Here is a 72,089-nt window from a genome sequence, read left to right on the forward strand (position 1 = left end):
TGTATAAACATGTTAATATCTATAGTGCAATCTGTATAAACATGGAAATATCTACATCGCTATGTATATAAACTTGGAAATGTCTACACCGCCATCTCTATAAACATGGAAATATCTCCACCGCTATCTCTATAAACGTGGAAATATCTCCACCACTATCTGTATAAACATGGAAATAACTACACCGCTATCTGTATAAACATGGAAAAATCTACACGGCTATCTCTATAAACATGGAAATGTCTTCACCGCTATCTGTATAAACATGGAAATACCTACACCGCCATCTGTAAACGTGGAAATATCTACACAGTCATCGGTATAAACATGGAAATATCTTCACCACTATCTGTATAAACATGGAAATATCTACAATGCCATCTGTATTAACATGGAAATACCTACTCAGTCATCTCTATAAACATGGAAATATCTACACTGCTATCTTTAGAAACATGGAAATACCTACACAGTCATGGTTATAAACATGGATATATCTACACCTCCATCTGTATAAACTTGGAAATATCTACACTGCCATCTGTATACACATGGAAATATCTACACAGCCATCTGTATAAACATGGAAATATCTACACCGCTATCTCTATAAACATGGAAAAACCTACACCGCAATCTGTATAAACATGGAAATATCTGCACCGCTATCTGTATAAACTTGGAAATATCTACACCGCTATCTGTATAAACTTGGAAATATCTACACCACCATCTCTATAAACATGGAAATATCTCCAACACTATCTGTATAAACATGGAAATATCTCCAACACTATGTGTATAAACATGGAAATATCTACCCCGCTATCTGTATAAATATGGTAATATCTACACCGCTATCTCTATAAACATGGAAATGTCTACACCTCTATCTGTATAAACATGGAAATATCTACGTTTATCTCTATAAATATGGAAATATCTACACCACCATCTGTAAAAACATGGAAATAACTACACAGTCATCTGTATAAACATGGAAATATCTACACCTCCATCTGTATAAACATGGAAATATCTACACAGCCATCTGTATACACATGGAAATATCTACACAGCCATCTTTATAAGCATGGTAATATCTACACCGCTATCTCTATAAACATGGAAACAACTACACTGCTATCTGAAAAAACATGGAAATATCTACACCGCCATCTGTATAAATATTGAAATATCTACACCAACATCTCTATAAACATGGAAATATCTTCAACACTATCTGTGTAAACATGGAAATATCTACACAGCTGTCTGTGTAAACATGGAAATATGTACACTGCTATCTGTGTGAAGATGGAAATATCTACACGGCAATCTGTGCAAATATGGAAATATCTACACCTCTATCTCTGTAAACATGGAAATATCTACACCGCTATCTGTATAAACATGGAAATATCTACATGGCTATCTCTATAAACATGGAAATATCTACACCGCCATCTTTATAAACGTGGAATTAACTACACAGTCATCTGTATAAACATGGAAATATCTACACCACTATCTGTATAAACATGGAAATATCTACAATGCCATCTGTATAAACATGGAAATAACATCACCGTTATCTCTATAAACTTGGAAATTCCTACACCGCTATCTGTATAAACATGGAAATATCTCCACCGCTATCTGTATAAACATGGAAATATCTACACCGCTATCTGTATAAACTTAGAAATATCTACACCACTATCTGTATAAATATCGAAATAACTTCACCGCTATCTCTATGAACATGGAAATGTCTACACCGATATCTGTATAAATAAGCATATATCTACATGGCTATCTGTATAATCATGGAACTATCTACACCGCCATCTGTATAAACATGGAAATACCTACACAGTCATCTGTATAAACATGGAAATATCTGCACCAATATCTGTATAAACATGGAAATAACAACACTTCCATCAGTATAAACATGGAAATATCTACACAGCCATCTCTATAAACATGGAAATATCTATATCGCTATCTGCATAAACATGGAAACAGCCACACCGTTATCTGTATAAACATGGAAATATCTACACCGCCATCGGTAAAGAAATGGAAATATCCACACAGTCATCTGTATAAACATGGAAATATCTACACCTCCATCTGTATAAACATGGAAATATCTACACTGCCATCTGTATAAAAATGGAAATAACAACACCGCTATCTGTATAAACATGGAAATATCTACACCGCCATCTGAATAAACATGGAAATATCTACACTGCTATCTGTATAAATATGGAAATATCTACAAAGCTATCTCTATAAACATGGAAATATCAACACAGTTATCTGTATCGACATGGAAATATCTACACCGCTATCTCTATAAACATGGAAATATCTCCACCGCAATCTGCATAAACTTGGAAATATCTACACCTCCGTCTGTATAAACATGTAAATATTTCCACCGCTGTCTGTATAAACATGGAAATATCTCCACCGATATCTGAATAAACATGGAAATATCTCCACTGCTATCTGTATAAACATGGAAATATCTACAGCGCTATCTGTATAAACATGGAAATATCTACACCGCTATCTGTATAAACATGGAAATATCTACACCGATATCTTTATAAACATGGAAATATCTACTCTGCTATCTGTATAAACATGGAAATATCTACCACACTATCAGTGAAAACGTGGAAATATCTACACAGCTGTCTGTGTAAACATGGAAATATGTACACCGCTATCTGTGTGAAGATGGAAATATCTACACGGCAATCTGTGCAAATAGGGAAATATCTACACCTCTATCTCTATAAACATGGAAATATCTACACCGTTCTCTGTATAAACATGGAAATATCTACATGGCTATCTCTATAAACATGATAATATCTCCACCGCCATCTGTATAACATGGAATTAACTACACAGTCATCTGTATAAACAAGGAAATATCTACACCGCTCTTTGTATAAACATGGAAATATCTACAATGCCATCTGTATAAACATGGAAATACCTACACCGCTATCTGTATAAACATGGAAATATCTACACTGCTATCTGTATAAACATCGAAATATCTGCAGCGCTGCTTAAAAATGGAAATATCTCCACCGCTATCTGTATAAACATGGAAGTATCTACTCCGCTATCTTTATAAACATGGAAATATCTACACCGCTATCTGCATGAACATGGAAATATCTACAACACTATCTGTGTAAACATGGAAATATCTACACACCTGTCTGTGTAAACATGAAAATATATACACCGCTATCTGTGTGAAGATGGAAATATCGACACAGCAGTCTGCGCAAATATGGATATATCTACACCTCTATCTCTGTAAACATGGAAATATCTACAACGCTATCTGTATAAACATGTAAATATCTACACCGCTATCTGTATAAACATGGAAATATCTACACCACTGTCTGTTTAAACATGTATAAATCTACACCGCTATCTGTATAAACATGGAAATATCTACACCACTATCTGTATAAACGTTGAAATATGTACACCGCAATCTCTAAAAACATGGAAATATCCGCAGCCATCTGCAGGATGTGAGGAAGCAAAGCCTGGGCCGGGCAGGTGCCTCCCGGCTGGGCCCGGAGGCAGCAGGGGGACAAGGGCTACGAGAGGGCATGGCGGCGGCGCGGCGGGAAGCGAGGGGCATCCGGACACTCACCCTGTTGGCCGCGGCCATCTGCACCACGATCTTGATGGCCGTCCTGCTAAAGTACCTGCCGTCACTGCCCACCACCATGGTGCAGCCCCGACGGTCGCGCAGGTCGATGGACGACAGCACGCTCTGGATGAAGTTAGGCAGGTTGTTGCGCTGGCCCTCGACGAGGCCGGTAGGTCACCACAGACCCCCGCCGCCGGCCGGCCACCGGTCCTCGTAGGGCGCGGTGGGCACTGTCAGCACCGGGATGGGGCTCGCCTCCTGGCCGGTCCTACTGCGGCTCCCGGGGCCGGAGGGAATCTGCAGCCTGCCGGGGGCCTCCGCCAGCCTGGCCACGCGCCGGGTCTCCGCCTCGCGCCCGGGCCCCCTCTCTGGCAGGTCGGCGCCCTGCGCCCGCCCGCCTGGGGACCGCCCGCCCCTCCTCTCCGCGCGGCCACTCGCTGACTCCCTCGGCGGAGATTGCTTCTGCCTTCCTGTAAAGTTTTCTCCCGCCCACCTTCTCCGCTGCCAGACCGCCCGAGGTGCCCTCAGTTTCTCCCCAAGTGGGACTCACTTTCGGGGTGTCCCAAAAGCCTGATTCCAGGGCCTGCTAGCCCGACCCCGGTGACGCCTGCACCCGCGCCTGGCCCCAGCCTTCACGCGCGATCGCCACCCTCCGGGGCACACCCTCCGCCAGAAAACAGCCGGCGGGCGGCGAGACTTTGGGCAGAGTCCGGGTTCCTCTCCGGCGCCAGGCCCGTCTCCCTGTCTCCCTGGGAGTGAGCAGCCTACATGCACCAGTTTCTCTTTAGAACAAGCACAGGGAGGGATTTGGGAGGGGGCTGAAACCTTTTGCCATCAGCGAACAGCCTCAGCCAAAAATAACCCTGGAAAGGCGAGCTAACAATGGTTATCACCTGCCAGCGCTGAAATCGGAGGCTGGGCGCTGCGTGTGGGGTGTGTGTTTGTGTGTGTGTGTGTGTGTGTGTGTGTACCCTCCCACCCCGACCATTTGTTGAAGGGAATCACCACTGTTAGACTTCAATCCAACAGGACCCACTCGAGCCATCCACACTTTCCCCAGCCTCCTCCAAAACAGCACACTTTCCGGTATGGACAATTCTTTTTTTTTTTTTTGACTTGTTTGTTTGTTGTGGTGGTTGCAACAGCAGCAACACAGACGACACATATTGCCCTATTCTTCTCGCCCTTCTCACCCTCCCTACCCAGCTCCTGCCTTAGAAACAGGCTTGGCCTACACTGTATCTGTCCACACTGCCTGAACTCTTCCCTGAATTAATCGTTTTCGATAGGAGGGGGCTAAATCCCTTATTAATGCCCTACCAGGAGTGAATGAATAAAGCCAAGTTAAAGGGGAACTGGGTACCACATACTGTGCTAGGTTCCTTTGCATGTATCCTTTCATTCTGCTGGAACTAAAGATGTTCTGCCTCCTCTCCATAAAACGCACCCAAACTCCAAAACCAGGAAATTCTCCATAGAAAATAGGAGTGAAGAGAGACAAGACTAACAGGATAAACCCCAAAGCAGGAAGAACGTTTTCTCTCCCATTTCGCTCAAGGAATTTTTGGACCCACCAAGGCTACTGTCCTGAAAGATCCTGCTGCTTCTCCTTCCCCAAATATTGTCCACTTCCTCAGAGTAAGGCTGACTTGCCGCAGGCTTATAAAGTGTTTGGTCACAGTAAGACAACTGTGAGTATTAACACACATCGTATACTGTTTTGCAATTGATAAAAGGCTTTGCATCTGTTTTTTCTTTGGAGGCTGAAGAAAAGAAGAATGGTATTCACGCAGTTCCCATTTTACAGATGAAAACAAGAGGACTTTTTCTGTGAAGTCAGGAAAGTGGTTACAATGGTAATTTCCGCCTGTCCGAATTATGTATTGCCCCTCCCCTTTCTATTAATAACATTGAAGTGTGATGGGACAACCACTGAAGCCGTCAGTTGAAACCTGCTGGGACTTTTTAGCCATTCTCTTCAACATAAAGAATGGGTATTTTTGGAGGGGGTGATAGGAATGGGGAAATGTTGTCAAAGAGTACAATGTTTTAGTTGAGACAGGAAGAATACATTTTGTTGAGATCTACAGCACAGCATGGTGACTGTAGTTAACAATGAAGTATTGTGTATTTCAAAATTGCTAAGACAATAAATTTCAAATGTTCTCACCACAAAAAAGATAGGTTTTGAGGTGATGAATCTATTAATTCTCTGGATTTAATTATTCCACAATGTATACATATATCATAACATCACATTATACCTCCGTAAATACATACAATTTTAATTTGTCAATTAACATTTTTTAAAAGAATAGTGTGGCCAGTTGGGGAGGTAGTTTTTTTTTTTTTTTTCCTCTAGTCTCTACTCAGTCTCCAAGATCCCATTCCCCATAAAGTTCCTGTCACCCAGGTGGAGTGCAGTGGCACAATCATGGCTCACTGTACCCTCTCCCTCTTGGGCTCAAGCGATCCTCCCGCCTACAGGTACATGCCACCACACCCAGCTAATTTTTGTAGTTTTTGTAGACATGGGGTTTCTCCCTGTTGCCTAGGATGGTCTCGAACTCCTCAGCTCAATCAATCTGCCCACTTTACGCTCCCACAGTGCTGGGATTACAGGTGGGAGCCACCAAGCCCAACCCATAAAGTTCCTGACTTTTTATCTCCCTGGGAGTGCACAGCCTACACACACCAGTTTCTCTTTAGAACATACTTAAGAGTCTTGGCTTAGCATCCAACAGACAGAACTTTAACACTTCTACGGATCTGTGCACCTGTCTATGGTGTGGGGTTTTTAAGATCTCTTTCTAATGACACTTTATTTTGCAAAGCAGGACAGTTTCATTCCCAGAAGTGCAGGTATGGTAAATCCTTTGTTCCAGTAACGAAGACAATGATCCAAACCCTAAGCCTCAGAGAAGCCCAGAAACCCTCCAGGCCTCCATTTCTCTGCTCCTAGCACCTGCCTCTCTCTTGACATCAACATCATTCTCCCCTCTCACAGCCCAGCTCCTTCCACAGACCCAGGGATTAGGCACCAGCACCTCAGACTAGATTTTAGAGAATTACCATTCAAGAGGCAATCCTCTTCCCTTGGTTCCAATTTCAAGGTTCTCAAAGACTGGAACAGGGCTAGTTTGAGGCAATGTGCCCCATCGCATAGCCAGAAAGAACCTTACAGTGAAAAGGAAAACAATTCTTCCAAAGTAAGGGGGTGCTGATCCCAGAGGGAGGACAGATGGGCAACCAAACAGTAACCGGGCCACCACATGCTTCACACTCACTGATCAAGGATTTCTAAAACCACTTTTCTTTTCTCTGAATTTACATAGGACTTTGTATCACTCATAAAGGAATGTCTTATAGGCTAATAACACCTTTCTATTCATGCTTATACTTAACATTTAGGCTAGGATAATTTCCTAACCTCAGTGTCCTCACTATAAGATGGGAATTATTATAATCCCTACCTCATAAATTGTTGGGAGGATTAAAATACTTAGTAAAGTGCCTGACTAATAGAAAGGCATTCAATAAATGTTAGCTATTCATGGTGTCATCATCATTATATTTACCGTTATTACTAATCTCCTGTATTGCAAGAATTACAGTTTATATTTTTGTAGACCATCACTGTAGCTAAAGGGTCTTTGGGCCATAGGTGATATTCCATAAAGGTTGGTTAAATTGATCTGTGGTTTTTGACTATGGAAACTCAGAACTCCCTCAAAATGTACAAAACAGATTTACCTGCTAAATAAATCTCTTCAAAGCTGACCCCAGGTTTAATTGAATTAATTCCAATGAATTTGTCACAATGATGGAGAAAGGAAACTTAGAGGGCCCCACAGTTGTTTGCTGGTAAAATGAGAAGTTTGGATTAGATCAATGTTTCCCAAAATATTTTCCTCAGAATGTTAGTGCCCCTCGAATCCTGCACAAAGCAAGAGTTTCATGACGAAGTAGCTTTTAAAACTCCTGTACACTCTACTCCCATTCTTCACAATGCACACTTTCATATTAAAAGTTCTGAGAGGTCCTCAACAGAAGACATCACTTAACTTTTTTTTTTTTTTTTAAGACAGATTCTCACTCTGTCACCCAGGCTGGAGTACAGTGGCCACCACTCCTGGCCTAAAATTTTTTTAACCTGGTGCTTCCCAATCTAAACTCACAGGGACCAGTTTTCTTAATGAAAGAGAATCAGACTAGCTTGTAACCATAGCTGGTGACACTCCCCTGCCCCATTCCTTGTATGTCCTCAGTGGACTAGGTCAGGAATAAATAAATTTTCCTGATTCTCAAGGGCTGGTCACTCCTTTGCACTGAGCTCAAAGCTTCTCTGTAGCATGGGTCACAATGAATGGTAGCCCTGATAGCCTAGAGTAGCCTTTCAGCCTTCTCTGAGCCTCTAAAGACTGAGGATCCTTGGCATGAAATGGAGCAACTGATATACCCTTGCTTCCCCTGGGGACTCTCTTGCTCTCAAAAAGGCATCAGCCATCATCTCCATCTAGAGAATATACTAGCTGACTCAGCTTGACCAGCCTGTCCCAAAATGAGAATCTGGGTAAAATAAGCATTGAAACACTTCATTCCTTGTAGATTCACAAAACATATTAGCATATTAAAGACTATGAAGTTCTGCAGGAAAAAAAAACCTATTTAACTTTAATCCAACATTGCCAAGTTTTATTTGACCATGGAAGATTTTTCCAAAACACTTACAAACAGATCAAGGACATTAATCTTTCATGAAACACTAGATCCCCAGGGTCCTCTCCAGCTACATCATTCTGTGATTTTCTTTTTTATTTATGATGCATTAAAAGATTAATCTCTATCAGACTTCCATTTAGAAATTCACCAGAATGTGCAAAGGCAGCAGGTAAAATTGCTGAAGGGTATTATAAAAATACCCTCCAGTGATTTTTGAAACTTAAACTGAAATATTTATATAACTATATATTTCAGTTTGTATATTATATATATATGTATATACACACATATATATGTGTGTATATACATGTATATACACACATATATATGTGTGTATATATATTGGTGTATGTATATCTATATCTATGTATATATGGCATTATATCCATTTTACAGATGCAGAAACTGAGCTTTAGAGGGGGTGAGCAATTGGTCCAAAGCCACACAGCACACAGGTAGTCATTGATAAAGGTAAAAACAAGAGTTGAAGCCTGAGGTGTAAGGACACAGAGACAAGTACACAAATGTTTACAAGTTACACATATGACACGTGCCTTTAACATGAATTTCTTGAACATTCATTTAGAGGCCTTACAATGAAGACATCAGAGTGGCAGCAAGTTCTGTTGGAATCAGGGGAGCGTGTTCTTCTATAATCCCCTGGCTAACAGGAAAGCACACTGATTTGGCCCATGGTAGTTATACACTCCCATTGAGTCAGGGGCCACTTCTATGCACACAGGAGGTGCTAAAAATATGCTGTTGACTCATTGCCTCTAAGAGCAGAAGAAATGCCAAAAGTATAGGACAAGAGGCAGAAAAGCACACGGAAAAATGTCGTAGGGCAGTCCTCTGAGGAAGTGTTAGATCCCTTTGAAATCTGTCCAAACACTTTCTTGTGCTGGGGAAAGTAAATTCCATATTTCAAGCAACCCCACATGTCATACGAGTATCTTGTACGTGTTTGTGTACTCGTGTCTGTGAACTTACATCTCAGACTTCAACTTCTCGCCCCCCACCCTTATCAATGACTGCCTGCATGGCCTTGGGCAAGTTGCTTTCCCTCTTCAAAGCTCAGTTTCTGCATCTATAAAATGGACATAATGCTACCTACCTCATGGGGTTAGTGATCACATTTAAGGAGCTAATATGTGCAAATTGCTTACGCAGTACCTATCACATAATAAGGGTTTAATAAGTGTTTGATGTAATTGTTTTGATTATTACTACTATTACTAAAATAATAATTACTACAATAATAATGATTCTTATTCTCTATATTAGTATTATCTTTGAAAATGGGCATGGATTATGTCTATGTAACACTTTTGGCACAATATCTAGCATTATATCACACACAAATTAGAGAATTCATGTTATTAAGGATGAAAAAATATTTTTACTGACCCTTCAATTCTTCGTAAGTAACTGCAAAAGAAGCCATTATCCCAACACATGAAATAAAAAAGAAAATTCAGTTCCTCTGGAGTTTGTTTTTGGAGGTAGCCACAGGATACCTAAATTTTTTTTCTTTTCAGAGAGACCGAGGGGCTCACTAGGTTGACCAGGCTGGTCTTGAACTCCTGGTTTCAAGCCATCCTCCCACCTCAGCCTCCCAAAGTGCTGGGATTACATGCATGAGCCACCACATCCAGCCTACCTGAAATATTGAATGCTGTTAATAAATCTCCTGAGGCCAGCATAAGAAGGTGATGGGCAAAACTAATGCAGGTATGTTTTTCTGGCTTTTTCATGTATTGGGCCAAACTTTGAAAAGCACTTACTATTAATGGCTAACTTGCAAAATTTGTGATTTATTAAAAGCAGATTTTAATTGTTTTACCTAAAAATAATAGGCCTCTGATCTGCAAAAGATGAAGATTTAATTTCTAGGTGTTCCCCACAATACCTAGAAACATCAGTGGAATCGATTATTAAACACTTTAGAACTATTCTCATCAAAGTTCTTTAATATATAATACAGCAAAAGAAAAGTTTCTTTTCTAAAGGCTTCTCTATACTTTTTTTAATAGTTGAATTTCATTTCTGAAGGCTCCTAAAAAGAATAGAATTTAGATCTTTATTAAAGAGGAAATATATTTTCCATGTTTAATTTAAATGACATTCCATCAGTCATTTGCAATCTTAGCCTACAGGGAATTTGTTTTTTTTGGTAGTTTTTATGTTTGGCTTTAGGAGGGGATTCCCAATAATCTCTATATAAATATTTCTAATCTCTATATAAATATTTTAACATTTCAATGTAAATTAGTTTTTTAAAACTATTTTATCCATAAAAATAATGAATTTGCATGGCTGAGGGTGAAATAATATGTTACCAGGACCCGTCAGTTTTGGGGGTTGTGAGTAGATCCCATCTTCATGTTCCTCCAGCCCAGCCCAAGCCTGGCTCAGGTCCTCCTCCCCCATTTGCCAGGAACCACCATCCCCAGGGATTCTATGTGCCCTGCCTGACCAGTGTTCTCCATCAGAGTTTACCAATCTTTTGTTCATTCCCTCAGAGCACAGCTAAGCAAGAGTACACTAATTTGAAAATTAACTCAAGCAAATCGAGGAACAATATCCCCAACACATTGCATTTTAACATAGGGTTTCCTGGACACACTGTTTCAACCCAAGAGTTGGGCTAATAGTAGGAGTTCCATCTGCTAAAATACGGCTGTCAGCTTCAGAGGGAAATTCATGAACGTCTTCGTAGTTTGTTTTTACGTTTCACTTGGCACTGTTTCTAAAATTTCCTCTGAAGCCAAAAAATAAGTTATTTCCCAGCACACTGGGCACTTTTCATTTATCATTGGATTGATTTTTGTAACTTGCAGTAGGAGCTGAAATCGACCAGGGGGTTCTTATCCAACAGACAGCAGCAAAACTCTTTGTGTATCTGCGTTCCTTTCAACAAGCGTGACTTCCTCAATGGCATCATTCGTGAGCGTAACACAGAGCTCAGCAATAACGTTTCTTCACTAACCCTACCAGGTATCCAACATAGGATGTTACTTCCTTTCACTGTTTTCCGACTCTTGGCAGATATTAATCATTGGGATTTGGGAACAAGGAAATAGAATTTCTGAGAATGCTTGGGAATTCCCAAATTCATATGATTTTCATAACACTTCACTTACAAGTTTTTGAAAAATAATAAGTGACTATAATAACAAGCAAATAGTCGTTTTTTTCTGTAACAGGATTATATGAAAACTTTTAGTAGTCTTCTGTTTTAAAAAGATATGATAACAAATGATGATTTATTATTATTATGAGCCAACATATTGTAACAAGATTATAAAATCCAATAGCATTAATAGAGAAAACATTAAAAAGAAATGAATATTATCACCAAATAAATGCTAAAGAAAAGTCCTATAAAGATTGAAAGGTAACACCACAAATACTTAATGCTTTAATCATTGTTTACGTGACATTGTTAAACAAGGCGTCAATCATCCCCTCCAATACCATTTAAATAACATAACATTCTGATCTCCTGGCAAGATGAATAGCACTAGAAAGAAGCAACTGTCAAAATTGCCGATTTAAGGGCATATTTTGTTTCTAAAACTTGGCATTTCTTAGAAAACCTCTCATAGGATTTGTAAAACATATACTATGCCTATGAACACATTAATATTTATTTGCAGAAATGGTTCACTGTTAGCAGTGGACAAGGCCATGAACACACACTTGTAACACAGCAACAGATACAAGAAAGTCTGACTGAGGCTCCTTTACTGCTCCTGTCCTGTTCATCTTAACTTTCATCTCCACATGTCAGTGCTTCCTCATCTTGCTTGACTTGAAGTCAGTGCATTTCTTCAAGCCAGTAAGTTCTCTATACTGACTATTAAGCTGTAATTTTCACAGGAAAATTAGAATGTTCCTTCCCATTTTCCTAATTTCTCAACTGATTTTTCTCAGAATTCAGAATCCATAAATATTGAAATGCCAGGAGAGAATTTCCAAATGGAAATGCTGTTCCCTTCGTCCATTTTCAGAAGAAACCGTAGGATAGTGTTATCCTTCTCTTCTCCAATTTTTTTTTTCCTGCAAACTTATGGTTATCACCTCTTTAAGTGAGTAGCTCACAATTTTGCCTCCCCTGCAAATGGTCCCAAAACAGTGAAGCGGGTCCTCTTTAGCTGTGTCTTTAGTACATAATCCTGCATTTCTGACCATATGCAGGGAGTGTGACCCAGGGAAGGATCCCTGACTCAATGGGATTTCTCTTGCTGTCTCTAGAATTTGAACACCGGAACCCAGACATACAGAGGCTGGGAGCCATCGTGGTGTGCTATATTGATGACGGCAGCAGTGGGTGGTGTGGGGGCAGTTAATTGACAGCTACCTGTTGCTGACATCCCAGGAACTGCCTGAACCTTCTCTTTCCCAGTCATAAGATATCTAAGATTCTGCAGTATTCATTAAATCGTAGCATGGTTTAAGCTAGCCAGAATTAGGTTCTGTTGCTTTCAATCAACAGAACCTTAGCTAATACATTGTTATTTCCTGGTCTTTGTTCCTTTAATTTTCCAGGAAAAGAAGGGAAAATGGCTTATTGGTTTTAAAAAGAGACAAGGGACAACATACCATTTATGCAAAATTTAGAAGCACTCAAAGGAAACTCTGGAAAGTTCCTGAGACATATATAGGTAGGATCAGCATAAAACTTGAACAGTGTATCTAGATCATGGTTGCCATGGTTGCCTTGACACAATGAACATCTGTATCAAAACCATATTTTCTTGGTGGGACAGAGAGAAGCACAAGGCGGGACTCACATTTACAGTAATCCTTGTTTTCCAGGGTCCCTACAACCCAGTTTGTCCAGAGCTGTTCATCTTAAGTTTGTTATCCCAACATAATTATAAATAGAACCTCCTTTTTCTCTCAAGAATATCCCACTTTGGATGATAATTTCTGTGACTACCCATTAAGAATATTTAATAACTATAGAAAACTGCTTCTCTATATTTTTTGTATGTTTGAAACATTTTATAACAAAAATATCTTTAAAGTTATCACCTACACAGAATATAGCTGCCAAATGCTCCTACTCTGCTATTCTAACCATGAATCCCTCTGGGGCCCCTTCCTCCTACGGCGCTTGTGAGGATGAAATGAAATAAGCTCTATGAAGTGCCCAACAGTGACCAACACTGAATAAAATACAGCAACCATAGGTGGCCTTCCCTTATGTTCACCAAACTCCTGATAAGTTATTCGGTGATGTTTTAATCTTAATATTTTATGTAGATTATACATTCATCTGATTCAAAATGCAAAAGGTACAAAAGCGTATACAGTTAAAAGTTTCCCAACCCACTACCATTTATCTCCCTGGAGGCAACTGTTTCCAGATTTTTGAATATCCTTAAAGAATATCATATGTATGGAAAAGAAAGATTATATATTTATATGCATCTGTGTATGCATTTTCCTATAAGAGGCTCACAAAGTCTCCTTGAAGAGATATCATTATTACAAATACCCCTCAATTTACAATGGGGTTATATTCCAATAAACTTATGAAAATATTGTAAGCTGAAAATGCATTTAATACACTTAACCTACTAAACATCATAGCTTAGCTCGGCCTACCTTAAACACTCACATTAACCTACAGTTAGGCAAAATCATCTAACAGAAAGCCCATTTTATAATAAAGTGGGCTTTGAATATCTCATGTAATATAATGAATACTGTACTGAAAGTGGAAAACAGAATGGTTGTATGAGTACTCAAAGTACAGCTTCTGCTGAATGTGTATTGCTTTCAAACTATCTTAAAGTTGAAAAATCATAAGTCAAAATATTCTAAGTCAGGGATTGTTTGTACTTCTACTTTACATGATGAAATTGAGCCTTGAAAAGATTAAGTGACTCGCCCAAGGTCACACTGGCAGTTAAATAGTGAAACTTGGATCCAAATTGTTCAGTCACTACATGTATTGTCTTGAAATTTGAAAAAGAGGAAGAGGAATTAAACTACTAAATTGAAGGACTATTTTAGGCATAGAAGAAGCAGATGCCTTCATGTCCAAGTGATTGTGAAAAGCCCACTTGCCCCAAAATATGTCTCCTGGTCATATGAAATTCCACCATTTCAGATTTTTACCTGGGGATTTAGAGTAATCTGCTGTTTTCCTAGAGCTCCCCTAAAATAGAAATAGAAAATTTTGGAAGGCTAAATATATGCTAACATTGGAAAACTCATTTTCTCCCCTTTGTAAGGCAAGGTACTGAAGGAGGGGGCCCTACGGACTGTGCAGGGACATCCTGGAGGCATGGGGAGAAGAAACTGAAAGTCAAGTTTGTATGGAACAAAGAATACCGATCTCAGGTTTCTCCCTTGAACCTGCCCTAACTTTGTTCAAATAGACTTAGCCACTGACCTGCTGTCAAAAGACCACAGCCAATCTGACTTGTTTTCAATATAATGATGAATATTGATTTGGTCCCTTCATCCAACATTCTCAGCTGGATCTTTTTTGACCAAGGATATACATTACTAGGTGAGTACAGGCAGTTAATTCTTCCACACGGGACTTCGGAGTTTCTGAGTTAACCAGAATCACCCACCTTAACATCTGCCAGTTTATACCCCAAGTCCTGACCAGTGCCCCCTACCTGCTATGCCTCATGTTTTCAATAGAGCATAAAATCAGAAATGAAAGATGAAACATCATAGCCAATATCACAGAAATACAAAGGATCCTAAGAAACTGCTAGGTATAATTATACACTAACTAATTGGATCATCTAGAAGAAATGAATAAATTCCCAGACACATAAAACCTACCAAGATTGACTCATGAAGAAATTTAAAAATCTGAACAGACTAATAGCAAGCAAGGAGGTTGAATCCGTAAGAAAATGTCTCCTATCAATGAAAAACCCCAAACCAGATGGCTTCCCAGATTAATTCTACCAAATATTTTAAGAAGAACTAATACCAGTCCTTCTCAAACTCTTCCAAAAAGCTGAAGTGGAGGGAATACTTCCAAACTCATCTTACAGGGCCAGCATTACCCTGATTCCAAAGCCAGACAAGAACACTACAAGAAAGGAAAATGACAGGCCAATATCCTTGATCTACATAGATGCAAAAATCCTCAACAAAATCCTAGCAAACCAAATTCAATAGCACATTGAAAGAATCATTCACCATGATCATGTCATGGTTCAACATAAGCAAATCAATACATATAATATACCATATTAGAAAAATAAAGGATAGAAACTATATGGCCATCACAATAGATATAGAAAAAGCTTTTGACAAAATTCGAAACCCTTTCATGGTGAAAAAAAAAACACCCAACAGATCACGTATTGAGGGACTGTATCCCAAGAAAATAAAGGCCATATATGACAAACCCATAGCTAACGCCATGATCAATGGTGAAAAGTTGAAACTTTTCCTCTACCATCAGGAACAAGACAAGGATGCCCACAGACACCACTTCTCAGGGTAATTAGGCAAAAGAAAGAAATAAAAGGCATCTTAATAGGAAAGGAAGAAGTGAAACTGTCTCTACTGACGGCATGATCTTGTTCTATATAGAAAACCCTACAAACTTCACTAAAAAAAGGTTAGAACTCAACACAAAGAAGGGAACAATAGACACTGGGGGACTCCAAAGGTGGGAGGGAAGGATGGTGGGAGCAAGGGTTGAAAAACTACCTATCGATTACTATGCTCACTGCTTGGGTGGTGGGATCATTAGAAGCCCAAACCTCAGCACCATGCAATATACCTGTTTAAGAAACCTGTACATCTACGCTCCTGACTCTAAAATGAAACATGCAATATTTAAAAAACAAAAACAAATAAATAAAATTTGAAAACTGTTAGAACTGAACTGATAGGTGATATCAGTAAAGTTGTAGGATACAAAATCAACATATAGAGCCTTGAACACAGCAACATCCAGCTGTCTGACACGAAAGTCTCAGGGGCAATAAAACCTCTATATGAACTCAGAAACAAAGAGCTAAGTTGTGTTTATGTCTGAAAGGATGTTAAGAACTTCATTCATGTTACATCAGAGCCAACAGAAAGAACCAACAGGAAACCTGTACCCAACAAACAGAAATGACAAGATGAAGGGAAAGCAGAGGTAAGGGCTTACCTTAGAAAGGGCAAGTGATTAGCTCAATATACAATACAATGTTTGCTCCTGAGCCAAAACTTTGTACAATAATTTGGATATTACTTGCACAACCAGAAAAATCAGCCACTCATTAGGAAAATGTGTTTCTGTATAAGTCTTAGGACTCAGCTATCTATAATAACATGAAAAGACAATATTTTCATCCAAAATGAGTATTTTTGTTTGTCTTGGCTTGTTATTCTAACGTCAACAGCCTCTAAATAAACTGTTGAAGTACATGATATAACCACCTCTTTCTCCATCTTTCCCATTGCTCCCATAGGGTTTCAGTTGTGCAATTTCACCATTAGCAAAGCTTTTTGCTGAAATCTGGCTTTTCAAAGGGAGAGTATCCAGAAACAGAAGATGCTGATCTGGGAGGCTCTTCCTAATAGAACTGCTGCTTCAGTTTAACTTGAAAAAGCCCACACCCAGTTCCTAATGACAAACATCTGAACACCGGGTTCAGATGTTTGAACACCTGAGCAAGACCATGCTATGCCTCCTGCTCGCTCTGTTCTATAAGCAACCCACAGATTGCTCCCTGTGAAGAGGAGCCTGCCAGGGGAGCAGCATTCCACCAGACCCTGATTTAGCAAGATATTTCCGTATCATTCCCCCAACCAGCTGGAAGTCCTCCACTGCTCTTGTGTAAAAATCTAACTCATCTCGCTGAATTTCCTGATTTAAAAGTCTAATTCATTTCACCAAAAGTGTGACAGAAGGAAACCAAGTACACCATCTCTCTCTTACCAAACCAAAGCTATTGCATGTGCATTCTGGGGGGAAAACATGGTCCAAATATGTTATGGAGGGGGTGCCAGCCCAGTGTCATCCTCTTACTATTGCCATAGGATCTTGGCTGATGGCATCAGAGGAAAAACAAGTTTATCAATTACTTTCAACCATTAAGCTCACTCCTCCATGAAAAATAAGTCACAAGTCCAATGTCTCTTATTAAAATAAGCACTGAAAAATATAAAGGAGTCACAGTTTTAAAATGGGACACACGTTCTGTAAGAAGTAAACCATGTTAGAGGTGCACTGTTTACATTGTATAAAGTCCCCTGGAGCCAGGGTTAGGAAGCGCATCTGTTCTTTGGTGTTCGGGGATGAAGGAGAAAGGAAAATGTGCTGCCAGAAGTGAGTGGGAAGGAGCCCATGAGATAAAGGAAGTAAATCCATTTGCTGATTGCAATAATAATGGCAATACACGAAGCTATACATACATACATACATACATACATGCAAATTTTCACATTTTTTTAAAAAAAGAACTTAAGGCTTCCACTCATGTAATCAGCCCTTGTGAACTCTCCTGATTAGCTGCAAGGAAAATCTTCCTTTCTCCTCTTTCTTGCACCATCCTGGGCTCCCTTTTGACTTGTTTTTTTTTTTTAACTTATAAACGATCAGCTCATATTCTGAAGTTTGTAGTCCCCTCCCGCCCCCTCTCTCTCTATACGGCTCATTTACATTGGCAGCTGTCGTGCTGCTGGGCATCCTCAAACCCACCAGTTTCCCTTTAATGTTTGAGCAGACAAACATGATCATGCACTAGGCATCACTGTGCCACTCAAAATGCTTTTTAGTTTTTTTTATTGCATCTGAGAGAAATCTCAAGGTTGCAAACCTGGAGTCAGAATTGTCTCCATGTGTCTCAGTGGGAAGAGTATCGTGTGAAGAAACAAGTTGATTCTACTAATCAAAAGGAATTTTTTTTTGATATCAGGTCATCCTCCGAATGAATTTATATTACCGAGTGGAGGGTCACATGAAGAAAATGGTCAAACAGCACCACCTAGAGCAAGAGCTGAGAAGTGCAGCGGAGCCGGGCTGTGTCAGGAAAGAAAAGCAAGCTGGGGCCTGGCTCAGCGCTCTCCCCTCTGCTCCTGTCTGCACGGAAAGATTAGGATGACAGTGGCAGGAAGCCTGTGCACCTAGTATGCATCACTTGAAGGGAACACACAGATTCCAGTAAACAGTTGGAAGGAAATGTTAATACCAGGCTCTGCTAAACAATATGAAATGACTCCTAGATGAGACAAGCGACTTTCATCAAAGTTTCCTGATACCTGAAAAGACAGCCCAGGGGATCCTGCACTACATGTGGTGTATGTAAATTAAGCGGGTTTTTTTCCCCTTTGTAATCAAGGCTCATACACAAACAAAATCACACTTTAGAAACGGCCTATTTCAACTTGTAACTAGCTTGCTTTCAGGGGCTCCAGGTCAAAAAGAAATAGAGCACAAAGACGCTTTCTCTTTAGGGATCATACACAAATTCACTCTGTCCGTTTCTTTCCCACATGGAGCAACAAAGCCGTCAGACCTCTCCATCCACCCATCGGGTCCTTCCTGATTAAAGTGAGATAAATCACAGCCCTCTCTCTCCAGATGGCAGGCGACAAGAGGGGGATGCTTGCCTCAAGAAGTCCTCCCCATCCCTCTGCATTCATGCAAGCCCGAGCGGAGAGATGCAAGAAATTACGGATGCATTTTAATTCCCCAGACACTGCAATTAAAAATGGAAATTTTTTGGCCACGGCTGTTGGCTCACTCCTGTAATCCCAGCAATTCCAGAGGCCGAGCTCGGCGGATCACCTGGGGTCAGGAGTTCGAGACCAGCCTGGCCAACATGGTGAAACCCTGTCTCTACTAAAAATACAAAAATTAGCTAGGAATGGTTGTGGGCGCCTGTAGTCCCAGCTACTCGGGAGGATGAGGCAGGAGAATCACTTGAACCCGGGAGGCAAAGTTTGCAGTGAGCCAAGATCGCACCACTGCACTCCACTCTGGGTGACAAAGGAAGACTTCATCTCAAAAAATGTTTTTAAAAAATGGAAGTGTTGTTCTTTCATTTGTAAATGTGTTTTGGTAAAAGAGGGGCAGTTTAAGCAACCCTTTCTATTGTCTACATTGTTAAAATTCATCCGACATGGACTCTTGACACCGTTTTGCCTGGGCAGACCCAATTCAAGCATTTACAACAGCTATAACCTCCTCAAATCAAAAAGAGGAATCAGCATTATTGCTAAGTTCAAATAAGGTCTTGTTTTATTTCATTTTTATTTTTGAATGCAGCCATTCCTCCAGGTGCTGTCATCAGGTAAGATTGTCAGTCCTGATTAGGTAAAGGTATTATTACAAAATGCAATTCTTAAACATTCAGTGTCTAACTACACTTTTAATAAGCCTTTCCCCCTCCCATATGTATTCTCCCTTAGACACCCCTTCTCAAATTTAAAATCACAGAAACTAAAATATGATGCCTAAAGAGAGCCTAGCGACTGCCCAGTCCTCTAATTTGATGAGTGGGAGTACTGAAGCCCAGAGGAGGTCAAGTAATTTGTTCCCAATGTCTTAGAGAAGAAGAAAATGACAAGCTGGGAAATCCCACTCATGTCAAGGCAGAGGCACAGGGCCACAGACTGTGGTTGAATTGTGCCACACTCCTACATCCTTCTTTAGGAATCACAGAACATTCCTGTGTTGAGTCGGAGTCACTGACTTCCTTTTCAGGCTGATTGAGTTCTGTCCTTACGGGCTGCAACAAGACGTTTTGGTATTATGCTACACCAAGACCATTTATCTAGTTCAAGAAATGAGCACAGTCCTTAGAGCCCAGCAACTTTCCCCATGTCCAGTAAATATAGCTTCTCCATTAGAAGCTGTCAGAATGGAGCCTTCTGGCTCATCTTGATTTTGATTTGTGCAAGAATGAATGGTTGTGCTAAGACAGCTTTCCTAGCTGATAGAGAAACTTTTTTCTCATAATCTATAAAAAAATTAAATTAGAACTATTTTCTCATAATCTGAGAAAAAATATTAAATTAAGTCTGGCTCATCTTGATTTTGATTTGTGCAAGAATGAATGGTTGTGCTAAGACAGCTTTCCTAGCTGATAGTGAGCAAAACTTTTTTCTCATAATCTATAAAAAAATATTAAATTAGAAGCATAGAGTTTATTTCATGACTTTTATCTTCCTGCAATTTTCTTGTGGGCATAAATGATTTGTTTTTATCCTGCCTGCCCCCCAATCCCTTTTCCAAGAGACTAAAAGAGTATCTAGTGCAAAGTAGAGACTCAAATATTTTTTAATAAACAGTGATCCCAGCCACCCAGTGCATGTTGCCAAATGCCAACCCCATAAATGATCAAACACATCATCTCATTCAGCCAATCAAAATCAAGTGCTACCTATTTTTTTAAGTTTTCATAGCCCTTGGGCATCTGCTTTCTCAGCATTTCCCAAACTTGAGTCATTCTCATCCTGCCTTCCTAATTTTGCTCTGTCAATTACCTCTACTATTATTTATTTCATATATTTTTAAATAACCCCACTTTTGAAACTTAAATACATGCCTTTTAAAAGGAAGCTTTCTTACTACTATACATCAAAAGCCATTATTACTTGTTCTAAGTACTCATAACAACATGTTCACAACTATTAAAATTTACTAATGTGCATCCACATACTCTCTAAATTCATGGAGCATCTGCACACACTTTAAGAAACAATTCTGTATTACTCACTCAAATTTCTTGACATCCTTCTGAGGCAGGACAAACCTTGGGCCCAAAGAATTGAGGTAGGAGTCCAAGCAAGTTGCCAGCCACATAAAGGCAAACCTTGGCTCGGAAGTCAGGACTACCAGCCCCTAGGTTATGGTTCATGCACTTTCCTCTGCTCTCCAGAACCTCCTATCTCCAAGTGTAGTTAACAACCCAGATGCAGCAGCATCCTCTAGAGACTTGTTAAAAATGCAGAAGCTCAGGCTCCACCCCAGGCCTATGCAGACTGAATCTGCATTTTAACAAGGTCCAGGTAATTCACGTGCACATTAAGTTTGAAAAGGCCTGGTCTAGATCAGCGGTTCTCTAACTTAGCAGCACATTAGAACCATCTGTAGAGACTATAAAAATACCAGTGCCTGGGCTTCACCTCCCAGAGAATCTGACTTAAGTGTCCGGGGTTTGCCCTGAGTCTAGGTATTTTTAAAAACTCCTCAGTTTATACAAAGCTGGCAGGGCCGGGCACAGTGGCTCATGCCTAGAATCCCAGCACTTCGTGAGGCTAAAGTGGGCAAATTGCTTGAGTCCAGGAGTTTGAGACTAGCCTGGGCTAAAACCCCATCCCTACAAAAAAAAAATACAAAAAGTAGTTGGGCATGGTGGTGGCACATACCTGTAGTCCCGGCTACTCAGGAGGCTGAGTCCTCACTTGAACCCAGGAGGTCACGGTCTGGTCAACAGAGCAAGACCCTGTATCAAAACAAACAAACAAGCAAACAAAAAATGTTAGCAGCTTACCAGCTAGGGAGGCCTGTAGAGCCAAGTTTTCCAAATGGGGCTACATTAGTTGTTCCAGAACTTTAGCTGCATCAAAACCACCTGGATGGCTTGTTCAGCTACAGAGGGTCTGGCCATGCCCCTAGAGTTTCCAGCTGAGGGTCTGGAATGAGGCCCGATGATTTGCATTTCTAACAATCTCCAGGTGATGCTGATGCTGTGGGTCCAGGGACCACATTTTGAGAATCTATGCTAAATGAATCGGAGAAGACCAAAGCTCAAACTTATTCCAAGAACTTTTCAAGGCCCACCTGCAAGTTGTAGTGGAAGTAAGCATCTAAGGGTGCAAAAAAGTTTCACTGTAGACTAAGGCCTTTTACCTGAGCTCTCAAATGTTCCCATTTCTCTTATCAACCTAAATAACAAACAGAGAGAGGCTCTCCACAAGAAAAAGATATTCGTTTGGAAACAGAGCCTTGCAATAGAAACAGGCAAGCCAGAGTAAACTATATGCATATTCACGGAGGTAAAGGAAGACAAAAGAAAAAATGAGGAAGATTATATGATCATTCGGAAATGATTATCCTTGGCTACAAAGATCAATAACAAAGGTGATGCCAGGCCCAGGTTGGACAGGCAGTTGTTGGGCAAATATCCTTCACAAGCATTGTTGTGTGCAAAGTTGCAATGGGCTTTGTGCAAGATTGTGTTCTTTGCAGTCTTCTGTGATAAGTTTTTGTTATCAGGCATACAAGCCCAAGAATCCTTTATTGCATGGCCTTCCCTGGCTCTATTTGTCAGGGTTTTGGTTAGGGGAGGGGTATTTTTAACACTCTCAATGTAAAAAATGCCATAAGGTAGGTACCCCAATTGCTTGTTTTGTCTTCATAAAATAACTTTTCCACCCGAACAAAGTCTACACATAAATTATAAAAATATCCTGGCATGCAGTCCCTGGAATAGTCTGGAGTCATTCTCGGGGTTCCCACCCAGGTGGGCAAGCGTAGCCACCACAGATAAACACAAAGTAGGGGTCCCCGCTGGGGTTTGGCGGCAGGCAGTGGCCCTGGTTCTGATATTTGGCTGAAAACACAGCTCCTCTTTGTCACCCTCAGGACATTTCAGCTATTTCCTAGATAATAATCTCACTTCACCCTGCACAAAACAGGCACATGATCATGTCACTCTGACCTGGTTTGAGTCCAAGGAGACTTTTGTTTTTAAAATTATTTAGGTTAGTAGTTAAAATATGAATTTTGGGCCAGGAGTGGTGGCCCATGCCTATAATCCCAGCACTTTGTGAGGCCAAAGTGGGCAGATTGCTTGAGTCCAGGAGTTTGAGATTAGCCTGGGCTAAAACCCCATCCCTACAAAAAAAAAATACAAAAAGTAGTTTGGCATGGTGGTGGCACATACCTGTAGTCCCGGCTACTCAGGAGTCTGAGTCCTCGCTTGAACCCAGGAGGTCACGGTCTGGTCAACAGAGCAAGACCCTGTATCAAAACAAAGAAACAAACAAACAAAAAATGCTAGCAGCTTACCAGCTAGGGAGGCCTGTAGAGCCAAGTTTTCCAAATGGGGCTACATTAGTTGTTCCAGAACTTTAGCTGCAACAAAACCACCTGGATGGCTTGTTCAGCTACAGAGGGTCTGGCCATGCCCCTAGAGTTTCCAGCTGAGGGTCTGGAATGAGGCCCGATGATTTGCATTTCTAACAATCTCCAGGTGATGCTGATGCTGTGGGTCCAGGGACCACATTTTGAGAATCTATGCTAAATGAATCGGAGAAGACCAAAGCTCAAACTTATTCCAAGAACTTTTCAAGGCCCACCTGCAAGTTGTAGTGGAAGTAAGCATCTAAGGGTGCAAAAAAGTTTCACTGTAGACTAAGGTCTTTTACCTGAGCTCTCAAATGTTCCCATTTCTCTTATCAACCTAAATAACAAACAGAGAGAGGCTCTCCACAAGAAAAAGATATTCGTTTGGAAACAGAGCCTTGCAATAGAAACAGGCAAGCCAGAGTAAACTATATGCATATTCACGGAGGTAAAGGAAGACAAAAGAAAAAATGAGGAAGATTATATGATCATTCGGAAATGATTATCCTTGGCTACAAAGATCAATAACAAAGGTGATGCCAGGCCCAGGTTGGACAGGCAGTTGTTGGGCAAATATCCTTCACAAGCATTGTTGTGTGCAAAGTTGCAATGGGCTTTGTGCAAGATTGTGTTTTTTGCAGTCTTCTGTGATAAGTTTTTGTTATCAGGCATACAAGCCCAAGAATCCTTTTTTCGCATGACCTTCCCTGGCTCTATATGTCAGGGTTTTGGTTAGGGGAGGGGTATTTTTAACACTCTCAATGTAAAAAATGCCATGAGGTAGGTACCCAATGACTTGTCTCGTCTTCATGAAATAACTTTTCATAAAAGCTCTGTAAACTTGCAAATATCTACACCACTTTCTGTATAAACGTGGAAATATCTACAACGCTATCTCTGAAAATGTGTAAACATTTACAAGGCTATCTGAATAAACATGGAACTATTAACACCGCCGTCTCTATAAACATGGAAATATCTACACCGCTATCTCTATAAACATGGAAATATTCACACCGCTATCTGTATAAACATGGAAATATGTAAACAGCTATCTCTATAAACATGGAAATATCTGCACTGCTATGTCTATAAACATGGAAATATCTACACCGCTATCTGTACAAACATGGAAATATCTACAACGCTGTCTCTATAAACATGGAAATAGCTACACCTCTATCTGTATAAACATGGAAACATCTACACCGCTGTCTCTATAAACATGGAAATATCAACAACGCAATCTCTATAAACATGCAAATATCTACATCGATGTCTCTATAAACATGGAAATATCTACACCGCTATTTCTATAAACATGGAAATATCTACACCGCTGACTGCAGAAACATGGAAATATCTACACCGCTATCTCCATAAAACTGGAAATATCTACACCGCTCTCTCTATAAACATGGAAATATCTACACCATCATCTCTATAAATATGGAAATATATACACAGCCATCCGTATAAACATGGAAATATCTACACCGCTATCTCTATAAACATGGAAATATCTACACCGCTGTCTCTAGAAACATGGAAATATCTACACTGCTATATCTATAAACGTGGAAATATCTACACCGCTATCTCTATAAACATGGAAATATCTACACCGCTATTTCTATAAACATGGAAATATCTACACCGCTGTCTCTAGAAACATGGAAATATCTACACCACTAAATCTATAAACGTGGGAACATCTAGACGGCTATTTCTATAAACCTGGAAATATCAACACCGCTATAAGTATAAATGTGGAAATATCTACACCTCTATATGTATAAACATGGAAATATCTACACCGCTATCTCTATAAACGTGGAAATATCTACAGCACAATCTGTATAAACGTAGAAATATCTATACCGCTATCTAAACTTGGAATTATCAACACCGCTATCTCTATAAACGTGGAAATATCTACACCACTATTTCTATAAGCGTGGAAATATGTACACTGCGATCTGCATAAACGTGGAAATATCTACACCGCTATCTGTATAAACATGGAAATATCTACATGGCTATCTCTATAAACGTGGAAATAGCTACACCGCTATCTGTACAAACGTGGAAATATCTACACCGCTATCTGTGTAAACGCGGAAATATCTACATTGCTATCTCTTTTAACGTGGAAATATCTACAAGACTTTCTGTATAAACGTGGAAATATCTACACCGCTATCTCTGTAAATGTGTAAACATTTAAACCACTATCAGTATAAACATGGAAATATTTACACCGCTATCTCTATAAACATGGAAATATTTACAATGCTATCTGTATAAACATGGAAATATGTACACCGCTATCTCTATAAACATGGAAATATCTACACTGTCATCTGTATAAAGATGGAAGTATCTACAGCACGAGCTGTATATATATGGAAATATCTACACCGCCATCTGTAAAAACATGGAAATATCTACACAGTCATCTGTATAAACAAGGAAATAACTACACCTCCAAAAATGTAAACATGGAAATATCCACACTGCCGTCTGTATACACGTGGAAATATCTACACAGCCATCAGTATAAACATGGAAAAATCTACCCAGCTATCTCTGTAAACGTGGAAATATCTACACCGCTATTTGTATAAACATGGAAATATCTACACCACTATCTGTATAAACAAGGAAATATCTACACGACTATCTGTTCAAACCTGGAAATATATACACCGCTGTCTGTATAAACATGAAAATATCTACACCGCCATCTGTATAAACATGGAATTATCTACACCACTATGTGTATAAACAAGGAAATATCCACACGACTATCTGTACAAACCTGGAAATATATACACCGCTATCTGTATAAACATGAAAATATCTACACCGACATCTGTATAAACATGGAAATATCTAAACAGCTATCTTTATAAACATGGAAATATCTACACCGCGATCTGTATATATATGGAAATATCTACACCGTTATCTCTATAAACATGGAAATGTCTACACCGCTATCTGTATAAACATGGAAATATCTACACGGCTATCTCTATAAACATGGAAATATCTAAACCACCATCTCTATAAAAATGGAAATAATTCCACAGTCATCTGCATAAACCTGGAATTATCTCCACCACCATCTGTATAAACATGGAAATATCTACACCGCCATCTGTATAAACATGGAAATATCTCCACCGCTCTCTGTATAAACATGGAATTATCTACACGGCTATGTGCATAAACATGGAAACATCTACACCGCTATCTGTGTAAACATGACAATATCTACACCGCTATCTGTGTAAACATGGAAACAACTACACTGCTAACTGTATAAACATGGAAATATATACACCGCTATCTGTATAAACATGCAAATATCTACAACGATATCTGTGTCACATGGAAATATCTACACCGCTATTTGTGTAAACATGGAAATATATACATCACTATGTGTGTAAAGATGTAAATAACTACACCGCAATCTGTGCCGAGGTGGAAATATCTACACCACTATCTGGGTAAAGATGGAAATATCTACACCACAATCTGTGCAAAGATGGAAATATCTACATCGCTATCTGTGTAAACATGGTAATATCTACACCGCTATCTCTATAAACATGGAAATATATACACCGCCATCTGTATAAACATGGAAATATCTACACAGTCATCTGTATAAACATGGAAATATCTACACCACTATCTGTTTAAACATGGAAATATCTACACTGCAATCTGTATAAACATGGAAATATCTACAGAGCGATCTCTATAAACTTGTCAATATTTACACCGCTATCTGTATAAACATGGAAATAACCACACCGCTATCTGTGTAAACATGGAAATATCTCCACCGCCATCTGTAAAAACATGGAAATATCTACACAGTCATCTTTATAAACATGGAAATATCTCCACCGCTATCTGTATAAACATGGAAACATCTACACCACTCTCTGAATAAACATGCAAATACCTACAACGCTATCTGTGTAAACATGGAAATATCTACACCGATATCTGTGTAAACATGGAAATATCTACACCGCTATCTGTGTAAAGATGGAAATATCTACATGGCTATCTCTATAAACGTGGAAATAGCTACACCGCTATCTGTACAAACGTGGAAATATCTACACCGCTATCTGTGTAAACGCGGAAATATCTACATTGCTATCTCTTTTAACGTGGAAATATCTACAAGACTTTCTGTATAAACGTGGAAATATCTACACCGCTATCTCTGTAAATGTGTAAACATTTAAACCACTATCAGTATAAACATGGAAATATTTACACCGCTATCTCTATAAACATGGAAATATTTACAATGCTATCTGTATAAACATGGAAATATGTACACCGCTATCTCTATAAACATGGAAATATCTACACTGTCATCTGTATAAAGATGGAAGTATCTACAGCACGAGCTGTATATATATGGAAATATCTACACCGCCATCTGTAAAAACATGGAAATATCTACACAGTCATCTGTATAAACAAGGAAATAACTACACCTCCAAAAATGTAAACATGGAAATATCCACACTGCCGTCTGTATACACGTGGAAATATCTACACAGCCATCAGTATAAACATGGAAAAATCTACCCAGCTATCTCTGTAAACGTGGAAATATCTACACCGCTATTTGAATAAACATGGAAATATCTACACCACTATCTGTATAAACAAGGAAATATCTACACGACTATCTGTTCAAACCTGGAAATATATACACCGCTGTCTGTATAAACATGAAAATATCTACACCGCCATCTGTATAAACATGGAATTATCTACACCACTATGTGTATAAACAAGGAAATATCCACACGACTATCTGTACAAACCTGGAAATATATACACCGCTATCTGTATAAACATGAAAATATCTACACCGACATCTGTATAAACATGGAAATATCTAAACAGCTATCTTTATAAACATGGAAATATCTACACCGCGATCTGTATATATATGGAAATATCTACACCGTTATCTCTATAAACATGGAAATGTCTACACCGCTATCTGTATAAACATGGAAATATCTACACGGCTATCTCTATAAACATGGAAATATCTAAACCACCATCTCTATAAAAATGGAAATAATTCCACAGTCATCTGCATAAACCTGGAATTATCTCCACCACCATCTGTATAAACATGGAAATATCTACACCGCCATCTGTATAAACATGGAAATATCTCCACCGCTCTCTGTATAAACATGGAATTATCTACACGGCTATGTGCATAAACATGGAAACATCTACACCGCTATCTGTGTAAACATGACAATATCTACACCGCTATCTGTGTAAACATGGAAACAACTACACTGCTAACTGTATAAACATGGAAATATATACACCGCTATCTGTATAAACATGCAAATATCTACAACGATATCTGTGTCACATGGAAATATCTACACCGCTATTTGTGTAAACATGGAAATATATACATCACTATGTGTGTAAAGATGTAAATAACTACACCGCAATCTGTGCCGAGGTGGAAATATCTACACCACTATCTGGGTAAAGATGGAAATATCTACACCACAATCTGTGCAAAGATGGAAATATCTACATCGCTATCTGTGTAAACATGGTAATATCTACACCGCTATCTCTATAAACATGGAAATATATACACCGCCATCTGTATAAACATGGAAATATCTACACAGTCATCTGTATAAACATGGAAATATCTACACCACTATCTGTTTAAACATGGAAATATCTACACTGCAATCTGTATAAACATGGAAATATCTACAGAGCGATCTCTATAAACTTGTCAATATTTACACCGCTATCTGTATAAACATGGAAATAACCACACCGCTATCTGTGTAAACATGGAAATATCTACACCGCCATCTGTAAAAACATGGAAATATCTACACAGTCATCTTTATAAACATGGAAATATCTCCACCGCTATCTGTATAAACATGGAAACATCTACACCACTCTCTGAATAAACATGCAAATACCTACAACGCTATCTGTGTAAACATGGAAATATCTACACCGATATCTGTGTAAACATGGAAATATCTACACCGCTATCTGTGTAAAGATGGAAATATCTACAGCGAAATCTGTGCAAAAATGGAAATATCTACACCACTATCTGTGTAAAAATGGAAATATTTACACCGCAATCTCTGCAAAGATGGAAATAACTACACTGATATCTCTGTAATCATGGTAATATCTACACCGCTATCTGTATAAACATGGAAATATCTACACCGCCATCTGTACAAACATGGAAATATCTACACCGCCATCTGAATAAACATTGAAATATCTACACTGCTATCTGCATAAAATGGAAATATGTACACCGCTATCTCTGTAAACATGGAAATATCTACACCGCTATCTGTATAAACATGGAAATATCTCCACCGCTATCTGTATAACCATGGAAACATCTACACCGCTATCTGTATAAACATGGAAATATCTACACCGCTATCTGTATAAACATGGAAATACCTTCAACGCTATCTGTGTAAACATGGAAATACCTACACAGCTATCTGTGTAAACATGGAAATATCTACACCGCTATATGTGTAAAGATGGAAATATCTACACCGCAATCTGTGCAAAGATGGAAATATCTACACTGGAATCTCTATAAACATGGAAATACCTCCACCGCTCTCTGTACAAATATGAATATATCTACATCGCTATCTCTATAAACATTGAAATATCTACACCGCCAACTGTATGAACATGGAAATATCTACACAGTCATCTGTATATGCGTGGAAATATTTACACCACCATCTCTGTAAACATGGAAATATCTACACTGCCATCTGTATACACATGAAAATATCTACACAGCCATCAGTATAAACATGGAAACATCTGCACCGCTATATCTATACACATGGAAATTCCTACACCGCAATCCCTATAAACATGGAAATATCTACACTGCTATCTGTTTAAAGATGGAAATAGCTAGACCGCTATCTGTATAAACATGGAAATATCTACATCACTATCTGTATATACCTGGAAATATCTACACTGCCATCTGTATAAAAATGGTAATAGCCACACGGCTATCTGTATAAACACGGAAATAGCCATACCGTTATCTGTATAAACATGGGAATATTTACACCGCCTTCTGAATAAATATGGAAATATCTACACGGCTATCTGTATAAATATGAAATGTCGACAATGCTACCTCTATAAACATGGAAATATCTACACTGCTATCTGCATAAACATGGAATATCTACACCGCTATCTCTATAAACATGGAAATATTTAAACGCCATCTCTGTAAACATGGAAATATATACACAGTCATCTGTATCAACATGGAAATAACTACATTTCTATCTGTATAAACTTGGAAATATCTTCGCCGCTATCACTATAAACATGGAAATATCTTCTCTGCCACCTGTATAAACATGGAAACATATACACAGTCATCTGTATAAACATGAAATATCTACACTTCTATCTGTAAACATGGAAATATCTACACCGCTATCTGTATAAAGATGGAAATATCAACACCGCTATCTGTATAAACATGGAATTATCTACATCGCTATCTGTATGAACGTGGAAATATCTACACTGCCATCTGTATAAACATGGAAGTAGACACACCGCTCTCTGTATAAACATGGAAATAGCCACACCGCTATCCATATAAACATGGAAATATCTACACCGCTATTCGTATAAACTTGGAAACATCTACAAGGCTATCTTTATAAATATGGATATATCTATACCGCTATCTCTATAAACTTGGAAATGTCTACACCGCTATCTTCATAAAGATGGAAATAACTACATGGCTATCTCTATAAACATGGAAATATCTACTACGCCGTCTCAATAAACATGGAAATACCTACACAGTCATCTGTATAAACATGGTAATATCTTCACCACTATCTGTATAAACATGGAAATATCTACACTGCCATATGTATAAACATGGAAATATCTATACAGCCATGTGTAAAAACATGGAAATATCTACAAAGTCATCTGTATAAACAGGGAAATATCTACACCTCCATCTGTATACACACGGAAATACATACACAGCCATCTGTATAAACATGTAAATATCTACACCGCTATCTCTATATACATGGAAATACCTACACCGCTATCTGTATAAACATGGAAATATCTACACCACCATCTGTATAAACTTGGAAAGATCTACACCGCCATCTCTATGAACATGGAAATATCTCAACCGCTATCTGCATAAACATGGAAATATCTACACCACCATCTATATAAACATGGAAATATCTATACTGCTCTCTGTATACACATGTACATATCTACACAGCCATCAGCATATACATGAAAATATCTAAACCGCTATCTCTAAAAACATGGAAATACCTACACCGCCATCTCTATAAACATGGAAATATCTACACCGCTATCTGTATAAACATGGAAATACCTACAATGCCATCTCTATAAACATGAAAATATCTACAATGCCATCTACATAAACATGGAGATATGTAGAGCACCATCTGAATAAACATGGAAATATCTACACCGCCATCTGTATTAACATAAAAATATCTACACCGCCGTCTGTATAAACATGGAAATATCTACACCGGGAGCTGTATAAACATGGAAATATCTACACCGCTATCTGAATAAACATGGAAATACCAACAACGCTATCTGTATAAACATGGAACTATCTAAACCACCATCTGTGTAAAAATGGAAATATCCACACCGCTATCTATATAAACATGGAAATATGTACACTGCCAACTGTATAAAGATGTAAATATCTACACCGCGAGCTGTATAAACATTGAAATATCTACACCGCTATCTGAATAAGCATGGAAATATCTACACCACTATCAGTATAAATATGGAAATATCTACACCGCTATCTGTATAAACAGGGAAATGTCTACACCGCTATCTTTATAAACATGGAAATATCTACATGGCTATCTCTATAAACATGGAAATATCTACACCGCCATCTGTAAAAACGTAGAAATACCTACACAGTCATCTGTATAAACATAGAAATATCTACACCACTATCTGTATAAACATGGAAATATCTACACAGCCGTCTGTATAAACATGGAAATATCTACACAGCCATCACTATAAACATGGAAATATCTACACAGCCATCTCTATAAACATGGAAATATCTACATCGCTATCTGGATGAACATGGAAATAGGCACAACGCTATCTGTATAAACATGGAAATATCTACACCGCCATCTGTAAAACATGGAAATATCTACACAGTCATCCTTATAATCATGGAAATATCTACAACTCTATCTGTATAAATATGGAAATATCTACACAGCCATTTGTATAACCATGGAAATATCTACACCTCTAAATCTATAAACGTGGAAATAGCCACACCGCTATATGTATAAACATGGAAATACCTACACCGCCATCGATAAAAACATGGAAATATGTACACAGTCATCTGTATAAACATGGAAATATCTACACCTCCATCTGTATCAACATGGAAATATCTACACTGCCATCTGTATAAACATGGAAAGAGCCACAACGCTATCTGCATAAACATGGAAATATCTCCACCGCTATCTGCATAAACTTGGAAATATCTACATTGCCATCTGTATAAACATGGAAATATCCCCACCGCTATCTGTATAAACATGGAAATATCTCCACCGCTATCTGTATAAACATGGAAATATCTACACGACTATCTTTATAAACATGGAAATATATACTCCGCAATCTGTATAAATATGGAAATACCTACAACACTATCTGTGCAAACATGGAAATATCTACACAGCTGTCTTTGTAAACATAGAAACATGTCCACCGCTATCTGAGCACATACGGAAATATCTACACCTGTATCTCTGTAAACATGGAAATATCTACACCGCTATCTTTATAAACAGGGAAATACCTACCCCGCCATCTGTATAAACATGTAAATATATACACAGTCATCTGTATAAACATGGAAATAACTACACCGCAATCTGTATAAACATGGAAATATCTACACCGCTATCTCCATAAACATGGAAATATCTCCACCGCTATCTGAATAAATATGGAAATATCTACACCGCTATCTCTATAAATATGGAAATGTCTACACCGCTATCTGTATAAACATGGAAATATCTACTTGGCTATCTCTATAAACATGGAAATATCTACACCACCATCTGTATAAGCATGGAAATACCTACACAGTCATCTGTATAAAGTTGGAAATATCTACACCGCTATCTCTTCAAAGATGGAAATATCTACAACGCTATCTCTATAAAGATGGAAATATCTACACCCATATCTGTATAAACATGGAAATATCTGCACCGTTATCTCTATAAACATGGAAATACCGACAAATTCATCTGTATAAACTTGGAAATATCTACACAGTCATCTGTATAAACATGGAAATAACTACACAGCCATCTGTATAAACGTGGAAATATTTACACAGCCATGTGTATAAACATGGAAATATCTACACCCCTATCTGTACAAACATGGAAATATCTACACCGCTATCTCTACAAACATGGAAATATCTACACCGCCATCAGGAAAAACATGGAAATCTCTACAAAGTCATCTGTATAAACATGGAAATATCTACACTACCATCTGTATTCACATGGAAATATCTACACCGGGAGCTGTATAAACATGGAGACCTCTACACCGCTACCTGGAGAAACATGGCAATACCAACACCGCTATCTCTATAAACATAGAAATATCTACAAACCTATCATTATAAACATGGAAATATCTACACCGTTATCTGTATAAACATGTAAATACCTACACCGCTATCTGTATAAACATGGAACTATCTACACCGCCATCTTTATAAACAAGGAAATATCTAAACCTCTATCTGTATAAACATGGAAATATCTACAAGGCTATCTGCATAAACATGGAAATAACCACACCATGATCTGAATAAACATTTAAATATCTACACCGCTATCTGTATAAAAATGGAAATATCTACACCGCTACCTCTATAAACATGGAAATATCTACATCGCTACCTCTATAAACATGGAAATATCTACACCGCTATCTGTATAAATATGGAAATATCTACACCGCTAACTCTATAAACATGGAAACACCTACAACGCCATCTGTATAAACAAGGAAATATCTGAACAGCAATCTGTATCAACATGGAAATATCTACACCCATATATATATAAACATGGAAATATCTACACCGCTCTCTGTATAAATATGGAAATATCTACACCGCTACCTCTATACACATGGAAATATCTATACCACTATATGTATACACATGGAAATATCTAAAGCGCTATCTCTATAAACATGGAAATATCTACAAGGCCGTCTGTAAAAACATGGTAATATCTACACAGTCATCTGTATAAACATGGAAATATCTACACCACCATCTATATAAACATGGAAATATCTTCACTGCCATCTGTATACACATGGAATAACTACACAGCCATCAGTATAAACATGGAAATATGTACACTGCTATCTCTAAAAACATGGAAATACCTACACCGCGGTCTGTATAAACATGGAAATATGTGCACCGCCATCTGTATAAACGTGGAAATATCTACACAGTCATCTGTATAAACATGGAAATATTTACACCGCTTTCTGTATAAATATGAAAATATCTACACCGCTATCTCTATAAACATGAAAATATGTACATCGCCATCTGCATAAACATCTAAATATCTACACCACCATCTGTATAAACATGGAAATATCTACACAGCCATCAGTATAAACATCGAAATATCTACACCGCCATCTGTATAAACATGGAAATATCTACACCGCGAACTGCATAAACATGGAAACCTCTACACCGCAATCTGTATAAACATGGAAATATGTAGACCTCTATCTCTATAAACTTGGAAATATCTACACTGCCATCTGCATAAACATGGAAATATCTACAACGCCATCTGTATAAACCTGGAAATATCTACAACGCCAACTGTATAATTATGGAAACATCCACACCACCATCTGTATAAACATGGAAATATCTACAACACCATCTCTAAAAATATTGAAATGTCTACACAGTCATCTGTATAAACATGGAAATATCTACACCTCCTTGAGTATAAACATGGAAATATCTACACCGCTATCTGTAAAACCATGCAAATATCTACAATGCTATCTGTGTAAACATGGAAACATCTACACAGCTATCTGTGTAAACATGGAAATGTCTACACCGCTATCTGTGTAAATATGGAAATTTCTACATCGCAATCACTGCAAAGTTGGAATTATCTACATCGCTATCTCTATAAACATGGAAATATCCGCAACGCTATCTGCGTAAACATAGAAATATCTACACCGCTATCTCTATAAACATGAAGATATGTACACCGCCATCTTTATAAACATGGAAATTACTACAGTCATCTGTATAAACATGGAAATATCTACACCAACATCTCTTTAAACATGGAAATATCTACACTGCTATCTGTATAAACATGGAAATACCTACGCAGCTATCTGTATAAACATGGAAATATCTACAGCGCTATCTTTATAAACATGGAAATACCTACACAGCCATCTGTATAAACATGGAGATTTCTACAGCGCTATCTGTATAAACATGGAAATATCTACACTACCTTCTGTATAAACATGACAATATCTACACAGTCATCTCTGTAAACATGGAAATATCTACATCGCTATCTTTATAAACTTGGAAATAGCCACACCGATATCTGCAGAAACATGGAAATAGCTACATCGCCATCTGTAAAAACAAGGAAATATCTACACAGTCATCTGTATAAACATAGAAATATCTACACCTCTATCTCCATAAACATGGAAATATCTACACCGCTATCTGTATAAACATGTAAATATCTACCCCGCTATCTCTATAAACATGGGAATTTCTACACCGCTATCTGCATAAACTTGAAAATATCTACACCGCTATCTGTATAAACATTGGAAATATCTACACAGCCATCTCTATAAACTTGGAAATATCTACACCGCTATCTGTATAAACATGGAAATAGCCTCACCGCTATCTGTATAAACATGGAAATATCCACACCGCCATCTGTTAAACCATGGAAATATCTACACAGTCATCTGTATAAACATGGAAATATGTACACCTGCATCTGTGTAAACATGGAAATATCTACACAGCCAAGTGTAAAAACAAGGAAATATCTACACCTCTATCTCTATAAACATGGAAATACCTTCAGCGCAATCTGTGTTAACATGGAAATATCTACACTGGTGTCTGGATAAACATGGAAATATCTACATCGCTATCTGTACAAACATGGACATATCTACACCACAATCTGTATAAACATGAAACTATCTACACCGCTGTCTGTATAAACACGGAAATATCTACACCACTATCTGTATACACATGGAAATAGCCACACCGCTATCTCTATAAACATGGAAATATCCATACCGCCATCTGAATAAACATGGAAATATCTACACCGCTATCTGTATAAATATTGAAATATATACACCGCTCTCTCTATAAACATGGAAATATCTACACTGCTATCTGGGTAAACATGGAAATATCTACAACGCTATCTTTATAAACATGGAAATATCTACACCACCATCTGTATAAACATGGAAATATATACACAGTCATCTGTATAAACATGGAAACATCTGCAGCACCATTTCTATAAACATGGAAATATCTACAATGCCATCTGTATTAACATGGAAATAAGTACAGAGCCCTCTGCATAAACATGGAAATATCTACACCACTATCTCTATACACATGGAAATATTTACACAGCTATCTATATAAACATGGAAATATCTACACCGCCAACTCTATAAACATGGAAATATCTACACAGTCATCTCCATAAACATGCAACTATCTACACCACCATCTGTGTAAAAATGGAAATAGCTACACCACTATCTGTATAAACATGGAAATACCTACATTGCCATCTGCGTAAAGATGGAAATATCTGCACCGTGAGCTGTATAAACATGGAAATAACTTCACCACTCTCTGTATAAACATGGAAATACCAACACCGCTATCTGTATAAAAATGGAAATATCTTCACCAGTATCTGTATAAACATGGAAATATCTACACTGCTTTCTGTATAAAAATGGAAAAATATACATCGCTATCTGTATAAAAATGGAAATATCTACACTGCCATGTGTAAAACATGGAAATAGTCACACCGCTATCTGTATAAACATGGAAATATCTACACTGCCATCTGAATAAACCTGGAAATATCAACAGCGCTATCAGTATAAACATGGAAATATCTACACTGCCATCTGAATAAACATGGAAATATCTTCACCGCTATCTGTATAAACATGGAAATATCTACACCGCTATCTGTATAAACACGGAAATACCTTCACTGCTATCTGTACAAATATGGAAATATCTGCACCGCTATCTCTAAAAACATGGAAATGTCTACACCGCTATCGGTAAAAAAAAGGAAATATCTACATGGCTCTCTCTATATACATGGAAATATCTACTCCCCCATCTGTATAAACACGGAAATACTTACACAGTCATCTGTATAAACATGGAAATATCTACACCACTATCTGTATAAACATGAAAAAATCTCCAACGCTATCTGTATAAACATGGAAGTATCTACACCGCTATCTGTATAAACATGGAAATAACTACACCACCATCTGTATAAACATGGAAATAACTACAGAGTCATCTGCATAAACAAGGAAATATCTACACCACTATCTGTATAAACATGGAAATATTTACACTGCAATCTGTATAAACATGGAAATATCTACACAGCAATCTTTATAAACATGGAAATATCTACATCGCTATCTGTTTAAACATGGAATATATCCACTGCTATCTGTATACACAAGGAAATAACTACACCGCCATCTGCAAAAACATGAAAATATCTACACAGCCATCTGTATAAACATGGAAATATCTACACCTAATTCTGTATAAACATGGAAATACCCACACTGCCATCTGTATACAGATGGAAATATCTACACAGCCATCTGTATAAACATGGAAATATCAACACCGCTATCTCTATAAACATGGAAATGCCTGCACCACGATCTGTATACTCATGGAAATATCTACACCACTGTCTGTATAAACATGGAAATATCTACACTGCCATCTGTATGAACTTGGAAATATCTCCACCACCATCTGTATAAACACGGAAATCTCTCCACCGCTATCTGTATAAACATGGAAATAACTCCACCGCTATCTGTATAAAGTTGGAAATATCGACACTGCTATCTGTACAAACATGGAAATACCTACACCGCTATCTGTATAAACATGGAAATATCTACACCGCTATCTGTATAAACATGGAAATATCTACATCGCTATCTGTATAAACATGGAAATATCTACACTGCCATCTGTATAAAAATGGAAATAACCACACCGCTATGTGTATAAAGATGGAAATATCAACACGGCCACCTCAATAAACATGGAAATATCTACACCACTATCTGTATAAATATGAAAGTACCTTCAACGCTATCTCTATAAACATGGAAATATCTCCACCGCTATCTGTATCCACATGGAAATATCTACACCGCTATCTCTATAATAATGGAAATATCTCCACGCTATCTGCATAAACTTGGAAATATCTCCACCGCTATCTGTATAAACATGGAAATATTTCCACAGCTATCTGTATAAACATGTAAATATCTCGAACGCTATCTGTATAAACATGGAAATATCTACACCGCTATCTGGTTAAACAGGGAAATATCTACACCGTTATCTATATAAACATGGAAATATCTACACTACGGTCTGTATAAACATGGATATATCTACACCGCTATCTGTATAAACAAGGAAATATCTACACCGCTATCTGTATAAACATGTAAATATCTACAATGCCATCTGAATAAACATGGAAATATCTACACCGCTATCTGTATAAATATGAAAATACCTTCACCGCAATCTCTATAGACATGGAAATATCTACAAGGCTATCTGTATCCACATGGAAATATCTACACCGCTATCTCTATAATAATGGAAATATCTCCACCGGTATCTGCATAAACTTGGAAATATCTACACAGCCATCTGTATAATCATGGAAATATCTACACCGCTATCGGTATAAACCTGTAAATATCTAAACCGCTATCTGTATAAACATGGAAATATCTACACCACGGTCTGTATAAACATGGATATATCTACACCGCGATCTGTATAAACATGGAAATATCTACACCGCTATCTGTATAAACATGGAAATATCTACACCGCAATCTGCATAACCTTGGAAATATCTACACCGCCATCTGTAGAAACATGTAATTATCTCCACCGCTATCTGTATAAACATGTAAATACCTCCACCGATATCTGTATAAATATGGAAATATCTCCACCGTTATCTGTATAAATATGGAATATCAACACCGCTATCTGTATAAACATGTGTATACCTCCACCATTATCTGTATAAACATGGAAATATCTACACTGCTAACTGTATAAACATGGAAATATCTACAACACTATCTGTGTAAACATGGAAATATCTACACCACGGTCTGTATAAACATGGATATATCTACACCGCTATCTGTATAAACATGGAAATATCTACACCGCTATCTCTATAAACATGGAAATATCTCCACCGCAATCTGCATAACCTTGGAAATATCTACACCGCCATCTGTAGAAACATGTAATTATCTCCACCGCTATCTGTATAAACATGGAAATACCTCCACCGATATCTGTATAAACATGGAAATATCTCCACCGCTATCTGTATAAACATGGAAATATCTACACCGCTATCTGTATAAACATGGAAATATCTACACCGCTATCTGTATAAACTTGGAAATATCTACAACGATGTCTGTATAAACATGGAAATATCTCCACCGCTATCTGTATAAACATGGAAATATCTACACCGCTATCTTTATAAACATGGAAATATCTACAACACTCTCTGTGTAAACATGGAAATATCTACACCGCTATCTATATAAACCTGTAAATATCTACACCGCTATCTGTATAAACATGGAAATATCTACACCACGGTCTGTATAAACATGGATATATCTACACCGCTATCTGTATAAACATGGAAATATCTACACCGCTATCTGTATAAACATGGAAATATCTCCACCGCAATCTGCATAAACTTGGAAATGTCTACACAGCCATCTGTCGAAACATGTAAATATCTCCACCGCTAACTGTACAAACATGGAAATATCTCCACCGATATCTGTATAAACATGGAAATATCTCCACCGCTATCTGCATGAACATGGAAATATCTACACCGCTATCTGTATAAACATGAATATATCTACACCGCTATCTGTATAAACTTGGAAATATCTACAACGCAGTCTGTATAAACATGGAAATATCTCCACCGCTATCTGTATAAACATGGAAATATAAACAACACTATCCTTATAAACATGGAAATATCTACACCGCTATCTGCATAAACATGGAAATATCTACAACACTATCTGTGAAAACATTGAAATATCTACAGAGTTGTTTGTGTAAACATGGAAATATGTACACCGCTGTCTGTGTGAAGATGGAAATTTCTACACGGCAGTCTGTGCAAATATGGAAATATCTACACCTCTATCTCAGTAAACATGGAAATATCTATACCGCTATCTGTATAAACATGGAAATATCTACATGGCTATCTCTATAAACATGGAAATATCTACACCGCAATCTGTATAAACATGGAATTAAATACCCTGTCATCTGTATAAACATGGAAATATCTACACCACTATCTGTATAAACATGGAAATATCTACAATGCCATCTGTATAAACATGGAAATACCTACACCGCTATCTGTATAAACATGGAAATATCTCCACCTCTATCTGTATAAAGATGGAAATATCTCCACCGCTCTCTATATAAACATGGAAATATCTACACCGCTATCTGTATAAACATGGAAATATCTGCACCGCTATCTGTATAAACTTGGAAATATCTACATCGCTATCTGTATAAATATGGAAATATGTTCACCGCTGTCTCTATAAACATGGAAATATCTACACCGCCATCTGTATAAACATGGAAATGCCTACACCATCATCTGTATAAACATGGAAATATCTACACCACTATCTCTATAAACATGGAGATATCTACACTGCCATCTGTATAAACATGGAAATGTCTACACAGCCATCTCTATAAACATGGAAATATATCCATCGCTATCTGCATAATCATGGAAATAGCCACACCGCTATCGATATAAACATGGAAATATCTACAGCGCCATCTGTAAAACATAGAAATATCGACACAGTCATCTGTATAAACATGGATATATCTACACCTCCATCTGTATAAACAAAGATATATCTACACTGCCATCTGTATAAAAATGGAAATAGCCACACCGCAATCTGTATAAACATGGAAATATCTACACCGCCATCTGAATAAACCTGGAAATATCTACACCGCTATGTGCATAAATATGGAAATATCTCCACCACTATCTCTATAAACATTGAAATATCTACACCGATATCTGTATCTACATGGAAATATCTACACCACTATCTCTATAAACATGGTAATATCTCCACCGCAATCTGCATGAACTTGGAAATATCTCCACCGTTATCTGTATAAACATGGAAATATCTCCACCGCTATCTTTATAAACATGGAAATATCTACACAGCTATCTGTATAAACATGGAAATATCTCCACCGCTATCTGTATAAACATGGAAATATCTACACGGCAATCTGTGCAAATATGGAAATATCTACTCCTCTATCTCTGTAAACATGGAAATATCTACACCGCTAATTGTATAAACATGGAAATATCTACATGGCTATCTCTATAAACATGGAAATATCTACACCGCCATCTTTATAAACATGGAATTAACTACACAGTCATCTGTATAAACATGGAAATATCTTCACCGCTATCAATATAAACATGGAAATACCTACACCGCTATCTGTATAAACATGGAGATATCTCCCCCGCAATCTGTATAAACATGGAAATATCTCCACCACTCTCTGTATAAACATGGAGATATTTCCACCGCTGTCTGTATAAACATGGAAATATCTCCACCGATATCTGTATAAACATGTAAATATTTCCACACTATATAAACATGGAAATATCTACACCGCTATCTGTATAAACATGGAAATATCTACACCAATGTCTGTATAAACATGGAAATATCTACAGCGCTATCTGTATAAAGATGGAAATATCTACACCGCTTTCTTTATAAACATGGAAATATCTAGACCGCTATCTATATAAACATGGAAATATCTACAACACTATCTGTGTGAACATGGAAATATCAACACAGCTGTCTGTGCAAACATGGAAATATGTACACCGCTATCTGTGTGAAGATGGAAATATCTACACGGCAATCTGTGAAAATATGGAAATATCTACACCTCTATCTCTGTAAACACAGAAATATCTACACCGCTATCTGTATAAACATGGAAATATCTACATGGCTATCTCTATAAACATGGAAATAACTACACCGCCATCTGTATAAACATGGAATTAACTACACAGTCATCTGTATAAACATGGAAATATCTACACCACTATCTGTGTAAACATGGAAATATCTACAATGCCATCTGTATAAACATGGAAATACCTACACCGCAATGTGTATAAACATGGAAATATCTCCACCTCTATCTGTATAAACATGGAAATATCTCCACCACTCTCTGTATAAACGTGGAAATATCTACACCGCAATCTGTATAAACATGGAAATATCTCCACCGCTATCTGTATAAACTTGAAAATATCTACACCGCTATCTGTATAAATATGGTAATATCTTCACCGCTATCTCTATAAACATGGAAATGTCTACACCGCTATCTGTGTAAACATGGAAACATCTACATGGCTATCTCTATAAACATGGAAATAACTACACCGCCATCTGTATAAACATGGATATACCAACACCATCATCTGTATAAACATGGAAATATCTACACAACTATCTCTATAAACATGGAAATATCTACCCTGCCATCTCTATAAACATGGAGATATCTACAGCGCTATCTGCATAAACATGGAAATGGCCACACCGCTATCTGTATAAACATGGAAATATCTACAGCGCCATCTGTAAAAACATGGAAATATCTACACAGTCATCTGTATAAACATGGATATATCTACACCTCCAACTGTATAAACATGGAAATATCTACACTGCCATCTGTATAAAATTGGAAATAGCCACACTGCTATGTGTATAAACATGGAAATATCAACACCGCCATCTGAATAAACATGGAAATATCTACACCACTGTCTGTATAAATATGAAATACCTTCACCGCTATCTCTATAAACATGGAAATATCTCCACCGCTATCTGTATCCACATGGAAATATCTACACCGCTATCTCTATAATAATGGAAATATCTCCACCGCTATCTGCATAAACTTGGAGATATCTACACCGCCATCTGTATAAACATGGAAATATCTCCACCGCTATCTGTATAAACATGGAAATATCTCCACCGCTATCTGTATAAACATGGAAATATCTACACCGCTATCTGCATAAACATGGAAATATCTACACCGCTATCTGTATAAACAGGGAAATATCTACAGCGCTATCTGTATAAACTTGGAAATATCTACACCGCTATCGGTATAAACTTGGAAATATCTACACCGCTATCTGTATAAACATGGAAATATGTACAACACTATCTGTGTAAACATGGAAATGTCTACAAAGCTTTCTGTGTAAACATGGAAATAGGTACACCGCTATCTGTGTTAAGATGGTAATATCTATACCGCAATCTGTGCAAACATGGAAATATCTACACCTCTATCTCTGTAAAAATGGAAATATCTACACCGCTATCTGTATAAACATGGAAATATCTACACCGTTATCTGTATAAACATGGAAATATCTACACCACGGACTGTATAAACATGGATATATCTACACCGCTGTCTGTATAAACAAGGAAATATCTACACCGCTATCTGTATAAACATGGAAATATCTACATGGCTATCTCTATAAACATGGAAATATCTACACCACGATCTTTATAAACATGGAATTAACTACACAGTCATCTGTTCAAACATGGAAATATCTGCACCACTATTTGTATAAACATGGAAAAATCTACAATGCCATCTGTATAAACATGGAAATAACATCACCGCTATCTCTATAAACATGGAAATACCTACACCGCTATCTGTAAACATGGAAATATCTCCACCGCTATCTGTATAAACATGGAAATATCTACACCGCTAACTGTATAAATAGGGAAATAACTTCACCACTATCTCTAAAACAGGGAAATGTCTACACCGCTATCTGTATAAACATGGAAATATCTACATGGCTATCTCTATAAACATGGAAATATCTACACGTGTATCTGTATCTACCTGGAAATATCTACACCGCTATCTCTATAAACATGGAAATATCTCCACCACAATCTGCATAACCTTTTAAATATCTACACCTCCATCTGTATAAACATGTAAATATTTCCACCGCTATCTGTATAGACATGGAAATATCTCCACCGATATCTGTATAAACATGGAAATATCTCCACCGCTATCTGTATAAACATGGAAATATCTACACCGCTATCTGTGTAAACATGGAAATATCTACACCGCTGTCTGTATAAACATGGAAATATCTACAGCGGTATCTGTATAAGCAAGGAAATATCTCCACCGCTATCCGTTTAAACATGGAAATATCTACACCGCTATCTCTATAAACCTGGTAATATCTCCACCGCAATCTGCATAAACTTGGAAATATCTCCACCAATATCTGTATAAACATCTAAATATCTCCACGGCTATCTTTAAAAACATGGAAATATCTACACCGCTATCTGTATAAACATGGAAATATCTGCTCCGCTAACTGTATAAAAATGGAAATAACTACAACAGTATCTGTGTAAACATGGAAATATCTACACAGCTGTCTGTGTAAACATGGAAATATGAACAACGCTATCTGTGTGAAGATGGAAATATCTGCACCGCAATCTGGGCAAATATGGAAATATCTACACCTCAATCTCTGTAAACATGGAAATATCTACAACGCTATCTGTATAAAGATGAGAATATCTACACCGCTATCTGTATAAACATGGAAATATCTACACTACGGTCTGTATAAACATGGACATATCTGCACTGCTATCTGTATAAACGTGGAAATATCTACACAGTCATCTTTCTAAACATGGAAATATATACACTTCCATCTGTATAAACATGGAAATATCTCCACCGCTATCCGTGTAAACATGGAAATATCTACACTGCTATCTTTATAAACATGGAAATATCTACACCGCTATCTGTATAAACTTGAAAATATCTACACCGCTATCTGTATAAATATGGTAATATCTTCACCGCTATCTCTATAAACATGGAAATGTCTACACCGCTATCTGTGTAAACATGGAAACATCTACATGGCTATCTCTATAAACATGGAAATAACTACACCGCCATCTGTATAAACATGGATATACCAACACCGTCATCTGTATAAACATGGAAATATCTACACAACTATCTCTATAAACATGGAAATATCTACCCTGCCATCTCTATAAACATGGAGATATCTACAGCGCTATCTGCATAAACATGGAAATGGCCACACCGCTATCTGTATAAACATGGAAATATCTACAGCGCCATCTGTAAAAACATGGAAATATCTACACAGTCATCTGTATAAACATGGATATATCTACACCTCCAACTGTATAAACATGGAAATATCTACACTGCCATCTGTATAAAATTGGAAATAGCCACACTGCTATGTGTATAAACATGGAAATATCAACACCGCCATCTGAATAAACATGGAAATATCTACACCACTGTCTGTATAAATATGAAATACCTTCACCGCTATCTCTATAAACATGGAAATATCTCCACCGCTATCTGTATCCACATGGAAATATCTACACCGCTATCTCTATAATAATGGAAATATCTCCACCGCTATCTGCATAAACTTGGAGATATCTACACCGCCATCTGTATAAACATGGAAATATCTCCACCGCTATCTGTATAAACATGGAAATATTTCCACCGCTATCTGTATAAACATGGAAATATCTACACCGCTATCTGCATAAACATGGAAATATCTACACCGCTATCTGTATAAACAGGGAAATATCTACAGCGCTATCTGTATAAACTTGGAAATATCTACACCGCTATCGGTATAAACTTGGAAATATCTACACCGCTATCTGTATAAACATGGAAATATGTACAACACTATCTGTGTAAACATGGAAATGTCTACAAAGCTGTCTGTGTAAACATGGAAATAGGTACACCGCTATCTGTGTTAAGATGGTAATATCTATACCGCAATCTGTGCAAACATGGAAATATCTACACCTCTATCTCTGTAAAAATGGAAATATCTACACCGCTATCTGTATAAACATGGAAATATCTACACCGTTATCTGTATAAACATGGAAATATCTACACCACGGTCTGTATAAACATGGATATATCTACACCGCTGTCTGTATAAACAAGGAAATATCTACACCGCTATCTGTATAAACATGGAAATATCTACATGGCTATCTCTATAAACATGGAAATATCTACACCACGATCTTTATAAACATGGAATTAACTACACAGTCATCTGTGCAAACATGGAAATATCTGCACCACTATTTGTATAAACATGGAAAAATCTACAATGCCATCTGTATAAACATGGAAATAACATCACCGCTATCTCTATAAATATGGAAATACCTACACCGCTATCTGTAAACATGGAAATATCTCCACCGCTATCTGTATAAACATGGAAATATCTACACCGCTAACTGTATAAATAGGGAAATAACTTCACCACTATCTCTAAAACAGGGAAATGTCTACACCGCTATCTGTATAAACATGGAAATATCTACATGGCTATCTCTATAAACATGGAAATATCTACACGTGTATCTGTATCTACCTGGAAATATCTACACCGCTATCTCTATAAACATGGAAATATCTCCACCACAATCTGCATAACCTTTTAAATATCTACACCTCCATCTGTATAAACATGTAAATATTTCCACCGCTATCTGTATAGACATGGAAATATCTCCACCGATATCTGTATAAACATGGAAATATCTCCACCGCTATCTGTATAAACATGGAAATATCTACACCGCTATCTGTGTAAACATGGAAATATCTACACCGCTGTCTGTATAAACATGGAAATATCTACAGCGGTATCTGTATAAGCAAGGAAATATCTCCACCGCTATCCGTTTAAACATGGAAATATCTACACCGCTATCTCTATAAACCTGGTAATATCTCCACCGCAATCTGCATAAACTTGGAAATATCTCCACCAATGTCTGTATAAACATCTAAATATCTCCACGGCTATCTTTAAAAACATGGAAATATCTACACCGCTATCTGTATAAACATGGAAATATCTGCTCCGCTATCTGTATAAAAATGGAAATAACTACAACAGTATCTGTGTAAACATGGAAATATCTACACAGCTGTCTGTGTAAACATGGAAATATGAACAACGCTATCTGTGTGAAGATGGAAATATCTGCACCGCAATCTGGGCAAATATGGAAATATCTACACCTCAATCTCTGTAAACATGGAAATATCTACAACGCTATCTGTATAAAGATGAGAATATCTACACCGCTATCTGTATAAACATGGAAATATCTACACCACGGTCTGTATAAACATGGACATATCTGCACTGCTATCTGTATAAACGTGGAAATATCTACACAGTCATCTGTCTAAACATGGAAATATATACACTTCCATCTGTATAAACATGGAAATATCTCCACCGCTATCCGTGTAAACATGGAAATATCTACACTGCTATCTTTATAAACATGGAAATATCTACACCGCTATCTGTATAAACTTGAAAATATCTACACCGCTATCTGTATAAATATGGTAATATCTTCACCGCTATCTCTATAAACATGGAAATGTCTACACCGCTATCTGTGTAAACATGGAAACATCTACATGGCTATCTCTATAAACATGGAAATAACTACACCGCCATCTGTATAAACATGGATATACCAACACCGTCATCTGTATAAACATGGAAATATCTACACAACTATCTCTATAAACATGGAAATATCTACCCTGCCATCTCTATAAACATGGAGATATCTACAGCGCTATCTGCATAAACATGGAAATGGCCACACCGCTATCTGTATAAACATGGAAATATCTACAGCGCCATCTGTAAAAACATGGAAATATCTACACAGTCATCTGTATAAACATGGATATATCTACACCTCCAACTGTATAAACATGGAAATATCTACACTGCCATCTGTATAAAATTGGAAATAGCCACACTGGTATGTGTATAAACATGGAAATATCAACACCGCCATCTGAATAAACATGGAAATATCTACACCACTGTATGTATAAATATGAAATACCTTCACCGCTATCTCTATAAACATGGAAATATCTCCACCGCTATCTGTATCCACATGGAAATATCTACACCGCTATCTCTATAATAATGGAAATATCTCCACCGCTATCTGCATAAACTTGGAGATATCTACACCGCCATCTGTATAAACATGGAAATATCTCCACCGCTATCTGTATAAACATGGAAATATCTCCACCGCTATCTGTATAAACATGGAAATATCCACACCGCTATCTGCATAAACATGGAAATATCTACACCGCTATCTGTATAAACAGGGAAATATCTACAGCGCTATCTGTATAAACTTGGAAATATCTACACCGCTATCGGTATAAACTTGGAAATATCTACACCGCTATCTGTATAAACATGGAAATATGTACAACACTATCTGTGTAAACATGGAAATGTCTACAAAGCTGTCTGTGTAAACATGGAAATAGGTACACCGCTATCTGTGTTAAGATGGTAATATCTATACCGCAATCTGTGCAAACATGGAAATATCTACACCTCTATCTCTGTAAAAATGGAAATATCTACACCGCTATCTGTATAAACATGGAAATATCTACACCGTTATCTGTATAAACATGGAAATATCTACACCACGGTGTGTATAAACATGGATATATCTACACCGCTGTCTGTATAAACAAGGAAATATCTACACCGCTATCAGTATAAACATGGAAATATCTACATGGCTATCTCTATAAACATGGAAATATCTACACCACGATCTTTATAAACATGGAATTAACTACACAGTCATCTGTGTAAACATGGAAATATCTGCACCACTATTTGTATAAACATGGAAAAATCTACAATGCCATCTGTATAAACATGGAAATAACATCACCGCTATCTCTATAAACATGGAAATACCTACACCGCTATCTGTAAACATGGAAATATCTCCACCGCTATCTGTATAAACATGGAAATATCTACACCGCTAACTGTATAAATAGGGAAATAACTTCACCACTATCTCTAAAACATGGAAATGTCTACACCGCTATCTGTATAAACATGGAAATATCTACATGGCTATCTCTATAAACATGGAAATATCTACACGTGTATCTGTATCTACCTGGAAATATCTACACCGCTATCTCTATAAACATGGAAATATCTCCACCACAATCTGCATAACCTTTTAAATATCTACACCTCCATCTGTATAAACATGTAAATATTTCCACCGCTATCTGTATAGACATGGAAATATCTCCACCGATATCTGTATAAACATGGAAATATCTCCACCGCTATCTGTATGAACATGGAAATATCTACACCGCTATCTGTGTAAACATGGAAATATCTACACCGCTGTCTGTATAAACATGGAAATATCTACAGCGGTATCTGTATAAGCAAGGAAATATCTGCACCGCTATCCGTTTAAACATGGAAACATCTACACCGCTATCTCTATAAACCTGGTAATATCTCCACCGCAATCTGCATAAACTTGGAAATATCTCCACCAATATCTGTATAAACATCTAAATATCTCCACGGCTATCTTTAAAAACATGGAAATATCTACACCGCTATCTGTATAAACATGGAAATATCTGCTCCGCTAACTGTATAAAAATGGAAATAACTACAACAGTATCTGTGTAAACATGGAAATATCTACACAGCTGTCTGTGTAAACATGGAAATATGAACAACGCTATCTGTGTGAAGATGGAAATATCTGCACCGCAATCTGGGCAAATATGGAAATATCTACACCTCAATCTCTGTAAACATGGAAATATCTACAACGCTATCTGTATAAAGATGAGAATATCTACACCGCTATCTGTATAAACATGGAAATATCTACACCACGGTCTGTATAAACATGGACATATCTGCACTGCTATCTGTATAAACGTGGAAATATCTACACAGTCATCTTTCTAAACATGGAAATATATACACTTCCATCTGTATAAACATGGAAATATCTCCACCGCTATCCGTGTAAACATGGAAATATCTACACTGCTATCTTTATAAACATGGAAATATCTACACCGCTATCTGTATAAACTTGAAAATATCTACACCGCTATCTGTATAAATATGGTAATATCTTCACCGCTATCTCTATAAACATGGAAATGTCTACACCGCTATCTGTGTAAACATGGAAACATCTACATGGCTATCTCTATAAACATGGAAATAACTACACCGCCATCTGTATAAACATGGATATACCAACACCGTCATCTGTATAAACATGGAAATATCTACACAACTATCTCTATAAACATGGAAATATCTACCCTGCCATCTCTATAAACATGGAGATATCTACAGCGCTATCTGCATAAACATGGAAATGGCCACACCGCTATCTGTATAAACATGGAAATATCTACAGCGCCATCTGTAAAAACATGGAAATATCTACACAGTCATCTGTATAAACATGGATATATCTACACCTCCAACTGTATAAACATGGAAATATCTACACTGCCATCTGTATAAAATTGGAAATAGCCACACTGCTATGTGTATAAACATGGAAATATCAACACCGCCATCTGAATAAACATGGAAATATCTACACCACTGTCTGTATAAATATGAAATACCTTCACCGCTATCTCTATAAACATGGAAATATCTCCACCGCTATCTGTATCCACATGGAAATATCTACACCGCTATCTCTATAATAATGGAAATATCTCCACCGCTATCTGCATAAACTTGGAGATATCTACACCGCCATCTGTATAAACATGGAAATATCTCCACCGCTATCTGTATAAACATGGAAATATTTCCACCGCTATCTGTATAAACATGGAAATATCTACACCGCTATCTGCATAAACATGGAAATATCTACACCGCTATCTGTATAAACAGGGAAATATCTACAGCGCTATCTGTATAAACTTGGAAATATCTACACCGCTATCGGTATAAACTTGGAAATATCTACACCGCTATCTGTATAAACATGGAAATATGTACAACACTATCTGTGTAAACATGGAAATGTCTACAAAGCTGTCTGTGTAAACATGGAAATAGGTACACCGCTATCTGTGTTAAGATGGTAATATCTATACCGCAATCTGTGCAAACATGGAAATATCTACACCTCTATCTCTGTAAAAATGGAAATATCTACACCGCTATCTGTATAAACATGGAAATATCTACACCGTTATCTGTATAAACATGGAAATATCTACACCACGGTCTGTATAAACATGGATATATCTACACCGCTGTCTGTATAAACAAGGAAATATCTACACCGCTATCTGTATAAACATGGAAATATCTACATGGCTATCTCTATAAACATGGAAATATCTACACCACGATCTTTATAAACATGGAATTAACTACACAGTCATCTGTGCAAACATGGAAATATCTGCACCACTATTTGTATAAACATGGAAAAATCTACAATGCCATCTGTATAAACATGGAAATAACATCACCGCTATCTCTATAAATATGGAAATACCTACACCGCTATCTGTAAACATGGAAATATCTCCACCGCTATCTGTATAAACATGGAAATATCTACACCGCTAACTGTATAAATAGGGAAATAACTTCACCACTATCTCTAAAACAGGGAAATGTCTACACCGCTATCTGTATAAACATGGAAATATCTACATGGCTATCTCTATAAACATGGAAATATCTACACGTGTATCTGTATCTACCTGGAAATATCTACACCGCTATCTCTATAAACATGGAAATATCTCCACCACAATCTGCATAACCTTTTAAATATCTACACCTCCATCTGTATAAACATGTAAATATTTCCACCGCTATCTGTATAGACATGGAAATATCTCCACCGATATCTGTATAAACATGGAAATATCTCCACCGCTATCTGTATAAACATGGAAATATCTACACCGCTATCTGTGTAAACATGGAAATATCTACACCGCTGTCTGTATAAACATGGAAATATCTACAGCGGTATCTGTATAAGCAAGGAAATATCTCCACCGCTATCCGTTTAAACATGGAAATATCTACACCGCTATCTCTATAAACCTGGTAATATCTCCACCGCAATCTGCATAAACTTGGAAATATCTCCACCAATGTCTGTATAAACATCTAAATATCTCCACGGCTATCTTTAAAAACATGGAAATATCTACACCGCTATCTGTATAAACATGGAAATATCTGCTCCGCTATCTGTATAAAAATGGAAATAACTACAACAGTATCTGTGTAAACATGGAAATATCTACACAGCTGTCTGTGTAAACATGGAAATATGAACAACGCTATCTGTGTGAAGATGGAAATATCTGCACCGCAATCTGGGCAAATATGGAAATATCTACACCTCAATCTCTGTAAACATGGAAATATCTACAACGCTATCTGTATAAAGATGAGAATATCTACACCGCTATCTGTATAAACATGGAAATATCTACACCACGGTCTGTATAAACATGGACATATCTGCACTGCTATCTGTATAAACGTGGAAATATCTACACAGTCATCTGTCTAAACATGGAAATATATACACTTCCATCTGTATAAACATGGAAATATCTCCACCGCTATCCGTGTAAACATGGAAATATCTACACTGCTATCTTTATAAACATGGAAATATCTACACCGCTATCTGTATAAACTTGAAAATATCTACACCGCTATCTGTATAAATATGGTAATATCTTCACCGCTATCTCTATAAACATGGAAATGTCTACACCGCTATCTGTGTAAACATGGAAACATCTACATGGCTATCTCTATAAACATGGAAATAACTACACCGCCATCTGTATAAACATGGATATACCAACACCGTCATCTGTATAAACATGGAAATATCTACACAACTATCTCTATAAACATGGAAATATCTACCCTGCCATCTCTATAAACATGGAGATATCTACAGCGCTATCTGCATAAACATGGAAATGGCCACACCGCTATCTGTATAAACATGGAAATATCTACAGCGCCATCTGTAAAAACATGGAAATATCTACACAGTCATCTGTATAAACATGGATATATCTACACCTCCAACTGTATAAACATGGAAATATCTACACTGCCATCTGTATAAAATTGGAAATAGCCACACTGGTATGTGTATAAACATGGAAATATCAACACCGCCATCTGAATAAACATGGAAATATCTACACCACTGTATGTATAAATATGAAATACCTTCACCGCTATCTCTATAAACATGGAAATATCTCCACCGCTATCTGTATCCACATGGAAATATCTACACCGCTATCTCTATAATAATGGAAATATCTCCACCGCTATCTGCATAAACTTGGAGATATCTACACCGCCATCTGTATAAACATGGAAATATCTCCACCGCTATCTGTATAAACATGGAAATATCTCCACCGCTATCTGTATAAACATGGAAATATCCACACCGCTATCTGCATAAACATGGAAATATCTACACCGCTATCTGTATAAACAGGGAAATATCTACAGCGCTATCTGTATAAACTTGGAAATATCTACACCGCTATCGGTATAAACTTGGAAATATCTACACCGCTATCTGTATAAACATGGAAATATGTACAACACTATCTGTGTAAACATGGAAATGTCTACAAAGCTGTCTGTGTAAACATGGAAATAGGTACACCGCTATCTGTGTTAAGATGGTAATATCTATACCGCAATCTGTGCAAACATGGAAATATCTACACCTCTATCTCTGTAAAAATGGAAATATCTACACCGCTATCTGTATAAACATGGAAATATCTACACCGTTATCTGTATAAACATGGAAATATCTACACCACGGTGTGTATAAACATGGATATATCTACACCGCTGTCTGTATAAACAAGGAAATATCTACACCGCTATCAGTATAAACATGGAAATATCTACATGGCTATCTCTATAAACATGGAAATATCTACACCACGATCTTTATAAACATGGAATTAACTACACAGTCATCTGTGTAAACATGGAAATATCTGCACCACTATTTGTATAAACATGGAAAAATCTACAATGCCATCTGTATAAACATGGAAATAACATCACCGCTATCTCTATAAACATGGAAATACCTACACCGCTATCTGTAAACATGGAAATATCTCCACCGCTATCTGTATAAACATGGAAATATCTACACCGCTAACTGTATAAATAGGGAAATAACTTCACCACTATCTCTAAAACATGGAAATGTCTACACCGCTATCTGTATAAACATGGAAATATCTACATGGCTATCTCTATAAACATGGAAATATCTACACGTGTATCTGTATCTACCTGGAAATATCTACACCGCTATCTCTATAAACATGGAAATATCTCCACCACAATCTGCATAACCTTTTAAATATCTACACCTCCATCTGTATAAACATGTAAATATTTCCACCGCTATCTGTATAGACATGGAAATATCTCCACCGATATCTGTATAAACATGGAAATATCTCCACCGCTATCTGTATGAACATGGAAATATCTACACCGCTATCTGTGTAAACATGGAAATATCTACACCGCTGTCTGTATAAACATGGAAATATCTACAGCGGTATCTGTATAAGCAAGGAAATATCTGCACCGCTATCCGTTTAAACATGGAAACATCTACACCGCTATCTCTATAAACCTGGTAATATCTCCACCGCAATCTGCATAAACTTGGAAATATCTCCACCAATATCTGTATAAACATCTAAATATCTCCACGGCTATCTTTAAAAACATGGAAATATCTACACCGCTATCTGTATAAACATGGAAATATCTGCTCCGCTATCTGTATAAAAATGGAAATAACTACAACAGTATCTGTGTAAACATGGAAATATCTACACAGCTGTCTGTGTAAACATGGAAATATGAACAACGCTATCTGTGTGAAGATGGAAATATCTGCACCGCAATCTGGGCAAATATGGAAATATCTACACCTCAATCTCTGTAAACATGGAAATATCTACAACGCTATCTGTATAAAGATGAGAATATCTACACCGCTATCTGTATAAACATGGAAATATCTACACCACGGTCTGTATAAACATGGACATATCTGCACTGCTATCTGTATAAACGTGGAAATATCTACACAGTCATCTGTCTAAACATGGAAATATATACACTTCCATCTGTATAAACATGGAAATATCTCCACCGCTATCCGTGTAAACATGGAAATATCTACACTGCTATCTTTATAAACATGGAAATATCTACACCGCTATCTGTATAAACTTGAAAATATCTACACCGCTATCTGTATAAATATGGTAATATCTTCACCGCTATCTCTATAAACATGGAAATGTCTACACCGCTATCTGTGTAAACATGGAAACATCTACATGGCTATCTCTATAAACATGGAAATAACTACACCGCCATCTGTATAAACATGGATATACCAACACCGTCATCTGTATAAACATGGAAATATCTACACAACTATCTCTATAAACATGGAAATATCTACCCTGCCATCTCTATAAACATGGAGATATCTACAGCGCTATCTGCATAAACATGGAAATGGCCACACCGCTATCTGTATAAACATGGAAATATCTACAGCGCCATCTGTAAAAACATGGAAATATCTACACAGTCATCTGTATAAACATGGATATATCTACACCTCCAACTGTATAAACATGGAAATATCTACACTGCCATCTGTATAAAATTGGAAATAGCCACACTGCTATGTGTATAAACATGGAAATATCAACACCGCCATCTGAATAAACATGGAAATATCTACACCACTGTCTGTATAAATATGAAATACCTTCACCGCTATCTCTATAAACATGGAAATATCTCCACCGCTATCTGTATCCACATGGAAATATCTACACCGCTATCTCTATAATAATGGAAATATCTCCACCGCTATCTGCATAAACTTGGAGATATCTACACCGCCATCTGTATAAACATGGAAATATCTCCACCGCTATCTGTATAAACATGGAAATATCTCCACCGCTATCTGTATAAACATGGAAATATCCACACCGCTATCTGCATAAACATGGAAATATCTACACCGCTATCTGTATAAACAGGGAAATATCTACAGCGCTATCTGTATAAACTTGGAAATATCTACACCGCTATCGGTATAAACTTGGAAATATCTACACCGCTATCTGTATAAACATGGAAATATGTACAACACTATCTGTGTAAACATGGAAATGTCTACAAAGCTGTCTGTGTAAACATGGAAATAGGTACACCGCTATCTGTGTTAAGATGGTAATATCTATACCGCAATCTGTGCAAACATGGAAATATCTACACCTCTATCTCTGTAAAAATGGAAATATCTACACCGCTATCTGTATAAACATGGAAATATCTACACCGTTATCTGTATAAACATGGAAATATCTACACCACGGTCTGTATAAACATGGATATATCTACACCGCTGTCTGTATAAACAAGGAAATATCTACACCGCTATCTGTATAAACATGGAAATATCTACATGGCTATCTCTATAAACATGGAAATATCTACACCACGATCTTTATAAACATGGAATTAACTACACAGTCATCTGTGTAAACATGGAAATATCTGCACCACTATTTGTATAAACATGGAAAAATCTACAATGCCATCTGTATAAACATGGAAATAACATCACCGCTATCTCTATAAACATGGAAATACCTACACCGCTATCTGTAAACATGTAAATATCTCGAACGCTATCTGTATAAACATGGAAATATCTACACCGCTATCTGGTTAAACAGGGAAATATCTCCACCGTTATCTATATAAACATGGAAATATCTACACTCCGGTCTGTATAAACATGGATATATCTACACCGCTATCTGTATAAACAAGGAAATATCTACACCGCTATCTGTATAAACATGTAAATATCTACAATGCCATCTGAATAAACATGGAAATATCTTCACCGCTATCAGTATAAACATGGAAATACCTACACTGATATCTGTATAAACATGGCGATATCTCCACCGCACTCTGTATAAACATGGAAATATCTCCACCACTCTCTGTATAAACACGGAAATATCTCCACCGCTATCTGTATAAACTTGGAAATATCTACACCGCTCTCTGTATAAATATGGAAATATCTTCACCGCACTCTCTATAAACATGGAAATGTCTACACCGCTATCTGTATAAACATGGAAACATCAACATGGCTAATTCTATTAACATGGAAATAACTACACCGCCATCTGTATAAACATGGATATACCTACACCGTCATCTGTATAAACATGGAAATATCTACCCCAATATCTGTATAAACTTGGAAATCTCTACACAGCCATCTCTATAAACATGGAAATATCTCCATCGCTATCTGCATAAACATGGAAATAGTCACACCGCTATCTGTATAAACATGGAAATACCTACAGCGCCATCTGTAAAAATATGGAAATATCTACACAGTCATCTGTATAAACTTGGATATATCTACACCTCCATCTGTATAAACATGGAAATATCTACACAGCCATGTGTATAAAAATGGAAATAGCCACACCGCTATGTGTATAAAGATGGAGATATCAACACCGCCATCGGAATAAACATGGAAATATCTACACCGCTATCTGTATAAATATGAAAGTACCTTCACCGCTATCTCTATACACATGGAGATATCTCCACCGCTATCTGTATACACATGGAAATATCTACAACGCTACCTCTTTAATAATGGAAATATCTCCACCGCTATCTGCATAATCTTGGAAATATCTACACCGCCATCTGGATAAACATGGAAATATCTCCACCGCTATCTGTATAAACATGGAAATATCTCCACGGCTATCTGTATAAACATGTAAATATCTCCAACGCTATCTGTATAAACATGGAAATATCTACACTGCTATCTGGTTAAACAAGGAAATATCTACACCGCTATCAGTATAAACATGGAAATATCTACATGGCTATCTCTATAAACATGGAAATACCTACACCGCCATCTTTATAAACATGGAATTAACTACACAGTCATCTGTGTAAACATGGAAATATCTACACCCCTATCTGTATAAACATGGAAATATCTACAATGCCATCTGTATAAACATGGAAATAACATCACCGCTATCTCTATAAACATGGAAATACCTACACCGCTATCTGTATAAACATGGAAATATCTCCACCGCTATCTGTATAAACATGGAAATATCTACAGCGGTATCTGTATAAACATGGAAATATCTCCACAGCTATCCATATAAACATGGAAATACCTACACTACTATCTTTATAAACATGGTAATATCTACACGGCTATCTGTATAAACATGGAAATATCTACACCACTATCTCTATAAACATGGAAATATCTACACTGCCATCTGTGTAAACATGGAAATATCTACACCTCCTTCTGTATAAACATGGAAATATCTACACTGCCATCTCTATAAACATGGAAATATCTCCATCGCTATCTGCATAAACATGGAAATAGTCACACCGCTATCTGTAGAAACATGGAAATATGTACAGCGCCATCTGTACAAATATGAAAGTACCTTCAACGCTATCTCTATAAACATGGAAATATCTCCACCGCTATCTGTATCCACATGGAAATATCTACACCGCTATCTCTATAATAATGGAAATATCTCCACCGCTATCTGCATAAACTTGGAAATATCTACACCGCCAACAGGATAAACATGGAAATATCTCCACCGCTATCTGTATAAACATGGAAATATTTCCACCGCTATCTGTATAAACATGTAAATATCTCGAACGCTATCTGTATAAACATGGAAATATCTACACCGCTATCTGGTTAAACAGGGAAATATCTACACCGTTATCTATATAAACATGGAAATATCTACACTACGGTCTGTATAAACATGGATATATCTACACAGCTATCTGTATAAACAAGGAAATATCTACACCGCTATCTGTATAAACTTGTAAATATCTACAATGCCATCTGAATAAACATGGAAATATCTTCACCGCTATCAGTATAAACATGGAAATACCTACACTGATATCTGTATAAACATGGCGATATCTCCACCGCACTCTGAATAAACATGGAAATATCTCCACCACTCTCTGTATAAACACGGAAATATCTCCACCGCTATCTGTATAAACTTGGAAATATCTACACCGCTATCTGTATAAATATGGAAATATCTTCACCGCACTCTCTATAAACATGGAAATGTCTACACCGCTATCTGTATAAACATGGAAACATCAACATGGCTAATTCTATTAACATGGAAGTAACTACACCGCCATCTGTATAAACTTGGATATACCTACACCGTCATCTGTATAAACATGGAAATATCTACCCCAATATCTGTATAAACATGGAAATATCTACACAGCCATCTCTATAAACATTGAAATATCTCCATCGCTACCTGCATAAACATGGAAATAGTCACACCGCTATCTGTATAAACATGGAAATATCTACAGCCCCATCTGTAAAAAAAAGGAAATATCTACACAGTCATTTGTATAAACATGGATATATCTACACCTCCGTCTGTATAAACATGGAAATATCTACACAGCCATGTGTATAAAAATGGAAATAGCCACACGGCTATGTGTATAAAGATGGAGATATCAACACCGCCATCGGAATAAACATGGAAATATCTACACCGGTATCTGTATAAATATGAAAGTAACTTCACCGCTATCTCTATAAACATGGAAATATCTCCACCGCTATTTGTATACACATGGAAATATCTACACCGCTATCTCTTTAATAATGGAAATATCTCCACCGCTTTCTGCATAATCTTGGAAATATCTACACTGCCATCAGGATAAACATAGAAATATCTCCACCACTATCTGTATAAACATAGAAATATCTCCACCGCTATCTGTATAAACATGTAAATATCTCCAACGCTATCTGTATAAACATGGAAATATCTACACTGCTATCTAGTTAAACAGGGAAATATCTACACAGTTATCTGTATAAACATGGAAATATCTACACCATTATCTGTATAAACATGGATATATCTTCACAGCCATCTCTATAAACATGGAAATATCTACACAGACATCTCAATAAACTTGGAAATATCTATATCGCTATCTCCATAAACATGGATATAGTCACACCGCTATCTGTAAAAACATGGAAATATCTACACCGCCATCTGTAAAAACATGGAAATATCTACACACTCATCTGTATAAACATGGAAATATCTACACCTCCATCTGTATAAACATGGATATATCTACACAGCCATCTGTATAAAAATGGAAATAGCCACACCGCAATCTGTATAAACATGGAATATCTACACCGCCATCTGAATAAACATGGAAATATCTACACCGCTATCTGCATAAATATGGAAATATCTACACAGCTATCTCTATAAACATTGAAATATCTACACCAATATCTGTATCTACATGGAAATATGTACACCGCTATCTCTATAAACATTGTAATATCTCCACCGCAATCTGCATAAACTTGGAAATATCTCCACCAATATCTGTATAAACATGGAAATATCTCCACCGCTATCTTTATAAACATGGAAATATCTACACCGCTATCTGCATAAACATGGAAATATCTCCACCGCTATCTGTATAAACAAGGAAATATCTCCACCGCTATCTGTATAAAAATGGAAATATCTACAACACAATCTGTGTAAACATGGAAATATCTACACAGCTGTCTGTGTAAACATGGAAATATGTATAACGCTGTCTGTGTGAAGATGGAAATATCTACACCACAATCTGTTCAAATATGGAAATAACTACACCTCTATCTCTGTAAACATGGAAATATCTACACCGCTATCTGTATAAACATGAAAATATATACACCGCTATCTGTATAAACATGGAAATATCTACACCACAGTCTGTATAAACATGGATATATCTACACTGATATCTGTATAAACTTGGAAATATCTACACAGTCATCTGTCTAAACATGGAATTATCTACACCTCCATCTATATAAACATTTAAATAACTTCACTGCAATCTGTATAAACATGGAAATACCTACACAGACATCTGTATAAGCATGTAAATATCTACACTGCTATCTCTATAAACATGGAAGTTCGTACACCGCTATCTGTATAAACATGGAAATATCTACACTGTTATCTGTATAAACATGGAAATATCTACACCGCTATCTGTATAAAGTTGGAAATATCTACACTGCTCTCTTTATAAACATGGAAATATCTACACCGCTATCTGTATAAACACGGAAATATCTACAACAATATCTGTGTAAACATGGAAATATCTACAGAGCTCTCTGTTTAATCATGGAAATGTGTACACCGCTATCTGTGTGAAGATGGAAATATCTACACCTCTATCTCTGTAAATATGGAAATATCTACACCTCTGTCTGTATAAAGATGGAAATATCTACTTCGCCATCTGTAAAAACATGGAAATATCTACACAGTCGTCTGTATAAACATGGAAATACCTACACCTCCATCTGTATAAACATGGAAATATCTACACTGCCATCTGTATAAACATGCAAATAGCCACACAGCTATCTGTATAAACATGGAAATATCTACACCGCCATCTGAATAAACATGGAAATATCTACACCGCTATCTGCATAAATATGGAACTATCTATAAAACTATCTCTATAAACTTGGAAATAACTACACCGCTGTCTGTATAAACATGGAAATATCTACACCGCTGTCTGTATAAACATGGAAATAACTACAGCGCTATCTGTATGAACATGGAAATGTCTACACCGCTATCTGTATAAACATGGAAATATCTACATGGCTATCTCTATAAACATGGAAATATCTACACCGCCATCTGTATAAACATCGAAATACCTACACATTCATCTGCATAAACATGGAAATATCTCCACAAGTATCTGTATAAACATGGAAATATCTACAAAGCCATCTGTAAAAACATGGAAATATCTACACAGTCATCTGTATAAACATGGAAATATCTACACCGCTATCTCTATAAACATGGAAGTACATACACTGCTGTCTGTATAAACATGGAAATATCTACACCGCTGTCTGTATAAACTTGGAAAAATCTACAGCGCTATCTGTATAAACATGGAAATACCTCCACCGCTATCTGTATAAACATGGAAATATCTACACTGCTATCTTTATGAACATGGAAATATCTACACCGCTATCTGCATAAACATGGAAATATCCACAACACAATTTGTGTAAACATGGAAATAACTACACAGCTGTCTGTGTAAACATGGAAATATGTACACCGCTATTTTTGTGAAGATGGAAATATCTACATGGCATTCTGTGCAAATATGGAAATATCTACTCCTCTATCTCTGTAAACATGGAAATTTCTACACCGCTATCTGTATAAACATGGAAATATCTACATGGCTATCTCTATAAACATGGAAATATCTACAGCGCTATCTGTATAGACAGAATTGTCTACACCGCTATCAGTAAAAATAGGGAAATAACTTCACCGCTATCTCTATAAACATGGAAATGTCTACACCGCTATCTCTATAAACATGGAAATATCTACATGGCTATCTGTATAAACATGGAAATATCTACACCGCCATCTTTATAAACATGGAATTAACTACACAGTGACCTGTATTAACATGGAAATATCTACACCACTATCTGTATAAACATGGAAATATCTACAATGCCATCTGTATAAACACGGAAATAACATCACCGCTATCCCTATAAACATGGAAATACCTACACCGCTATCTGTATAAACATGGAAATATATCCACCGATCTCTGTATAAACATGGAAATATCTACACCGCTATCTGTATAGACTTAGAAATATCTACACCGCTATCTGTATGAATAGGGAAATAACTTCACCGCTATCTCTATAAACATGGAAATAACTACACCGCTATCTGTAAAAACATGGAAATATCTACATGGCTATCTCTATAAACATGGAAATATCTACACGGATATCTGTATTTACATGGAAATATCTAAACCGTTATCTGTATAAAGATGGAAATATCTCCACCGCAATCTGCATAACCTTGGAAATATCTACATCTCCATCTGTATAAACATGTAAATATTTCCACCACTATCTGTATTAACAAGGAAATATCTCCCCAGATATCTGTATAAACATGGAAATATCTCCACCGCTATCTGTATAAACATGGAAATACCTACACCGCTATCTGTATAAACATGGAAATATCTCCACCGCTATCTGTATAAACATGGAACTGTCTACACCGCTATCTTTATAAACATGGAAATATCTACACCGCTATCTGCATAAACATGCAAATATCTACACCGCTATCTGTATAAACATGGAAATATCTACGTGGCTATCTCTATAAACATGGAAATATCTACACCGCCATCTTTCTAAACGTGGAAATAACTACACAGTCATCTGTATAAACATGGAAATATCTACACCACTATCTGTATAAACATGGAAATATCTACAATGCCATCTGTATAAACATGGAAATAACATCACCGCTATCTCTATAAACATGGAAATACCTACACCGTCATCTGTCTAAACATGGAAATATCTACACCATTATCCCTATAAACATGGAAATATCTACACTGCCATCTGTATAAACATGGAAATATCTACACAGCCATCTCTATAAACATGGTAATATCTCCATCGCTCTCTGCATAAACATGGAAATAGCCACACCGCTATCTGTATATACATGGAAATACCTAATGCGCCATCTGTAAAAACATGGAAATATGTACACAGTCATCTGTATAAACATGGATATATCTACAAATCCATCTGTATAAACATGGAAATACCTACACTGCCATCTGTATAAAAATGGAAATAGCCAAACCGCTATGTGTATAAACATGGAAATATCAACACTGCAATCTGAATAAACATGGAAATATCTACAACACTATCTGTATAAATATGAAAATACCTTCACCGCTATCTCTATAAACATGGAAATATCTACACCGCTATCTGTATCAACACGGATATATCTACACCGCTATCTCTATAATAATGTAAATATCTCCACCGCTATCTGCATATACTTGGAAATATCTACACCGCCATCTGTATAAACATGGAAATATCTCCACCGCTTTGTGTATAAACATGGAAATATCTCCACGGCTATCTGTATAAACATGGAAATATCTCCAACGCTATCTGTATAAACATGGAAATATCTACACCGCTCTCTGTATAAACATGGAATTATCTACACTGCTATCTGTATAAACATGGAAATATATACAGTGCTATCTGTATAAACATGGAAATAGCTTCACCACTATCTTTATAAACTTGGAAATATCTACACCGCTATCTGTATAAACATGGAAATAACTACAACACTATCTGTGTAAACATGGAAGTATCTACACAGCTGTCTGTATAAACATGGAAATAGGCACACCGCTATCTGTGTGAAGATGGAAATATCTACACCGCATTCTGTGCAAATATGGAAATATCTACACCTCTATCTCTGTAAACATGGAAATATCTACACCGCTATCTGTATAAACATGGAAAATCTACACCGCTACCTATATAAACGTGGAAATATCTACAGCGCTATCTGTATAAAAATGGAAATATCTCCACCGCTATCTGTATAAACATGGAAGTATCTACTCCGCTATCTTTATAAACATGGAAACATCTACACCGCTATCTGCATGAACATGGAAATATCTAAAACAATATCTGTGTAAACATGGAAATGTCTACACACCTGTCTGCGTAAACATGGAAATATATACACCGCTATCTGTGTGAAGATGGAAATAGCGACACCGCAATCTGGGCAAATATGGAAATATGTACACCTCTATCTCTGTAAACATGGGAATATCTACACCGCCATCTTTATAAACATGTAATTAACTACACAGTCATCTGTATAAACATGGAAATATCTACACCACTATCTGCATAAACATGGAAATATATACAATGCCATCTGTATAAACATGGAAATAACGTCACCGCTATCAGTATAAACATGGGAATACCTACACCGCTATCTGTATAAACATGGAAATATCTCCACCGCTATCTGTATAAACATGGAAATATCTACACCGCTATCTGTTTAAATAGGGAAATAACTTCACCGCTATCTCTATAAACATGGAAATGTCTACACCGCTATCTGTATAAAGATGGAAATATCTACATGGCTATCTCTATAAACATGGAAATATCTTCACGGCTATCTGTATCTACATGGAAATATCTACACCGCTATCTCTATAAACATGGAAATATCTCCACCGCAATCTGCAAAACCTTGGAAATATCTACAACTCTATCTGTATAAACATTTAAATATTTCCACCGCTATCTGTATAAACATGGAAATATCTCCACCTATATCTGTATAAACATGGAAATATCTCCACCACTATCTGTATAAACATGGAAATATCTACTCCTCTATCTGTATAAACATGGAAATATCTACACCGCTGTCTGTATAAACATGGAAATATCAACAGCGCTATCTGTAAAAACATGGAAATATCTCCACCGCTATCTGTATAAATATGAAAATACCTACACCGCTATCTCTATAAACATGGAAATATCCATACCGCCATCTGTAAAAACATGGGAATATCTACACAGTCATCTGTATAAACATGGAAATATCTACACCTCCATGTGTATAAACATGGATATATCTACACTGCCATCTGTATAAAAATGGAAATAGCCACACCGCAATCTGTATAAACTTGGAAATATCTACACCGCCATCTGTATAAATATGGAAATATCTACACCACTATCTCTATAAACATGGAAATATCTCCACCTATATCTGTATAAACATGGAAATATCTCCACCGCTATCTTTATAAACATGGAAATATCTACAACGTTATCTGTATAAACATGGAAATATCCGCACCGCTATCTGTATAAAAATGGAAATATCTACAACACTATCTGTGTAAACATGGAAATATCTACACAGCTGTCTGTGTAAACATCGAAATAGGTACACCGCTATCTGTGTGAAGATGGAAATATCTACACGGCAATCTGTGCAAATATGGGAATATCTACACCTTTATCTCTGTAAACATGGAAATATCGACACCGCTATCTGTATATACATGGAAATATCTACATGGCTATCTCTAGAAACGTGGAAATATCTACAACGCCATCTGTATAAACGTGGAATTAACTACACAGTCATCTGTATAAACATGGAAATATCAACACCACTATCTGTATAAATATGGAAATATCTGCAATGCCATCTGTATAAACATGGAAATACCTACACCACTATCTGTATAAACATGGAAATATCTCCACCGCTATCCGTATAATCATGGAAATATCTCCACCACTGTCTGTATAAACATGGAAATATCTACACCACTATCTGTATAAACATGTAAATACCTCCACAGCTATCTGTATAAACTTGGAAATATCTACACCGCTATCTGTATAAATATGGAAATATCTTCATCGCTATCTCTATAAACATGGAAAAGTCTACACCGCTATCTGTATAAACTTGGAAATATCTACACCGCTATCTGTATAAATATGGAAATAACTTCACCGATATCTCTATAAACATGGAAATGTCTACACCACTCTCTGTATAAACTTGGAAATATCTACACAGACATCTCTATAAACATGGAAATATCTACACAGACATCTCTATAACCTTGGAAATATCTACATCGCTATCTGCATAAACATGGAAATAGCCACACCGCTATCTGTAAAAACATGGAAATAGCTACACCGCCATCTGTAAGAACATGGAAATATCTACAGATTCATCTGTATAAACATGGAATTATCTACAACTCCATGTGTATAAACATGGATATATCTACACAGCCATCTGTACAAAAATGGAAATAGCCACACCGCAATCTGTATAAACATGGAAATTCCTACACCGCCATCTGAATAAACATGGAAATATCTACATCGCTATCTGCATAAATATGGAAATATCTACACGGCTATCTCTACAAACATGGAAATATCTACACCGCTATCTGTATCTACATGGAAATATCTACACCGCTATCTCTATAAACATGGTAATATCTCCACCGCAGTCAGCATAAACTAGGAAATACCTCCACCGATTTCTGTATAAACATGGAAATATCTCCACCGCTATCTTTATAAACATGGAAATATCTACCCCGTTATCTGTATAAACATGGAAATATCTCCAATGCTATCTGTATTAACATGGAAATATCTACACCGCTATCTGTATAAACATGGAAATATCCACAACACTATCTGTGTAAACATGGAAATACCTTCACAGCTGTCTGTGTAAACATGGATATATGTACACCGCTATCTGAGTGAAGATGGAAATATCTACACGACAATCTGGGAAAATATGGAAATATCTACTCCTCTATCTCTGTAAACATGGAAATATCTAAACTGCTCTCTGTGTAAACATGGAAATATCTACATGGCTATCTCTATAAACACGGAAATATCTACACCGCCATCTTTATAAAGATGGAATTAACTACACAGTCATCCGTATAAACATGGAAATATCTACACGACTATCTGTATAAACATGGAATTATCTACAATGCCATCTGTATAAACTTGGAAATAACATCACCGCTATCTCTATAAACATGGAAATAACTACACCGCTATCTGTATAAACATGGAAATATGTCCACCGCTATCTGTATAAATATGGAAATATCTCCACCGCTATCTTTATAAACATGGAAATATCTACACCGTTAAATGTATAAACATGAAAATATCTCCACCGCTATCTCTATAAAAACGGAAATATCTGCACCGCTATCTGTATAGGCATGGAAATAACTCCACCGCTATCTGTATAAACATGGAAATATCTACACTGCCATCTTTATGAACATGGAAATATCTACACCGGTATCTGTGTAAAAATGGAAATATCCACAACACTATCTGCGTAAACATGGAAATATCTACACAGCTGTCTGTGTAAACATGGAAATATGTACACCGCTCTCTGTGTGAAGATGGAATATCTACACGGCAATCTGTGCAAATATGGAAATATCAACTCCTCAATCTCTGTAAACACGGAAATATCTACACCGCTATCTGTATAAACATGGAAATATCTACATGGCTATCTCTATAAACATGGAAATATCTACACCGCCATCTTTATAAACGTCGAATTACCTACACAGTCATCTGAACAAACATGGAAATATCTACACCACTATCTGTATAAACATGGAAATATCTACAATGCCAGCTGTATAAACATGGAAATAACATCACCGCTATCTCTATAAACATGGAAATACCTACACCGCTATCTGTATAAGCATGGAAATATCTCCACCACTATCTGTATAAACATAGAATTATCTACACCGCTATCTGTATAAACTTAGAAATATCTACACCGCTATCTGTATAAATAGGGAAATAACTTCACCGCTGTCTCTATAAACATGGAAATCTCTACACCGCTATCTGTATAAACATGGAAATATTTACACCGCTATCTGTATAAACATGGAAATATCTACACCGCTATCTGTATAAAAATGGAAATATCTACAGAGCTATCTGTATAAACATGGAAATATCTCCACCGCTATCTGTATAAACTTGGAAATATCTACACCGCAATCTGTATAAACATGGAAATATCTACAACACTATCTGTGTAAACATGGAAATATCTACACAGCTGTCTGTGTAAACATGGAAATAGGTACACCGCTATCTGTGTGAAGATGGAAATATCTACACCGCAATCTGTGCAAATATGGAAATATCTACACCTCTATGCCTGTAAACTTGGAAATACATACACCGCTATCTGTATGAACATGGAAATATCTACACCGATATCTGTATAAACATGGAAATATCTCCAATGCTATCTGTATTAACATGGAAATAACTATACCGCTATCTGTGTAAACATGGAAATATCTCCACCGCTATCTGTATAAACTCGGAAATATCTACACCGCAATCTGTATAAACATGGAAATATCTACAACACTATCTGTGTAAACATGGAAATATCTACACAGCTGTCTGTGTAAACATGGAAATAGGTACACCGCTATCTGTGTGAAGATGGAAATATCTACACCGCAATCTGTCCAAATATGGAAATATCTACACCTCTAAGTCTGTAAACTTGGAAATACCTGCACCGCTATCTGTATAAACATGGAAGTATCTACACCGATATCTGTATAAACATGGAAATATCTCCAATGCTATCTGTATTAACATGGAAATATCTACACCGCTATCTGCATGAACATGGAAATATCTACAACATTATCTGTGTAAACATGGAAATACCTACACACCTGTCTGTGTAAACATGGAAATATATACACCGCTATCTGTGTGAAGATGGAAATATCGACACCGCAATCTGTGCAAATATGGATATATTTACACCTCTATCTCTGTAAACATGGAAATATCTGCACCGCTATCTGTATAAACATGTAAATATCTACACCGCTATCTGTATAAACATGGAAATATCTACACCGCTATCTGTACATACATGGAAATATCTACACCGCTATGTGAATAAACTTGGAAATATGTACGCCGCTATCTGTATAAATATGGAAATATCTTCACCGATATCTCTATAAACATGGAAATGTCTACACCACTATCTGTATAAAAATGGAAATATCTATATGGCTATCTCTATAAACATAGAAATATCTACACCGCCATCTGTATAAACATGGAAATAACTACACTGTCATCTGTATAAACATGGAAATATCTACACCACTATCTGTATAAACATGGAAATATCTACACAGCCATCTCTATAAACATGGAAATATCTACACAGACATCTCTATAACCTTGGAAATACCTACATCGCTATCTGCATAAACATGGAAATAGCCACACCGCTATCTGTAAAAACATGGAAATAGCTACACCACCATCTGTAAAAACATGGAAATATCTACAGAGTCATCTGTATAAACATGGAATTATCTACATTTCCATGTGTATAAACATGGATATATCTACACTGCCATCTGAACAAAAATGGAAATAGCCATACCGCAATCTGTATAAACATGGAAATACCTACACCGCTATCTGAATAAACATGGAAATATCTACATCGCTATCTGCATAGATATGAAAATATCTACACGGCTATCTCTACAAACATGGAAATATCTACAATGCCATCTGTATAAACATGGAAATATCTTCACCGCTATCTCTATAAACATGGAAATAGCTACACCGCTATCTGTGTAAACATGGAAATATCTCCACCACTCTCTGAATAAACATGGAAATATCTACACCGCTATCTGTATAAACATGGAAATATGTACACCGCTGTCTGTATAAACTTGGAAATATCTTCACCGCTATCTGTATAAATATGGAAATATCTTCACCGATATCACTATAAACATGGAAATCTCTACACCACTATGTGTTTAAACATGGAAACCTCTACATGGCTATCTCTATAAACATGGA

This window comes from Pan paniscus, chromosome 12, assembly GCF_029289425.2.
Source record: "Pan paniscus chromosome 12, NHGRI_mPanPan1-v2.0_pri, whole genome shotgun sequence".
NCBI lineage: Eukaryota > Metazoa > Chordata > Mammalia > Primates > Hominidae > Pan > Pan paniscus.